This window comes from Malania oleifera, chromosome 5 (genome assembly GCF_029873635.1).
Source record: "Malania oleifera isolate guangnan ecotype guangnan chromosome 5, ASM2987363v1, whole genome shotgun sequence".
NCBI classification, from domain to species: Eukaryota; Viridiplantae; Streptophyta; class Magnoliopsida; order Santalales; family Ximeniaceae; genus Malania; species Malania oleifera.
Genome location: NC_080421.1, coordinates 111,926,317 through 111,997,479, shown reverse-complemented (window position 1 = coordinate 111,997,479; position 71,163 = coordinate 111,926,317). Strand labels below are relative to the sequence as shown.

The 71,163-nt window shown below is 36.5% G+C and overlaps 5 protein-coding genes across 10 annotated transcripts; 3 read left to right on the top strand and 2 right to left on the bottom strand.

Moving 5' to 3' along the window:
- The first annotated feature begins 3,258 nt into the window (after nucleotides 1–3,258).
- Nucleotides 3,259–7,160, top strand: LOC131156194 (probable WRKY transcription factor 47). Its single transcript, XM_058109695.1, has 6 exons — nucleotides 3,259–3,697; nucleotides 3,895–3,981; nucleotides 4,139–4,297; nucleotides 5,183–5,524; nucleotides 5,712–5,825; nucleotides 5,966–7,160. Exons 1-6 carry the CDS (start codon nucleotides 3,359–3,361, stop codon nucleotides 6,665–6,667), a joined length of 1,743 nt encoding a protein of 580 aa, XP_057965678.1. The 5' UTR covers nucleotides 3,259–3,358; the 3' UTR covers nucleotides 6,668–7,160.
- Nucleotides 7,161–11,444: 4,284 nt separating this feature from the next.
- On the top strand, nucleotides 11,445–16,369 carry LOC131155662 (protein S-acyltransferase 18). 2 transcript variants are annotated; one of them, XM_058108938.1, is made up of 8 exons: nucleotides 11,445–11,809; nucleotides 12,967–13,080; nucleotides 13,185–13,580; nucleotides 13,693–13,764; nucleotides 13,880–14,008; nucleotides 14,091–14,171; nucleotides 15,447–15,617; nucleotides 15,706–16,369. In XM_058108938.1, the coding sequence occupies exons 1-8, from the start codon at nucleotides 11,768–11,770 to the stop codon at nucleotides 16,213–16,215; spliced, it is 1,515 nt and encodes a 504-aa protein (XP_057964921.1). In that variant the 5' UTR covers nucleotides 11,445–11,767; the 3' UTR covers nucleotides 16,216–16,369. The 2 variants fall into 2 exon arrangements, with proteins under 2 accessions (XP_057964921.1, XP_057964920.1); XM_058108937.1 differs by having other exon boundaries at nucleotides 15,700–16,369.
- A 538-nt stretch (nucleotides 16,370–16,907) lies between these two features.
- Nucleotides 16,908–21,074, bottom strand: LOC131155661 (probable polygalacturonase). Of its 2 annotated transcripts, XM_058108936.1 has the most exons (7): nucleotides 20,370–20,931; nucleotides 19,625–19,694; nucleotides 19,377–19,492; nucleotides 18,966–19,086; nucleotides 18,703–18,877; nucleotides 18,482–18,552; nucleotides 16,908–17,833 (listed from the first exon to the last, which is right to left on the bottom strand). In XM_058108936.1, the coding sequence occupies exons 1-7, from the start codon at nucleotides 20,385–20,387 to the stop codon at nucleotides 17,193–17,195; spliced, it is 1,212 nt and encodes a 403-aa protein (XP_057964919.1). In that variant the 5' UTR covers nucleotides 20,388–20,931; the 3' UTR covers nucleotides 16,908–17,192. The 2 variants fall into 2 exon arrangements, with proteins under 2 accessions (XP_057964919.1, XP_057964918.1); XM_058108935.1 differs by having other exon boundaries at nucleotides 19,377–19,694; nucleotides 20,370–21,074.
- A 13,852-nt stretch (nucleotides 21,075–34,926) lies between these two features.
- LOC131156201 (uncharacterized) lies at nucleotides 34,927–49,992 on the top strand. 2 transcript variants are annotated; one of them, XM_058109714.1, is made up of 7 exons: nucleotides 34,927–35,106; nucleotides 37,157–37,252; nucleotides 37,374–37,421; nucleotides 48,373–48,430; nucleotides 48,535–48,669; nucleotides 49,370–49,537; nucleotides 49,675–49,992. In XM_058109714.1, exons 2-7 carry the CDS (start codon nucleotides 37,179–37,181, stop codon nucleotides 49,756–49,758), a joined length of 567 nt encoding a protein of 188 aa, XP_057965697.1. In that variant the 5' UTR covers nucleotides 34,927–35,106; nucleotides 37,157–37,178; the 3' UTR covers nucleotides 49,759–49,992. The 2 variants fall into 2 exon arrangements, with proteins under 2 accessions (XP_057965697.1, XP_057965695.1); XM_058109712.1 differs by having other exon boundaries at nucleotides 49,617–49,992.
- Nucleotides 49,993–50,257: 265 nt separating this feature from the next.
- On the bottom strand, nucleotides 50,258–68,422 carry LOC131154923 (protein translocase subunit SecA, chloroplastic). Of its 3 annotated transcripts, XM_058107761.1 has the most exons (20): nucleotides 67,741–68,422; nucleotides 60,123–60,195; nucleotides 59,668–59,874; nucleotides 56,595–56,697; nucleotides 56,256–56,436; nucleotides 55,509–55,727; nucleotides 54,537–54,650; nucleotides 54,336–54,449; nucleotides 53,967–54,134; nucleotides 53,573–53,748; nucleotides 53,156–53,222; nucleotides 52,917–53,063; nucleotides 52,544–52,639; nucleotides 52,389–52,457; nucleotides 52,151–52,252; nucleotides 51,818–52,069; nucleotides 51,645–51,712; nucleotides 51,254–51,371; nucleotides 50,909–51,148; nucleotides 50,258–50,712 (listed from the first exon to the last, which is right to left on the bottom strand). In XM_058107761.1, exons 1-20 carry the CDS (start codon nucleotides 68,230–68,232, stop codon nucleotides 50,560–50,562), a joined length of 3,159 nt encoding a protein of 1,052 aa, XP_057963744.1. In that variant the 5' UTR covers nucleotides 68,233–68,422; the 3' UTR covers nucleotides 50,258–50,559. The 3 variants fall into 3 exon arrangements, with proteins under 3 accessions (XP_057963744.1, XP_057963746.1, XP_057963745.1); XM_058107763.1 differs by lacking the exon at nucleotides 56,595–56,697 and having other exon boundaries at nucleotides 56,256–56,359; nucleotides 67,741–68,416; XM_058107762.1 differs by lacking the exon at nucleotides 56,595–56,697 and having other exon boundaries at nucleotides 56,256–56,435; nucleotides 59,684–59,874; nucleotides 67,741–68,416.
- Nucleotides 68,423–71,163: the final 2,741 nt, after the last annotated feature.

Below are 71,163 nucleotides of genomic sequence, written 5' to 3'. Positions count from 1 at the left end.
GCCACGCCTCATTGGCTTAAAGGGCTAAAGGACAAATTACAAACAAGAAAATATGCCCCCATCCCCATCCTCCACCCCTTTCCCATTGACCTTAGATGCTTACTAGAAAAAATATATTGCATAAAATTTAATACTACTACTACTAATAATAATAATAATAATAATAATAATAAAGCCTTTAACTGTTGGAAAAATTCATCCGCCTAAATTCATACCGTACCTATTCCGATTCAAGTGAATGAATACAAAGGTACTATATATGACATTAACATGACTACGTTAGGCATCAGAGTGTAGATTTTGACATATATTATTATTGTTACAGTTATTATTAGAAAGTGTCAATCACGTTCTGTGTTGAGCCAAATTATTCAACTCAAATTTGTTTAAAAAAAAATAGACTGCTTTTCTGATAACATTAAGTCAATGCGCTCTATGCCCACCAAGTCCAAAAATATTTAAAAAAAAAAAATATATTACACCTAAGAACCTAAAGACTCAAATATATTTGGATAAAGGGAATGAACATAAAAGTAGTAATTAATGTACGCTATTCTATATAGATGTTTATGGACCTTGTGTTCGTGTTGACGATGGCTAGCTAGGGGTGGCAAAACGGGTTGAAACCCAACGGGTGGCCCGTGACCCGGCCATTTCAACCGCATTTGGGTTTATCTGGACCCGGCCTGTTTATTAAACGGGTTAGGTGAGTTCGGGTTGGGTCACCTAGCCTGTTGTGATCTGTTTAAAAATAAAATGAAGGAGTGTGTTTTTCTTATAAAAAAATATGTATGTCATTTTATATGAAATTTTTAAAAATTTTTAAAATAAATAAATTATATTTTTTAAACGGGTGACCCGTTTATTAAACGGGCAGATTTAGGTTTACATAGTAGCCACCCGATAATAAACGGGTCAACCCAAATCCATTTAATCCCGACTCATTTATGACACACCCAAACCCAACCCGTTAACCCAATTTGCCACCCCTAGTGATGACAGACTTACCAGAATATGGATACATGATGATATTTTCTTTTTAACTGCATTTGAGAGCATAAATTTCGTACTGCACTCAATTCCTAAATCCCCTTTTTCAAATTTTAAAATAAAAACGAGTTAGAAATAAAGAAGTTTATTAATCAATTTCTGAAATATCTGCACCAGTCACAACTCAAAAGAAAGAAGAAAATGTAGTCTTCACTAAACTTAAATATGGAGGAAGGTATGGGGGCATTGGGCATTGTTCTAAGATGGATGAATGAATACTTGCACTTCTAGACAAGGGACCACGTTTAATTTCAAAGCAAAGCCATAATTAAATTAACTAAACGCATATTATAGATATGTTGCAGTAGACGAAATGGTTTAATATTAATTTTAGCATTGACTTTATTGGGGCGGAGCCCCCTTACTCACATCACATGAAATGGAACTTCAACTTGGCTTGCTTTGGTGACACGTATTCTATCCTTCTTTATTTCTCAAAAGAAAATATTATTTTAAAAAGAAGGATACAATATATAAAATTTATAACTCACACTTACAAAGTTACAACAATAATATTTTATGTAAATTTAAATCATAATATGATATCTTATAATTGACGACTTTTCTCAATTCACATTAACTAAGTTTATTTATTTATTTATTATAATTCGGACACTCCAATCACCATCGCGCTATTTTGAACACTATGATGCGACATCAAACCCAGAATAAAAGCCAATTACCCATTGAAAATATGTAGAAGATATTGTAAAACTTTCATAAAAAGAATTTTCGATAATTCGAGATGTATATACTTCATTTTATTGAGACAACTACGCTTTGAAACAAGTACGTCTTATGTCCTTCAAATATTCTTGTTGATCAATTAAGTCTTAATTATATGGAAATTGCTTATCTACTTTATGGAGGTTCTATCAAAATTGGTTGAATGGTGAGAGGGATCAACAACTCTTTATATGAAGCTTTGTAAGTGACTTGATCTATCAAAGAGTCGTAAATATATACATATGGCTAGGAGTGAGCATAATTCGGTTAAAACCAAATTAACCAAGTAAATTTGGTCGATTTGATTCAGTTAAAAATTTATTTGGTTTGATTTGATTAAAAATTTATTTGGTTTGGTTCGATTTTCATTTTTGTTGAATTTTGATTTTTGGTTTTAGGCTTGGTTTTTGAGTTCAGTTTATAAATTAATAACACTTATTATATATATATATATTAAAATAATTTATATTTTATATATATTAAAATATTAAATTGGTTAAATTGGTTAACCGATTTTAACCAAAATTTGGTTCAATCGGTTTTGAGTTCGATTAATTATACATTATATTCAATAATAGTGTATATTGATTGAGTTTGAATTCTAAAAGGGGTGAAAAAAATATAGAATGAATGAGCATGACCATTTTGTACTTTTAGGCTTCTTATAGATCTCTAATCAACACTAAAAAATTATAAAGTATTTTTATTTTTTTAAGGCAATAAAAAGATAATATTATTGTTCTAAACCATAAAATTCAATCATTTTTAAAAAATTAATTATCGATTTATGATGATTAGACGGTAATTTATTTATTTAAGAAGTATGTTGAAGCTCTACTAAGCAGCTTGAGTTAGACAAGTTAAAATTATTAAATCACATCTCTTATTTTCAATTGCTTGCTCAAAAATTAAAATTAAAAATTTTGAATAGGAAAATCGCTAATCTTAATTACGAAAACACCCAATAAATAAATAAATGAACAGAAATTAGACATAATATTTTACCATTAATTAATTAATTTTGGGGGGAGGGGGAAGTGAAGGGTGAAGACTTGAGAGGCCTTTACTGACGTGGGCAATGGGCTCCGAAAGTCAGTGGGACTGTGGGAGAGTGACGGAGGGAGTTGGTTGATCTATCACGTGGGGCCCACACCCCACCTCCGCCCGCTTGTCTGGGATCTCCGCCCTTTCCCTGCCGTCAACTTCGTTGACCACCTCCGACGCCACCGCAGCTCCGTTACTGCAGTCTGAGTAACGGCGAAGCCACGCCTCCATCCTCCTCCGCCACCCGCCCCGCCCCCACCGTCCCAAAACCGCCGCTCGACTCCAGATTCCACACGCTGCCACCTGTCAGCCTCGCCTCACTCTGACGTCGTATATCTGCCCTCCTCCTAGAAGTACGTTCGAGACTAAAAGTCTTTGCTATGTGGGCCCCACTTCCCTAGCTCCTCATCACGCCTCGCTTTCTGGAACCCTACCGATGGCATACAATGGCATATTCAACTTGAACATTTGACGCGGTTGATTGCCCACTGCGGCACCTGCACGCCTTTCATCTACTTCGGAAAGTCTCGACTGGGTCATGGCGGAGGAGAACCGGCACCACCGCCACCGCTCCCTCCGCTGCCATCAGCCCGACTTCCTCCTCTCCCAGTACAATTCCCCCCTAACTCTGGATCAATATCCCGTCCAATATCATCGTCGCCTGCGTAATATTAGTCACCCCGTCATCAAGGAAATGGATTTCTTCTCCTCCTCCTCCAAAGCGCACACGGGTGATGATGATGATCAGAAGCTCTCGCTTCCAGCGCCGGCCAAAGGGAACCCCTCCGATGATATTGATATGGAGACCAAGAAGGTCATAATTAACGGATCATCATCCACTTCTACTCCCGCAGACTCTCCACCGGACGTGAACGACGTATGATCATTACTCATTCTGTTATTCCTAATTTCATTACTTATTTTTAATTTAATCTCCATTTAATTTTTGCGTTACAACACACACACTCGCACGGATATTGCTTTTTGGGATTCAATCGATCGACGGTGAGATTTGGTTTCAACTCAAGAACATATGTTAATTTGTGTATGACGTACGTGAAAATGATTGTACAGATTGAATTGAATCTCTTCACTCGGAGTTCGGAAATAAAGGAAAGATCGTTGAATGATGATCATGATCAGGAGGCGTCCCAAGCCCAAGTGAGTCCGATTAATGTCAATTTCATGCACATAAAAATAACTGGTTGACTGACCCGAATTTCAATTCCTTTTCTGGATCTGTTGGATTGAATTTAACCATACTTCAGACTTAATTTACTTATATGAATACCAATGCATCAAAATTAATTTGCTGCAGCTAATCAGAATTAAAGCCGAAATGAAGAAACTGGAGGATGAGAATAGGAGGCTGAGAATCATGGTGGAGCACATCACCAAAAACTACAATGACTTGCACGCTCACCTGCTTATGGCTACTCGCAGCCAAAATATCATTACTCATTCTTCCCCACACCAGGTAATTGGTTCATTTTCTAGCTTCTTCTTCTTCTACATCTTCTTCTTCATCGGTCGTGTAATTAGTTAGATCGCATATAATTAATTTATAGATACCTATTCTAGCTAATTACCAATTTCTTGAACCTTGAGGGAGAAAAAATTAATTATCTTCATAAAGAAAAGGATAACGTGCTTTGCATATATGTAAATATAGATATAGATATATATAGAAAAATAAGCTTTGTTTAATTGATCCGGTATCATCTTGGTAGTATATAAAATATTAACATATATATGCCCATGTGAGTCCAACAACTTTTGATTACGATAAAGCCCAGCAACCTAGAGAATGGGAAACCTGGTCTTCTCCATATACTAGTTAAATGCCTACTTCGAACTGATCGAAAGTGAACTGATCAAAATTTAATCATTTAAAATCATTTCATAATATAAATACATTCATGCTACTGTACAGATTCGCTCCAATTTGAATAATATATATACTCGTGATGCTTAGCCATTCCAGCTGAATCAATTAATTAAGACTGCCCAAAATTAACACCTAATTTATTTTAAATATATATATATATATATATATATATATATATATATATATATTAAGAGAGGATGTTAATAAACTTAGTCAGTATGTGTGCTGATGAATTTTTCATGCTAGAGTTTGTCGTCTGATCAGTTCTCTCACTGATTCATATTCTGAAAAATCAATGTCATTGCTAGTTTTATACATATGCATATGCTCTGTTGTTGATTTTAAAACATGCAATATCCAAATTTCTCAACATATATTGGTATAAGAATTATTATTATTCATTGATGTTGTAATAGTTAAGGAAGCTAGTATACTAAATGATGAACAGTGGTTAACATAGTTATACGTACGCAGGGGAAGTCTGAGGTAATAGTGAGTGGGAAGTCAAGCCCCAAAATGTTCAATATTTCTGGTGATGATGACAAGACCCAAGAATTTTCTGCAGTTTCTGCGACTGATTATAAGTATACCCCAGAGGAGACCAAGTCGTCTATGGAGACTACCCATCATCCTCATCATCATCATCACAATCACAATCCAGGAAATAAACAAATTAATACGGCTTCAGTGGAAGAAGCTTGTCCTCATCGTGATCAGCCAGAAAAGGGTACTCGCGGAGAAGATGAAGCAGCTGTTTCCGAGACCCCTTTCAGGAAGGCCAGGGTTTCCGTACGCGCAAGATCAGAAGCTCCCCTGGTAATACACACACACACACAAGATTTTATCAGTTAATTAATTTACCCGGAAATCGCTGTTTTGAGTAAATACAAAATACGTATAGATATATAGAGCGCGGTAAGGTAATTAATCTGTTATAATTAACGTATGGGGTTCGTGCATGGATGCATGCATGCATACGCATGTGCATGTGGTGATCAATCAGATTGGAGATGGATGTCAATGGAGGAAATACGGTCAAAAAATGGCAAAGGGTAACCCTTGTCCCCGCGCCTACTACCGTTGCACCATGTCCGCTGGATGCCCTGTTCGTAAGCAGGTATGCAAATATATATACACACACATAATTAATTAACTACACTACGTACATTTAATTAACTACATGCTTGCATGATTCCCGCATGTATAATATTGATATATGATTCATTTAGTCTTTCTTTTATATATATACACGTACAGGTGCAAAGATGTATGCAGGACAAGACGATTCTCATAACAACGTACGAGGGAAATCACAACCACCCTCTTCCCCCGGCGGCCGCCACCATGGCCAACACCACCTCGGCGGCTGCCGCCATGCTTCTCTCAGGTTCCACCACAAGCAAGGATCCCTCTGGATTCTTCCCACCACTAATGCCATATATTAGTACATCCACTACCATGGCCACCTTGTCCGCCTCTGCACCATTTCCCACCATCACTCTCGACTTGACTTCGCAGAATAGTCCCTCTCCCAATCCCTTGCATTGTTTTCATCAGCACCGGCCCCCGCCGCCTTCCCCTGCCGCCACCAGATCGTCCTTTCCCTTTACCTTGAATGGTAACTACCCGCCACAACTCGTAGGGCACCCCTTGGTCATGAGCCTCCCTTCTAATAAGCTTCCTAATATTAATCCCATCCCACCATTGCAGCTAGGGCTGCAGCCACAGCATCCTTCGACATTGGTTGAGACGGTCAGTGCAGCCATTGCTTCTGACCCTAACTTTACTGCAGCCGTGGCTGCTGCCATCTCCACGATCATAGAGGGCAATGAATCAAATAGTAACACTAATTATGATGCCAATGGTGGAGATATTATTAAAAAGTTCCCGTTTAGGGCTTCTATGTCGCCGAGTTCCCCACAGCCTCCTCAATCCTGCACCACCTTCTCCACCAACTAGCTACATTCCCATACCAAATTTATGCAGGTAAAGTATGAGTTTTGGATAATGAATTTGGATTTATATGAATTTGGATGAAAATTAATGCAAATTTTGCATTAATTAGAATTTTTTAAATTCATAAAAATCCAACTTTATGATCCCATCGATCCAACTCTTAGCTTATTTGTATATTTGATGATGGATATCATGAATGCTGGCTAGCTAGCCAGCGAGGCTTGGGGGCGGAGGGCAGCTTTGGGTGTAGGGCATTTCCAAGGCCACAACAGAAGAGGAAAAGTGAAGGGAAGAAATAAGAATTTATTCATCGTCATTATTTCCTCTATTCATATTTAGATGATATTTTTTTTATTGTTTATAATTCATGTTTGTAATATATATATACATATAAAATCTTAAGAGTGGGGTGTAAGATACTTCTCGTGTTTTGGAGAAAGAGAAACCTTACTTGTACATAAATAAATAAATAAAAGTAATTAATACATATAGTCAATATTAAGGGTATGTATATTTTATATATGTAGTGTGTGTATTCTTTGCTTAATATATGTGTTTACTTTCCTCAAAACCATTTTGTAGGTAAACATTATTTTCTATCAAGCTTAATTTGTCCTCTTAAGTGTGTTTGGTTGGAAAAAGAAAAGGAAAAAAAAATTCTCTTAAGTCTGTTTGGATGTAAAATAATTTTTTTTTTTATAAAAACAATTCTCTTTTTTCTTTTTTGAAAAAATTAAAAATCATCAAAAGGTCATTTGTTAAAAAGAAAACTTGTAAATATTGAAAAATATATTTTCAAACTTTTTCATAGAAATATATATTAAAAAATTAAAATATAGGTATATACAAGTATCTCGACAAAGATTTTTGATGAACCCAAAGTAAGACTGCTGCGTGGTGATTCACATAGTTTACTCAAATATTTTCCCCTTCCCATTATTGGATTTTAGCAAATTATGGAAAGGTTGTTGTCCACTCGATTCAGCATAAATTAATCACATGTTTGAAACATAGGAATGGAATGAAATTAGATAGAATGGAATCGAATTTATCACTAATTAATTCATTCATTCTTCCTGTTCAATTTTCATTCCATTCTTTCTTAATCCGTTCCATTTCGCAAACTAAATTGGACGAATGATGTTAATTTAGTAATCATATTTTTGTAATCAGAGCCCAATTATGGATCTAAATTATTATCCGAGCCCAATGGTCAAGCCCAACGCATTTTTAGTGTTAAACTTTATATCTAAATTCTAAATTGCTATATATGTCCAAAAAATTAGAAAAATGGCTCTTTTCTTATAGCACAATAGAATTAAAATCGAACTTCAAATTTTAATTAACTGATAGATTCTTCTAAACATTGTGCCACTGTTATTTTTTTTTTTTTTTGGGTACTTGATAAAATTTAAAATATATATATATAAACAAGAATGACTCAGGTGATAAACTCAAAACTCTCCTGGTTAAATGATCAGGGTTCAAGTCTTGGAGGCTCTTGCCACCCATAAGTGAGAAGGATAGAGGGGCACACCCATTATCATGGTAGATTAGTCGAGTGTCCAAAGGGTATCGGACACCATCGTTTCAATACACACACAGACACACAATCAAGTATGAAAAAGAAACAATCAAAACAAAAACAAAAACTCATTTTGTGAAAATTAGGTCTCAATCTTACCAATTATATCAACTTCCAATACAAGATAATAGCTCAAGTTAGAATGTTTGTTCTTGCACAACCCCATCGTGGCTAAATGATTTGTGCATTAATTAATTTCTCATGAATAGAAGTTGTGAAATTGATAAGGATGATTTCGCACTAAAAATATATTTTATGTCATCAATCAACCAATCCAAGGGCGATGATCATCTTTATTTTCTCAAACATAATGAATAGCTTCCAACGAATTTAATTGATTCAATGATGATATTTTGAAAGAAATGGTTTTAATTATTTGCCGTCAATCTTCTACAGTTTTTTGTGAGATATAGGAGTTATTGACACCGTGTAAAAAACAAATAAAAAAATAGAAAATAAAAATACAACGAAAAATATCTCCACTATATTCTCTATATAATAATTGTGTCCTCAAAATGTTTTAACCCTTAATTGGCTACAACATATATAGCCCTCTTGTTAGAATGCATGACTTAGTGGGTTGTAGCTGGGAGTAGAGCTGAGTAGTGGCGAGTTCGAGCTCCGTTCGTTTATTTATAAGCGAGCTTGAGTTCGACTCGAGTTTCAAGTTTTTTTGTTTAAGTTCAATTTGTTTATCATATATATAACTCAAGTTTGATTTGACTAAAACTTATTTCACATGTAAATGAGCTGAACTCGAGCTCAAGTTCAAACTCTTTCGCCTGAAATTCGTTTCAAACTAATAAATGGACCAAGTCACTAGCTAATTAAATTGATTAATGATTAATAAAATTAATTTTAGAAAAAAATATTTTAAATTTTAAAATTTAAAATCAAATATTTAATATGATTGATATTGAGTTTGTTCACAAGCCTAATATGAGACTAGTTCATGAGTCTAATATTGAGTTAGTTCACAAGTTACGAACGAACTGATAAATGAGAACCAAATATAAGACTATAAGTTAAGTGTGACCCAACTCAAGTTTGACTCGTTTTGTTGGCGAGTTCAAAATTTGAGCTTGAACTCCGCTTGTTTAGCTTTAGGAGTTTGAACGAGCCATTATCGAGTCAAACCCTAACCATTTAATCAGGAGAATCTTGAGCTTACCACCTGAGCCACATTGGGGAACATCAGTATTATGATAATAAGAAAAAAAAAACATCTTATAAATTTTTATGATTTTGATTCCTAATCTATCAATCTAAATTTAAATAATCTAAAAGGTGCGTATTGAAAATTACTTGTGACCTCCTAAGATTATAAACATTTCAGGTTATACAACATATCTTATAATATTACAATTCTACACTAGTTCGTATTACCATTAAAATTTGAGAATATAATTAAAGAAATTTATTAATGAGTAAAATTCAACGACACCTCCTGAGTTTTTCAAATATAATACTCCACACCTTGTGTTTTTAAAAACTATTAGAAGGCTCCCTAAAATTTAAATATATTGATAACATGAATCTTCCGCTAGTTGACCATTAGTCTACTGTTAAGTGCTTGTGAAAAAGTGAGGGTTTATTAATAAATAAATGGAGGTGCTGTCCTTTTTAGTAAAAAAAAAAAAGTGTTCTTGAAAAAAATAATTTTTTTATAACTTTTAGTAAAACAATATTTTAAAATAATATTGACTTAAATAAATTAAATTAAAAAAAATTGGTCACTGTAATGTCTTGATAACTAAATAACTAAATTGAAAACTTAACCGATTTTTGAATTGAACGATTTACTGGTCTAATCACTTTGGATCAATCACTTGAGATAAGTATGACAAAATATTTTAATTATTATTTTAATTTTTTAAAAAAATATATATGCAAAAAATAAAAATAAAATGATATCAACTTAAATAAATTAAATTAAAAATTGTCTAGTTGTAATAACTTGAAAACTGATAAACAAATTGGAAACCTAACCTATTCTCAAATCGAATCCAATTGCTTTGGATCAATCAATTGACACAAGCATGACAAAATTATTTTATTATTATTTTAAAATTTTCAAATATATAAAATATAATGACAATAAAATTACTAATAAAAGTAAATTTACTAACAAATGCCTAGTAAATATAGTATTACAAAATGTTTGTTAGATGTAATTTCATAAAAGTTTAATGATTAAACATATCGTAAAACAAATAAAACGTGATTCAATATTTTTAAATTCAAGTAATATATGAAACATAATGCTAAAAAAAACATAAACTAAAATTCAAAAATTCATACTTCATAAATCAAAATTATCTATCAAACAAAATGCTAAAAAAAAAAACATAATCTAAAAATTCAAAATTCATGTCATAAAATAAAATTATAAAGTTGAATATTATAAGTTGTTCTTTGTGTAAAATATGAGTACTAAATAGATAAAGAACACCCAAATTCATATTAATTTATTGACTTTTGATCTAACCAATTCACCAATCCTTTTATATTTTATGGCAATTCGACCTATCGGTTGATATGAATCAATTTTTAAATTATATATAGTCATTTACTTTGCATGTAAATTGTATATCACAAAATTTGGAACAATAAAATTATTTAGGTTTTTTTTTTATAGATTATTAGGTTATTTAATTTACATATATTTTTAATTTTTTTAAAAATATTTAATTATGTTGTCATACTTATATCGACTGGTTGACCCTAGGCAATCGGATTGTTTAACTCGAAAACTAGGTGTTCAATTCATTTACGAATTCAATTTTCAAAATAGGTTCTAATCGAACAATTTTTTCAACTTAATTTATTAAATTAATATCATTTTCTTAAGTTGTCTAATTATAAGTAAATAAAAAAATAATATTATTATTTTATTTATTTTTTCACATATACTTAATGTTTGACTAACGATTAACTAACGGAATGTTCATTTTATTATTAAATCTAAATCTCAAAAGATCTTTTGATAGAATTCAAAAATATGGGAGATGGATTGTTACTGGATTTTACCCTTTATCAATTTACAGTTTTAAAAAATCATTATAAAGGGAAATAATTCAAAAAATTAATAATGCGAAGGGTCCCACAGAGGAAAAAAAATGCCAATGGGCCGCCGTGGGATTGGGCCCAGCTGCATTTTTCAATTTTTAAAGGGGCGTTGAGTAAGGGACCTCCGCACTCAGTCACACCGCGTTCAAATTTCAAATCCAGGAGCCATAGGATTCGACCGTTGGGAGCCCTCACTACGATTTTCCCAAGAGTTCACGAGACGAAGCCCTTCAGTTCGATGAATCCAATTTAAGCTACGCATTAGCAATCGTCTCCGTGAAATTCCGATCATCAGAGGATTTAGCAGTCATCCCAGCTTCCCCGATCGTCTCAATTCAACATCGTAGTACGTTAGTTGAATTGGATCGGAAGCCGTAGCATAGTAGCAGTGAGTATATTACCTGGATCGATCTGACTGCGCAATCCAAACTTCGTTCAATTCCCGAATCATGAGACGCCATGGCTGGCAGCGCCCTCTCCACCCTCTCCAGGTAATCTCTCTCTATTTCACATATATTATAGCCCTTCAAATGAAGTTCCTTTCGGGGTAAATTTTCTGGCTTTTCTGATGTGGCGACCACTAACCCTAGAAATTATATTTTCATGAATATAATCTGAGCATCGATAAACGAAGAGATACATCGCTTTAGGTCTAGGGCTTTCAAACTATGGTATTTTTGTTCCTTTCATTTGTTCATGACTAGATTAGTATTGATCTTAGCAGAGCTGTTGAATCTAGAGGATGGGTTTGTTTCGGGTTTTTATTAAACATGCATTTACCTAAAGAAGAACCTTGCAACTCCGTGGCTTTGTTTGCATCAAGGATTTTGTGAAGGAAAAGTAAAGAAAAAACAATGGAGTGAATTTTGTACTATTTAAGCAAAATCTGTTTTAGTGCACTTACTTTTAATTAGCGTTTATGAATAGGAGGGTGAGAATTAAGGGATTACCTGTTTGCCCTAAATATGGATTAGTTGGATCCTAAAAGGACCTAGATACAATTGGTAATGGAAAAATGAAAAAATATATATAATTCTTGAAATTACTTTATGCTAACTAGGCATCAATTTCAAAGTTGGAGCATGAGAGGTCATAATCAGGTAAAAATTATTGTATTTTTTCTTTTAAATTTTTTTAAGACTAGACTCCTTGTAACAAACAATGATACCACACGCAATGCGTCTAAGAGTATAAGAGCATAATTATACTAACTAAAATTATAGGGATTGAAATAAATTTCAGTTAACCGTACAGAGACTAACTTATGATTTCACTAAAAAGAAAACAAAAAGAAAAATATTTTTTTTTTGTTATGTTCTCTCTCTATTTCAAATATAATTAAGAATGAAATCAAATATGACTAAGAATGAAAATTTATTATCGAAAATTAAGAAAATCAAAAGTTAGTGGCATGTAAGATAAATCCAATGATTTGCTACATGTCTTTTCCCATTTTTCTTGACTGTCAAACAATAAAAAGTGAATTCCTTTATATTTTCCTTTCTTTTGTTTCCCTTCATGTTTTCAAGCTCCAAATCAGTCTACCTATTTATAATTTGTAGACCAATTAGGCCAAATGTATAATTATAAATTTGCTTAAACCTCAACATCCTGAATCTTATAATCCTTTTTCTACTGTTGACCACAGATAGTGGGAATGGCAGTGTACAGTTTTCTTGTTGTGGCCTTCTACACCTTCCAGGGGCTTTTCCTGGGAAACAGGATTGCTGAAATAACAGTCACCACACTATATTCCTTCGTGGTAATTCTTCATAATCAACTACCAATCTGCCCCTTTATATGCATCAATCATTGCTCAGATGTCTCTTAAATTCATCAATTGTTTTCTTTGCTTTCATTTTTCAGGCAGTCTCGGCCATGCTCCTTTTTATAAGGTGCACAGCCATTGAGCCAACTGATAAAACCAGTTTTAGAAAGAAGAGGAAAACAAAATCTAGTGGACTTTGTAAGCTGAATCATGGTTTTATATTGGGTCAGATTGTTATGAGATTTTTTAGAAGGATGGAGAGGAAGATCCTTAGGAATTTTATACGGAGGAAGTACCTGGATCTATGGACAACCACCAATCAAATGGAGCCATTGCTTCCATTTCCCCTTGTCATGAAGGATGATGCTGTTACACCTGACCCAAAGGAGGATGACATCTCGTTCTGTTTCCTATGTGATTTTGAGGTAAAAAAGCACAGCAAGCATTGTAGGACCTGCAACCGGTGTGTTGAAGGGTTTGATCACCATTGCAGAGTAAGCAGGGGCTTCTGGCTTTAATATTGACATTTTTTTCCTTTTCTAGAAAAAATCAAAGATGGTGAATCTCACTCTCTTATGACAAATTTAATTCTTTGCTCTGTTCCAGTGGTTGAACAACTGTGTTGGGAAAAAGAATTACACGACATTCATTCTTCTCATGATTTTCATCTTGTTAATGGTCAGTTGCTTTGTTACTTTGAATTCTTCACAACCCATTAAATAAATTCCGGTACAGAACTTTTAGATTTGTTGAGTAGTTGTCAACCATGCTAATGAAATTTTGGCTGAATCAGCTTATTATAGAGGGAGGAACTGCCACTGCCATATTCATCAGGTGCTTCGCAGATAAGAAAGGGATCGAGAAGGAGTTGGAGAGGAAGCTGTATGTAGAGTTTCCGAGGGGAGCACTGGCAGCAATATCAGTAATTTACAGCTATTCTTTCACAATTTCATTGCTAACACAATGTCTCCAAGCACTTATAATCATCGATCAACTGAGTGCAGGTTTTGCTGGTTTTAATGACAGCCTATGGTTCAGCAGCATTGGGACAACTTTTCTTCTTTCATGTGGTTCTCATCAGAAAGGTATTGTTCACTTCACATGTATTTGGAAAGCAAAACAACCCATGGGAACAAGTAAACTACTAAGCATTTAACAACCATTATGGTTTTCTTAGTTTTAGCTTCCTGACATCTTCTCCTTCCATCACCATATCAACAGAAAAACAGTCCCCTTGAAAATCTTAGGTTTTTATGTGAAAGAAAGTTGAGACTCTGTTGCTAATCATTGAATGGTATTCCAGTAAAAGGGGAAGCCGGGGAGAGGGGCGGGGGGAGTAGCTACTATTTTTTTTTTTTTAATAACAATACTGTGATATCCATTGCATTTTACATCAGGTAACTAGTAACTACATCAATACCCTTCATCTGAAAATTTTTATTCTCAACATAAAAACAGTCCCCTTGAAAATTTTAGGTTTTCATGTGCAAGAAAGTTGAGACTCTTGCTAATTATTGAGTGGTATTTTAGATTGGGGGGCAAAAGTTGCTATTATTGTCTTTTTTATAGCAATACTGCTATTTCCATTGCATTTTGCATCAGGTAACTAGTAACTACATCAATACCCTTCATCTGAGAAATTTTCTTCTGCCAAAAGAGTTCGGCCAAAGTTCTATGTGAATCCCCTCCACCCACCTCCCCCCCCCCCCGCGCTATTTTGGCCTTGACAGCTACAAAACCAGCAGAATCTCAAAAAGACAAGTAGACAAGCTTTTTTTATTCACCCTCAACTACAAGCAGTAGCTGTTTGCACTAGTCAGTGAGATGTCCCAGCACAAAATGAAAAATGTGCATTTATCACTATACCTGAAAATATCTATTCTTTGTCAATAGATTGAACTCTGTCTGCAACTTTTTCAAACAATCAGATCTCAAAAGCCTCTTCAACTTCTGTTCCACTCTGGCTTGCGCAAACAACTTGACCTAGTGTAGCACCCACCTGACAAAACCTTGCTTTTTTCACACTCGAGGGTACAAGACAATGTGCCAAAGTTTTTCTTTCTGGCACTTTTCATGGTGTCATAGATCTTCAGATTCTGTTCCTTGCACTAATTCTTTTGTTTTTCTAAAATCAAATTAGTTTTAAATAAAAAAAGATATATTAGTCATCAGCATCCTTTAAGAACAGACTAGTTTTCGGTCTATTTAAGCTGTTTTCAATATAAGCCTTCTTTTTTTCTTCCACCACACTTTAAAGTTGAATGCTCTCATTATCTTCTTCCTCCACTAACACTCTGCTTGGTGGAAAACTTTCAATTTATTTCCCTAAGCTCAGATTCTGATCCTTGTCACTGCTGCAGGGAATGAGAACATATGATTACATCATGGCAATGAAAGAAGAAAACCAATTTATGGAATTAGATCCATTTGATGCTACAGATTTCTCTTCAGACTATAGCACCGACTCTGATTCACCTGAAAAACCAACATTTGCATCACGATTTAAATGCAGTGGCCAGAGAGTAAACCAGGTAAATCTCTAGGGAACCTAACTACATTTTTGCATCTTCAGAAGTCACGCACTCATCCAACTTTATTGTGTGCAATTACAAGATTCAGAACCCAAGAAGATTGTCCATAAGAATTGATGGAGATCCTGAGCCCTCAACAACTAAAAAGCAAAGCTTCCATGCAAGCATCAATCCATGGAAACTGATAAAAATGAGCAGAGAGAAAGCGCTTATAGCGGCTGAAAAGGCCAGAGAAAAGCTCAGGAAACAGAAGCCAATGGTGGAAAATGATTCATTGAAGCCGCTACCGTTGGAGACCAAAAGTGGACCCTTGACGACTCCTGACAAGAACACTGTTAACACGGTATTGGGCTTGACACCTGTCATCTCCAAAGGGAGGGTTCTGGGATCACCACGGCGGCTTTCAAGCCCAAGAAGACGATTTTCCAGCTCTCCAACCATATTCTCTGGCACAGTGGCACCATCACCAAAGCAAAAGTACAGAAGCAGCTTTGACTTGAAGTTGACACAGGTGTCCAAGGAGCTTGAGACTTACATTTCAAGGCAGGTTTTATGCTCTGTTTTGAAGGAAGAAGAGAGTGAGGCATCCCCAAGATAGCTGTTGTATTTATTTGCTTGCTCAAATTCTCAGTCTTTGAGAAAGATCGGTTGCTTTGCCTGTGTGTATTCTCAATGAGTATATTACTGACAAACTTCAAATTAACACATGTAAGTGTATTTTTTCTCACTGTTTTATAATTCATATTGATGGAAGTTGCATTTTTTTATAGACAAACCTGAATGAAATTCAGTTTCAGCGCATCCCAAATTTTACACTCCAAGAATGCTTTTAAGCAGGCATTTGGATGCTCAGTTGCAATTTCCATTTTGCACTTTTTTGCAATAAAACTCATGATTGCAAAAAAGGCAACTCTTTTCAGATTTTACGTGGTGGCGTCTTTCAACCATTTTTCATTGTGTCCCATTGGGCTTGAAAAAAAAAAGAAAGAAACCTAATATTACCACGGAAATATGCAGTGTCAAGATCCTGCTCTAGCATTGTAGTGGGCTCATGACTTAATTCCTCAACATCATAAAAGGATATCGCCTACAGTGACCATATTGCAGAATCAAACATATCCTGCCAAAATGCCGCATCCACCCCAACAAAAACCAACAAAAGAAAAAGAAACTGAAAAGAATACCTCTACTTACTGTCAACTGCCTGTTTAGTTCATGGGAGACTGGATTTTACATCACATGTTATTAGAAAGGGAAAGAAAGAAATCTCAAAGGCTTAAGCTCATTCTATTTCAATTCAAACAAAACACTCAATTATTTATTGCTGCACACAAAATTACAAGAAACAATCAGCTCTCAATGCCATCTCACAAGTTAACAATCGAAGATTAAAGACTCCACTCCATTTTTACCAACTTCACTCAATTTTCATGTTAGGTGATCATTTCTTGCCAAGCCAATGGGCGGCAATGTTTGAGAAATGGAAAGCAAAACAAAAAAAAAAAAAATTCAACTAATAATGGATAACATTCACAGAAGATCCTCTCTTTTATCACTCTGCATCTGCGAGTAATTTTATAGACGATAACAGTCTGAGTAATGCTTGGGGAAGATCCTCTCTCTGAGAGGCTGACATATATCCGGAGAAACCCACTCAGAATATCCTTGAATAAATGAACAGTTCCATGGAGAGGGTGAGGTAACTTTGAGGGTAATGTTGGATAGGCAAATGTTGACAAAATTATCCTCTTTTAAACCTTCAAGAAGGCCTGCAAATTTAATGTTCTGTCCTGTGACTTCTTTAATGGTGATTTTTTCTATTACAGGGAGAGCAGTGGGGTCATAAAACTCATCTGGGTGCTCCCCATACTGACTAGTGAACCTTAAAGCTATGTTCACATCAGCCATGGTTATGTTTGATATGAAGATGTTTCTCACATAACCGCCCCTTCCTGGGGAGGTTTTTATTCTGATACCTGTATTTGAATTAAAGAATTGAATGTTTTCTGCATGCACTTCAGACACACCTCCAGACATCTCACTTCCTATTGCGATCCCTGAACTTGACCGGGTTTCTCCCACGAGCCCACGGATAGTGATGTGTTTGCTTGGACGTGCATATGATATGCCATACTCATCCCACCCACTTTTTATGGCAATCAGATCATCACCGGTGCTAATGTAGCAGTCCTCAATGCAGACATCATCAGAAGAGTCTGGATGCATTCAAACAGTATGGAGTTAGAACCCAGTTCCTAATTTACAAAACCAGTCAATAAAGTGAAGATTATTTCCTATTTGATATCAAAAAATAATTAAGTCTAAAATTTCACTATTGTTGGATCACAACACAGGCAAATTAGAACTATCGGGGCAAGAAAACATTGGAATGATTAACCCAAACCCAGACAACAGTAATTTTAACCAATTAGTATGTATTATCACATCAGTTGGCCCATATGGGAAAATATTTCTACTTCCGCAAATAAAAATTTTTACTCGTTACTCCAAACAGTTCTATGAGAATCCACCATAGATCAGAGATGACATGAAAGGCACAAGCCAATGCTATTGATCATGTTCCCAGAACAATTTACTAGTATTTATTCTCATTATGAAATAGGGCTAATCTATCACAGAATTTGCTATGTATGCTATTTTCCTAATAGTGTCTAGACTAAGCAGCTAGTATTGTCCATCAAATTATATTGTTCAAAAACTTAAACATGCCATTCTTCAGAGTTACCGAGCTGACTCTGCAAGAAAACTCCTGAAATATTAACACCTGCAACAACAGCTAAAATACTTTTTGAGTTAATAATCACTTTGGAGAAAAGTTTTGCAGCTTATCAGAGAAAGCTAACCTGGATCAATTCCATCTGTGTTCGGTGAATCAAGAGGAGCAAGGATTGTGACATTTCGAACAGTAACTCGGCTGTTAATCCAGAAAAACAGTAAACTCTCTCCCGAATTCATAAAAGCTTCACTTTTGCATAATATTGAAGGATAAAATAAAATTAAGAGAGAATGTGTGGAACTTCAATGAAAAACAAAAATGAGATGTAATCCTTTCAGATGGGCAGACCTGCAATATACAGGGTGAAGGGTCCAAAATGGTGAGTTCAAGAAAGTCAGGTTTGAGATGAACAAGCCAGTAGAATTCATCAGCTCGACCAAATGTGGCCGAGTATAGTCCAGGGTTTTGTTTCGGAACCATTCCCACCAGACACTGCCTTGGCCATCAATAGTTCCATTATCACCTGCTTGGAGAAATTCAGAGTCAAGAAAATTAGGGGAAAAATGAACACACGCACTTCGCAAACTCTAATATTAACCGATATCACCAACCTGTTATAACTACATCAGTCAAGTTGCGTCCAAAAATTAGGCTTCGATGCCTTCCACCAGGCAATTCCCTCCCTCTGCCATATGATGGGAGAGGATCAACAACTGGCCAATCATCAGAGTTCTGAAACAATGGAGGATATATAAGTTCATCAGTACATTGTGCTTACTCAGTGTGCCTTATTACCACTGTTCAGTGCTGCCAAATTGGCCTTGGGGTTCAACCTTTCCAAACAAGGAGGTAAATTAATATATGCTTCTAATTGATCCAAGAATCACCCAACAAACTTAGTTTCATAGATTTAATTTGCTTAAATGTGTGGGGATGTCCAAAAGGCACATACATTTCATAGAATTTGGACATCCTATATGCTAATAGATACGTGTATTGTTTACAAGGAGGTGAAGGCTTACCATTGATCCAAGAATTACAGCATCCTTATCAAGCCACAGTGTCAGATGACTGATAAGATCAAAGCTTCCGGTCAGCCACCGGCCAGCTGGGACAAACAACTGGGCACCACCCTTGTCTGCAAATGAATTCAGGTAGAAGATGGCATTCTGAAATGCTTTAGTGTTGAGAGTAAGCCCATCTCCGATTGCGCCAAACTCGGTAATGGAAACACTGTGAGGGCGAGTTTTCACTGAGTTTGTGTGCTTACAATATGAACTGCCCCATGCTACCCATGGATCTTCAATGAAGAATGCAAGTACCAGAAGCACGTCCGCCAGCTGAGGACCATAACAATCAATTCCTAGTGTAAGCAATTTTTTTTTTCTCCTGATGCTTCCTTAATCTAACAAGTTAAACGGCAATTTTGGTATACTGGGTAATTTTGAGAACTAAATGGGCTACCATGTGAAATAAAAACAAAAAGTCATGCAATTTTTCAAACTGCCGCTTTAATTAGTACCCACCTCAAAGAGAAAATTGGATAGTTCTCACACATTACATGCTGGCACAAGCTCTAATAGATAGAAAGGAACTAAAGCAGGAAGCTGGTAATCGAAATGATCCACATTTTGCTAAAAAATTATAATAAACGGTCTTCATTGCCATCCACAAAGACAAGATGGGAAAAAATGCCAGATTTAACTGATCAGATCCCAAAAAGTCTTTATTGATGCTTTATTATTATTAATTTTCTTTTATCTGCAGCAGAAAACAGATGAACGATAAGCGATTGAAGTCATTTTTCGTGATTCATCCCAAGCGGCATTTGGAACAAAAACAAAATAATAATCCAGAACATTGAAAGAGCAGCAATCAGTTAAAAGTCTTAAGACCCTAGTTAGCAGCAATCATCTGAAGTAGATAGAAATTTAAAGAAAAATCAGAGAAAGCTGGGAAATTAAGAGGAAAAAAGAAGAACATGGAAGGGCGAAAAAAACCATCAAACAACTTACAGCAGAAAGTCTCCTCATATGACTGCTGGGATCGATCTGGGGAAAGCTCTCACAGTACCCAATACCCACCTCAGCCACTAATTAATCGATCGCCAATATATATATAAAGAAGTGGGTAGGGAAAATGAAAATCAATCAGATCGGCAGCAGCAATATGGAAGTGGGATTAGATGGGTGAGGTATAATTGAACGTGACCGTTGCTGCCCGCCAAAAATCAAGCAGTAGGACCCTTGTGTCTTCGATTCTCTGATTTCTCCATATTCACTCTCTGCACATACACACTCATTTATATATAAACACACACACACACACACACAGATAGATAGGGATGACACAGTTGCTCTCTTTCTTCATCTTCTTCTTCTTTTGTTTTTATATATGTGGAAAAAAAAAAAACAGAGGGTACCCAGAAAAGGTAGTGAGGCTGGAGCAAGTAAAAAATGAAGAACTGGAAGAAGGAACAGGAATCAACAACGGGGTCCTCAAGTACTGAGCAAAAGAGAGAGTTTTCTGTCTTCTTCTATTTTGGGAACACTAACAGTAGAGAGAGAGAGAGAGAGAGAGAGAGAGAGAGAGAGAGAGAGAGAGAGAGAGATCAGAGTTAATCTTTCTTGTTTTGGAGTTTATTTGCATGGAACCTCTGGTCATCTCCTTAATGGATTTACTCAAGAAAATAGTGAATTGGAAAGAAAATGGTTAACTGTGGGATCGTTTCTGATTCTGGGTGGAGTTTTAAAGGGTGAAAAAAATAAAGATAAAAAGTACGGATGGGTTTTGATTTGGGGTGGGGAGGGAGTGTGGGAAGTCGGGCTGCAAGGCGTAGGAAAATTGCAAATTCCCAAGGCCAGGGACGACGTCGTTTTAGTCAGCTTCCAGCCCTACCCAAATACAGACAAGCATATTTTGTCTTGAGTTTGCTAGTACAGCAGTTGCAGTCATAGTATCGCCTAGTTAGTAAACGACTAGTTGTTCATCCACAATGTCAAACTTTTCTAACGGTCATACTTTTTCTTCACAGTCTTTCTAATAATTTAGCCTTGTGGGTGGAAAGGTGAATGAGGGATTCCAAGAGATTTTAGGCTTGATTCTTTTTTGAAAACATTTTATTTTATATTTAGAGGGAATTTTAAATTTAAATTTGTATAAATTTAGATAAAATATTATATTAAATTTTGTTTAGATTCATTCATATCCAAATTTAAGATTCAAGATTTTAAAATCTATTAGACAAGGTCAATTATATGAATCTTTTTTCATCAATTCACTGAACAAACAGCGTTTTATTGTACTAGATTTGAAGAAGTTGTAAAATAAACTTGTATTGAAATTTATCTAAATTCACCTAAATTTAAGTTCGAGTTTCGAAATTCATACTCCCAAATGCAAATCAATTAAATGACTTTGGTGTTAATTTTATCAGGCGAGATTAGCTCATCTCAAATTTGTTAGGGAGATACGGATGTAAGGAAACTTTGATTTGATTTTTGATCATAGAATAAATAATAAAAGTAATAAGAATTAAACGGCGTTTTCAATATGTGAAAATAAACCGACTCAAATCCATATAGGTATAATAAAAAACCAAGTACTTACCCATCAACAATTTCCAAATTCAAATAAAAAAAAGCTTAAAAAAGAATTTAGCATGTTAACCTAAGAAAACTTTAATAATAATAATAATGTTATTATTATTAAGTGAAATTACAGTGTTGGTCATTTAATTGAAGTAAAAAGTGAGTGGTGTCAAAGAGAGGGAACCTGTGTGGAGGAGATTGACCCTTGGAAGTAGGACCACTTGACACCTCTCCTCCTATTCTAGGATTTGACCCCCCTTATAGCCAATCACTCCACTCCTCTTGTTTTGCCTTTACCATTTTTTGTTAATCTTCTTTTCTTTTTCTTTTTTCTATTAAAGGCAAAGTCAAAAAAAAAAACATATTTACAATTACGAGGCCAAAGGTTTGGAAAAAGAATTAAAGATAAAATTTAAAGGAAAATAAAAGGGTTTGTAAATCCCGACTAAATGAATAGTAAAAAGAAAGTGTCCTACTTCTAATTACAGTATTCCTCCATCATAAGTAAGAATTATCAATAAAATTAGAGTTTTCTTAATAAAATAAAATAAAATAAATAAATTTTTTTAAAAAAAAACTTTAGAGAGGGAGGTAAGTTACTTCTGTCTTCATATTTTTTTGGTCCTAAGTTAAATATCAGAGAAATTTCTCAAAATATATTTCAAGTATTCTAAGCTCTCTTTTATTATTGCTTTTCAAGAATTTGATGTTACTAATTAATTTGGTAAATTTCCAAAGTAGTAGTAAAAAAAATTAAGTGAAAAGCTATAATTCACATACTAACCTAAATATCAATTGGAGCACGTAATAAAATAAGCATGATGAGCGTAGTTGAGATATTTAGTTAGTAAAGCCAAGACTATCCCAATAAAAATTAAATTTTTGAGTGTTTAGAAGTGGTATTAAACTTGAGTATATAAATATAAAGAATTAAAAACAAGTCTATTATTATGATAAATTAATCGATAAACCTCATAAATACCAATTCATTAAAAAATAAATTGTGGTTCCCAAAGGCAAGGGATCCAATGCACCGTTGAGCGTGACCCAACCACAACTCAGTGTGGAGGGGGGTGGGGGATGAATACAACAAAAAGTAATTATAATAAATAATAGGGGTGTGCGAAAATTACCGAAAAGCGGTTGGGTTTTTCGGTTCCCAATTTTGATTTCGATTCTCAAAATAATAAATTTTTGATTTCGGTTTCAAAACATAACCAAACCAAAAAAATTGAAAAAATAATTTGAATAAAAAATAAAAATATAAACTAATATAATTACTCAATAATGTCATTTATCCGGCTGGGAGTGGGGAACTAGGTAGTGATGTACAAAATTTTAAAATGATTATTTTTAATATTGAATATATGTGTACTATAAAATATATTATTTCTTTAATTATACAATTAAAACCATTTAATAATTTATATAATTAACTAAAATTTTTAACTAATTATATTTGGGTTGTTGACCTTGCTCAAGGATAAGGAAGGAGTGGGAAAGGGACTTATACAAGATGCTTGACTCTCAAAATTATCATTTTGGCGAAGCGGGACAGGTGCAATGTGTCCCATATTGGTTGGAGAAAGAATAGAAGCTCCCTCCCATCCCATATAAAAGCCCATCTAGTCTTCCTATCATTGCATCGAGTGAGGCCCTTCATTCTAGTTGTGTGGGTGGGCTACCCTTGGGCCTTGTCTACATTCATAAGAGCTAGATTTAGGTTTGGGCTCTTTTGGGCTTGCAAATTTTTTTAAAATATATATTTTATATTAAAACACTTACACAAAAAATATTTTTCATATAAATATTTTTTTCCTAAAAAGTACATTTTTGTAAAGTGATTTCAAACAGTCCTGGGATAACTCAACAATCTCATTTGCATCAGCTCTACTATAAAGCGAAACAAAACAACATTGAAAACAAAAACAAAACAAAACAAAACAAAACAAACTCACTTTTCAACAATATATATGTAGTAAATTAAACACATATTAATGCAGATGTCGTCTTTCAATCTTATCATTTAGCTTAAATAAAATTAAATTTATATCTTAAATAAATTTGCAAACGTGTCAAATAGTTCACCAACTGTTCAATGCTCAATTGACTCAATGACAGCTTGAGGAGTTGGAGACAATAGTGAAAAACAACAAAGCATTAGGGTTTGTGAGGTGTCAAGATCCTACTATACATGATACTATGAGAGAGAGAGAGAGAGAGAGAGAGAGAGAGATGGGGAAGAAGGAGGGAGGTTGGGTGCCAAGAGGGGAGCAAATTGTCCAATTTGGACAAATCTTCCACTAATCGGGGCTAGTCGGTGGCGGAAAATAGTCAACTCTATCCCATATAAATGTGTAAAGCTTCTCTCTCTTGGGCAGTCCTATTCTACTTAAGTGTTATACTAAACATAGGCCAAGGGCCTTAGTATAGTCTAATCTAGCCTTGTCAACAAACTAAACATGCCCTTACAGTATTGCCCTCATTGCCTCTATGTACATGTTCCTTTCGCACTCTTTGTAGGAAATATAATTTTTTGGTGTTAAATCATCCATTCCAAACAATAGCACCAACAAAAGTCATCATATGCCCAAAATTTATTATATGCCATTCTCGTGCCATTTCGACAACAACTGCGCAAGCACTTAGGCTTTGTATATAATATTTACTTTTGTTAAATGAATTTATTCAATTACATTAATATATTTTATTTAATTAAGTGTCAAATAAATATTTTTTATACATGAAAATTAAGAGTTAATTGAAAGCAAAACAACTCATTGAGATATCTCCAAACACCCATCCTATCTCTATTTTTTTTTTTTTTTTTCCTTTTCTCACAAAAAAATTGGATACATTAGGTGTATACCTTAGGACCAATTTGATTTTATCATGTGTTTATATTTTAATTAAATTAGTCAATTAAAATTATTTTTGTACACATGATGAAATCATATTATTCCCAATATACACCAATGCACCTAATAGGTTCTCACCTAGTAAATTCTCCTCTATAAATATCTATATATAATAAAGAAAAGGGAAGTTGTTTTGCAGGTGTCAATTAACATTCTAATGAATTAGTCCTAGTTTGCAACATCTTAAAAAAATAAGTATTTATTATAAAAATTAATTAAATTAAGTATTTATATTAATAAGTAGTATTTAATTTACACTTATTTCAAAATTTCTTTTCCAAAATAACTTTATTAAGAAAAAATAAATATTTTTTCATTTTTTTTTTAAAACGCTTATATCAAAAAGTATTTATAATAAATAATCTCATATTACTTTCAGATTAATATTTTTTTTCATATGAATATTTTTTTAGAAAAGTATATCTTTATAAAATGGTTTCAAACAACCCGTTAATAGCATTAACTCAATAATCTAACTTGCCTATACCATAAAGTGAAACAAAACAACACTAAAAACAAAAAATAAAACAAAACAAAATCACTTTTCAATAGTACGTAGTAAATTCAATGCATATTAATACAGTCGTTGTCTTTCAATCTTGTCATTTACCTTAAATAAAATTATATATATATATGTTGTTTTTGTCCCACATTGGTAGAATACTTCCACCTTAGTATAAAAGGTTGTTTTGAATTTTTTATATTATTTGTCCCACATTTGAGAGAAGTGTTTTTTAGATTTGAAATTGAAGCTATATAAAGAGTTCAACTCTTCATTTGTAAAACACACCTCAAAGTTGTACTTTATCAAGAAGTAGTGGATTGATCATCGGCGCCCGAGGACGTAGGTAATTCTATACCAAATCTCATAAATTTTTTTGTCTTGTTCTTTTTACTGCTTTATTATTAGTTTCTGCATTACTTTAATTTTTTTTATATTCAATAACAATAGTTGTAGTATTAGTGTTTGGCACAAGTGGGGTGTCTGGCACAACAATTGGTATCAGAGTTAAGTTGAATAGTGTTGATACGGAGGTGTTCCTCTGTTAGGATCTTTGATTCCACGTTTGATGCCTAAGAAAGACCTTATCTAAGCGAGTGCTCAGAGACCATTGCGGCTCAGTCGCTCCCTGGAGGTCGGTCTGGTCTGGTCAAAGCGGAATTTCATAGGATAAAACTGAGTAGACACAGTTGGTACGTATTATTCATCCTAGGCCTTTTGCTTTGTTGGTTGCTATTGAATATATAGAAAATGGCACAAACTAGTGCAGCAGTAGAAGAAACTCTGTCCACACGAACTCCCACCCTTTCAACTTCGACATCATCATCAAAGACGATAGCTAATGCTCGGTTTGAGGTGGAGAAATTTGATGGTACCAATAATTTTGGTATATGACAATGTGAGGTGATGGACATCTTGTATCAACAAGAACTAGATATTGCTTTGGATGATAAACCGGTAGATATGGGTGACAGAGATTGGGAAAAGATCAATCGTCAGGCATGTGGTACGATTTGTCTGTGTCTCGCAAAAAATCAAAAATATTGTGTTATGAGGGAGACATCTGCAAAGAAATTGTGGAAGACATTGGAAGATACATTTATGACCAAGAGTCGGGAAAATTGGCTTTGTTTGAAAAAGAAATTGTTTCGCTTCCAGTATCAACCAGGTATTTTGATTAATGACCACATAAATGCTTTCAATAAAATTTTGGCCGATTTATTAAATTTGGATGAAAAGGTGAAAGATGAGGATAAAGTCATATTGATACTGAATTCTCTCCCTGATAAGTATGAACATTTGACCACCACTTTATTGTATGGGAAAGATAAAGTTACTTATGATACTGTTTGTACTGCATTAATTAGTACTGAATGCAGAAAGAAGGATCAAAGGGTCCATAAGGAAATAGCAGAAGCACTAACAATAAGGGGACGTTCTCAGAGTCGTATGCCTGGAAGGAAGAGTAAATCTCATGGGAGGAGTAAATCTCGTGGGAGACCTGCTAAAGATGAATGCGCCTTTTGTCATGAGAGAGGGCATTGGAAGAAAGACTGCCCTAAATTACAGCAGAAGAATAAGGGCAAAGCACATTCTAATGCCAATATAGCCAATGATGATGGAAGTGAGTCAGATTTTTCTCTTGTTGGAACATCTTCGTCACATTATTTTGGTGAGTGGATTTTGGATTCTAGTTGTTCCTATCACATGTATCCCAATAGGGAATGGTTTTTTAATTTTGAAGAATTAGATGGTGGGGTTGTTTTTATGGGAAATGATAATACTTGTAAAACAACTGGAATAGGATCAATACAGTTGAAATGTCAAGATGGAACTATTAAGACCTTGAATGATGTTAGGTATGTTCCAAGCCTAAAGAAGAATCTAATTTCATTGGGTGCCTTATAATCTAAAAGGTTTACTATCACTTTGAAAGATGGAACCTTAAAGATTAAATCAGGTGCGCTAGTGGTGATGAAAGGAATAAGGAAAAATAACTTGTATTATTTACAAAGTAGAACAGTTATTGGCTCAACAGCTATTGTTTCTGAGAAAGATGCAGGTTCAAATACAACCAAGTTATGGCATATGCGATTAGCACATACAGGAGAAAATTTTTTGCAACAATTAGCTAGGCGAGGTTTGTTAAAGGGTGCAAAGGTGTGCAAACTTGAATTTTGTGAGCATTGCATTATGGGAAAACAAACTAGAGTGAAATTTGGCACAACAATCCACCAGACTAAAGTTATTTTAGACTACATCCATACAGATGTATGGGGGCCCACAAAAACAGCTTCGTTGGGTGGTATGCATTATTTTGTCACTTTTGTTGACGATTTTTCCAGAAGAGTTTGTGTGTATTCTATGAAGCATAAAAATGAAGTGTGTGATATTTTCTTTAAGTGGAAAAAATTAGTTGAAACTCAAACTGGCAAAAAGATTAAACGGCTCAGATCAGATAATGGTGGTGAATACACAAGTGACCCGTGTATGAAGGTATGTCAGGATGAAGGTATTGCTCGACACTTCACAGTTCGAAATACACCACAGTAGAATGGGGTGGCAGAGCACATGAATCGGACTTTGCTGGAGAAAGTTCGATGTATGTTGTCTAATGCTGGGTTAGACAAAAGGTTTTGGGCTGAGGCTGTTAGATATGAGTGTCATCTCATTAATCGTCTTCCATCATCTGCAATAGGGGAAAAAACACCCTATAGGGTATGGTCTGGAAAGCCTGCTAGTGATTATAATTCTTTACATGTATTTGGTACTATGACTTATTATCATGTTAAAGAATCTAAGTTGGATCCAAAAGCTAAGAAAGTAATATTCTTGGGGATAAGTGCAGGAGTCAAAGGATATCGTCTTTGGTGTCTAGAGATGAAAAAAATGATTTTAAGTAGAGATGTAACTTTTGATGAACTTGTAATGATGAAGAAAACAATACGCAGGGAGTCACGATTTGAAGAGAAGACCAGTGGTACTCAACAATAGGTGGAGGTTGAGACAATTTTGGGAAATCCAGTAAGAAATGAGACTACACAAGGTAACTCTCCAGTTACGGTGGGGAATAGTGTACAAGAAAAGGAGATTTCAATTCGAGAATCTTCACAGCAACAAAAATAAAATGTTTCTCAAAGGCCAAGACGAGAAATTCGAAAACCTGCTTAGTATACTGATATGGTGGCCTATGCACTTCCAGTTGTGGATGATAATGTTCCTTACACTTTCAAAGAAGCAATGAGAAACTCTGAATCAGACAAGTGGAAAAAAGCAATGGATGAAGAAATGCAGTCTCTTCATCAGAATCAGACTTGGGAGCTAGCCTAACTGCCCAAGGATAAGAAAGCAATTGGTTGTAAATGGGTTTATGTAAAGAAAGAAGGATTTCTAGATGCAAATAATGTTCGCTTCAAAGCTAGATTGGTAGCTAAGGGCTACACACAGAAGGAAGGCATTGATTATAATGAGGTATTTTCTCCAGTTGTTAAACATTCTTCCATTAGAATTTTGTTGGCTTTGGTAGCACAATTTGATCTTGAACTAGTTCAACTCAATGTAAAAACTGCATTTTTACATGGTGATTTGGAAGAGAAAATCTATATGACTCAGCCAGATGGATTTCAGGTTGCTGGAAAAGAAAATTGGGTATGTAAACTGGGTAAATCATTGTATGGTTTAAAACAGTCTCCAAGACAGTGGTACAAACAATTTCATCAGTTTATGATGGGTCAGAAGTACATCAGAAATAAACATGATCATTGTGTTTATTTGCGCAGAATACAAAATGGATCTTTTATATATTTACTCTTATATGTTGATGATATATTGATAGTTTCAAAGAATAGGGAAGAAATCAACAAATTGAAAATTCAGTTAAATCAAGAGTTTGAGATAAAAGATCTTGGTGAAGCAAATAAGATACTTGGCATGAAGATTCGCAGAGACGGAATGAGAGGAAGAGTTAGTTTGTCTCAAAAACAGTATTTGAAGAAGGTAGTACAGAGTTTTGGCACGTCTAAACAGTCAAAACCAATAAGCACTCCTCTTGCTCCTCATTTCAAACTTAGTGCTGCTTTATCTCCTAAATCAGATGAGGATTGTAAGTATATGTCACAGGTTCCGTATGCAAGTGCTGTTAGTAGTCTGATGTATGCAATGGTTTGTACTAGACCCGATATAACACAAGCTGTTAGTATGGTGAGCAGGTATATGCATGATCCGGGTAAAGGACATTGACAAGCTGTGAAATGGATTTTGAGATATATTATGAATACGATTGATATTGGTATAGTATTTGAGAAAAATAATACTATTGATCAACGTGTTGTTGGATATGTGGATTTAGATTTTGCAGGTGATTTGGATAAACATCGATCAATTACTGGATATATTTTTACATTTGCTAATGGGCCAGTGAGTTGGAGGTCTACCTTATAGTTTAACCATTGCTTTGTCTACAACAAAAGCAGAGTATATGGCAGCTTCAGAGGCTGTTAAGGAAGCTATTTGGTTGCAGGGTTTACTTGAAAATTTGGGAGTTGTTCAGAAGGACATGGTTGTATTCTGTGATAGCCAGAGTGCTGTTCACTTGGCAAAGAATCAAGTCTACCATGCACGAATAAAGCACATAGACGTTCAGTTTCATTTTATGCGGGATATTATTGATGGAGGGAAGATACTTCTTCAAAAAGATTGCTACAACTGAAAATCCTGCAGATATGTTGACCAAGATTGTGACAACAATCAAGTTCAAACATTGTTTGGACTTGATCAATATCCTACAAGTCTAAATAATTTTGGAAGGCGCCGATGATGTGGAACTCCAGAAAATGTTGGTGACTGAAAATTTTGTTGAATTTATCGTCAAGGTGGGAGATTGGTTGTTTTTGTCTCACATTGGTAGAATAATTCCACCTTAGTATAAAAGGTTGTTTTTAATTTTTTATATTATTTGTCCCACATTGGAGAGAAGTGTTTTTTAAACTTGAAGTTGAAACTATATAAAGAGCTAAACTCTTCATTTGTAAAACACACTTCAAAGTTGTACTTTGTCAAGAAGTAGTGGATTGATCATCAGCGCACGAGGACGTAGATAATTCTATACCGAACCTCGTAAATTTTTTTGTCTTGTTCTTTTTACTGCTTTATTATAAGTTTCTGCATTGCTTTAATTTCTTTTATATTCAACAGCAATAGTTGTAGTATTGGTGTTTGACACAAGTGGGGTGCCTGGCACAACAATATATACTCTCTTAAATAAGTTTGCAAATGAGTCAAATTGTTCACCAACTACTCGGTGCTTGATCAACTCAATAATAGTTTGAGGAGCTGGAGAAAATGGTGAGCAACAACAAAATATCAGGGTTTGTGGGGGTACTATGAAAGAGAGGAATGGGGAGGAAAGAGGGAGGTTGGGTGTTAAGAGGGGATTAAATTGTCCCATTTGAACAAATCGTCTACTAGCCAGGGTTGGTCGATGGTAGACATATTCTATTTGTGTGTTATACCAAACATAGGCCAACGCTTGGCCCTTAGTCTAGTCTAATCTAACCTAGTCAACAAGCTAAACTTGTCCTTAAAGTATTGCCCCCATTGCTTTTATGTACTTGTTCTTTTCACATTTTTTGTAAGAAATATAATCCTTTGATGTCAAATCATCCAATCCAAAAAATAGATCCAACAAAAATCATATCATATGCTCAGAATTTATTATGCCATTCTTGCATCATTTTGATTGCAACTGCATATATAACATTTACATTTGTTAAATGAATTTATTCGATTATATTAATATATTATATTTAACTAAGTATCAAATAAATATTTTTTATACATGAAAAATTTGAATTAATTGAAAGCATAACTACTTATTAAGACAAGTCACGATTATGAATCTAAAACTAACATGACTAAAAAAAGATTAGCACAAAATAAACAAACAGTTCCTATAATGCCCCAGCCTAGGTCTGTCAGGGAGCACTGTGTCTCTTCTCCTCCACTTGGACCAGACAACAGGGGGCGGGCCTTATCGGACTAATGACTGGCCCCACGGACCAACACGTGTTCTTTTCAGTATGTTTTGTCCTCATTTATACACTTCCTGAGAAAACTTCACAGAAGGTCACTCATCCCAAGATTACTCTAAGACAAACACGCTTAACCGTGGAATTCTTATGGGAAGGCTCCCGAAAAGAAAGGTGCACCTTATTGATATGGGTAGTAACATCAAATCCTTTTTAAGCCTTTCTTCCACGGGGTATCACACATTCTCCCCCATCTACAAAACGTAAAGTCGTCGTTGCGAACCCACATTTCCAAACTCAGGTGATGTGAATTTCATTACACTTCTGGTTGGGTAATTGCTCTGATACCATTCTGTAAAGCCCCAACCTAGGTCTGCTAGGGAGTATTGCATCTCTTCTCCTCCACTTGGACCAGACAGTAGGTGGCGGGTCTTATCGGACTAATGACTGACCCCACAAACCAACATGTGTCCATTTCAGTTTGTTTTGTCATCACTTATATACTTCTTGAGAAAACTTCTCAAGCTCTCGAAAAGAAAGGTGCACCTTATTGATATGAGTGATATGGGTAGTAGCATCAAATCTTTTTTAAGTCTTTCTTCCACGGGGTATCACAGTTCCTCATTTATAAAATTAATTATTAGATAAAAATTGAACTATTGATTGTCCATAAAATAGAAGGAACATAATAACATGATAAAGTCCTCCACTTTCATATTTCTATGTTTATGTTTGGTCACTACTTCCCCTCCCCCACCCCCCAACACCAAACCTTTGTTCTTGTTGTTGTTGTTATTTTTACTTTTACTTCTTTTTTTTTACAAAAAAAGAAAAAATATTGGATACACTAGATGTATACCTTAGGATCAATTTGATTTTATCATGTAATTGAATTTTAAATAAATTAGTTAATTATAATTATTTTTTGTACACATAATGAAATCATATTTGTCATAATGTATTGTCAGGACCGGAGGAGCCCATGGATGGGCTTGATACACATGGGTGAACACCAATTTCTTGTTAGGACTGGAGAAGCCCATGGGTGGGCTTGATACACATGGGTGAACACCAATTTGACCCAAAAGTTCAAGCTAAATAGGTTTTGGGTCCATCCATGTATATAAGCACCCATTATCCACTTTAATTTTCTAATGTGGGACAAGCTCACAAGTGGAATTCTCAACAATCTCCCCCTTACTTGTGAGTTCCTGCTCCCCCTTGAACGGAAACCGTCTCCCTTCTGGGACAATTCTCCAACAGTTGCTCAAGTGAGCCTTACCACTGACGTCTTACGTGCCTCAGATTGCATTCCACGTGCCTCCAAACCAATCCTAACTCCCACGTCTTGACCCTATTCGGATCCATATGCAGCCAAGATGATCCTTATTGGCCTCAGCTACACACTTGGTCCTCCAACTATTAGCATGTTAGGAGAATTAGCTTCTCGTCTCAACTTTTACGATGTCGCTCACTCAAAGTTACGAATCATCGGCTCTAATACCACTTGTTAGGAACCTGTGAGCATCCAGATCAAAGTGACACCAAAGATTTAACGTGGTTTGGTCAATAACGACCTACGTCCACGGAGCACACACCAAGTATTCACTATCGCAGGAAAATATTACAACTCTCTCTCTCTCTCTCTCTCTCTCTCTCTCTCTCTCTCTCTCTCTCTCTCTCTCTCTCTTTTTCTCTCTCTCACTCTCTTCCTCCTTTCTTCCTCTGTGCTCTCTCTGAGCTTCTCTGTGCTCTCTCTACACTGCCCAATGCAACACTCTATGCTTACAGCCTATACACATCTCTCACACACATACATGACACACACAGCAAGCCCATATATACACAAGGGAGAGCAATAAATTCAAAGGGCGGTGGCTAAATGTCAGCATAGCCGGCAGAGTAGGTGGAGGGCTACTGGTCTTCATTTCAACATTAGCTGCATGGGGATTGGGGAGGTGCTGCTGCTGACGGTTCCACACCAACAATCCCAACATGTATACACCAACGTACTTCGTAAATTTCTCCTTTTCTCATTGTTTATTTCCTTCATTAGTATGATAGTTCCCCTTCCCTTTGTTTAGGTGCATTGGGTGTATGCACCACACAGAGGAGGTTATCCTAGTTTGTATTCAATTTCTTAGCAACTATGCACCAGACAGAGGAGGCTATCTTAGTTTGTATTCAATTTCTTAGCAACTGGTCCACCTTTTACACCTTATATTCGCTTGTTGTACACCATGCACTTAATAAGTTCTCCTCTTTATACGTCTATATATAAACAAAGAAAAATGAACTCATTTTTAGGGTGTCAGTTAAAATTCTCATGACTTAGCCTCAATTTGCAACATCTTAAAAAAGTTAAGTATTTATAGTAAAAAGTACTTAAATTATGTATTTATATTAAAATGTAGTGCTGAATTTACACTTATTTTAAAAAGTACTTTTCTAAACTACATATTTTTAAGAAAAATAAATACTTTTTTTGGAAAAAAATATTTAAAAAAAAAAAACCTATATGAAAAGGTACTTAAAATAAAAAATCCCAAACTACTTTTAGATGACTATTTTTTTATATAAATACTTTTTTTTTTGGAAAAGTATTTATTTACAAAGTGGTTCAAAACTATCTCTTGATGACATTAACAGTATATAGTAAATTCAATACATTTAATGCAAATGTCATCTTTCAGTCTTGTCATTTATCTTAAATAAAATTACATTTATATCTTAAATAAGTTTGAAAACAAGTAAATTTGATAACCAGTTACTCAGTCCTCAATCGACTTAATAATAGTTTGAGGAGCTGGAGATGGTAGTGAGCAACAACAAAGCATCGGGGTTCTTGGGAGTGTCAAAATCCTATGAAAAGTATATGCTACTATGCAAGAGAGAGAGAGAGAGAGAGAGAGAGAGAGAGAGAGAAGGGAAGTAAATTGTTCAATTTGGACAAATAGTGGGCTGGTTAGTGGTGGAGAACTAGCCAACTCTATCCCATATAAATGGGTAAAGCCCTTCTCTTTTGGGCAATCCTATTCTATTCGTGTGTTTTACTAAAGATAGACCAAGGGCCCTTAGTATAGTCTAATCTAGTCTAATTTATAAATCTAACATGCCTTTAAATTATTGCATTTATGTACTTGTTACTTTCACACTTTTTGTAGAAAACATAATCCTTTGATGTTAAATCATCCAACTCAAAAAATAGCATGAACAAAAATCATATCATATGCCTAAAATTTCTTATGTCATTCTCGCACCATTTCATTTACATTTGCAAGCACCTAATCTTTGTATACAATATTTATATTTGTTAAATAAATTTATTCGATTATATTAATTTATTAAACATTAAATGAATCTTTTTTGTACATGAAAAATCAAGAATCAAAATTGAAAGCAATTACAATTATTAATAAAAACTATTAGCACAAAATAAAGAAATGGTTCCATTTACAAAATCATAAGATAAAAATTGAACTATTGATTAGGCTACCCAAAATTACACTACTCATAATTGCAAAAGTGCTGAAAGCCTCGTATCATCTAAAATAAATAAATAATAAAATAGTGATGTGGTTAGGGAAAAACTTGATGTGATGCTTCGCCGCCTTGTGGTCTTCCGCCAGCATCAGCTGCCTGCGCTCTCCCCTGTTTCTTTGCAATCACGCAGCGAAGGAAGTTTTCCGGCAGCAACCGAAGGAGAAGGAAGTTGAGTATGTATCCTTCTTCCTCCACATTATAATTTTAGGAAAAAAGTTTATTTTTTCGTTGAATTTCGCAGTTGATTTGTGGTAGATTCCTAGGTTTTACTTGGGTCTCTAACTAACCAGGCTTTCGTGATCTTCAATCCATGTAATCTATGGTAGAGAAAGATGTTTTATTTATTATGATTTGAACCTATAAGCTTGGTTTATGGTTATTTTTTAACCACTGATCCCCCTCCTCTCGCGGCGGGCACTGCTGCCTCCTCCGCTGGCAGTGGACGACACAGTTAACTCTCTTTCTCTCTCTCTCTCTCTCTCTCTCTCTCTCTCTCTCTCTATTCGTATCTTAGCAAGTGCTTGCAATATGTTTGCTGAAATGCTTAATTAGAAGGTTTAGATTTATAACTGCCCTCGAAGAGAAAAGCAACTGGCAGAAGAGGGAGGAAGGGGAACCTGATTTTTGGTTGCAAGCATGAGCTAATATGTGGATGTTTTATTTTTTACGGTGTCTTTTGGGTGCTAGCTGAAGGAAAGAAAACTATATTTTGGATGGCATACTGTGAACTAACAGAATCAAGACAGCAGATGTGAAGTACTTATACATTGCAAAACATTTATACTGCGTTTGGGAGTATGGATTTCAGACCATTGATTTAGATTTAAGTGGATTTGGACAAATTTTAATAGAATTTTATGTAATATCTTATCTAAATTCAATACAAATTGAAATCCAAAACCTCTCTAAACATAGGGTTAAGGTGTTTGATAAATTATCTCATCCTGTAAGCCTGTTCCAGTTTAGCTTCATGGGCGGTCCTAATTTGTTATTGCATGTAGTCTTATAAATTTTATTTTTTGACTCGTGCTTGTTAGTTTATAATTGTTGGTACTTAATCTGAGTTGCTGCTTAATCTGATAATATATATCAAGGTTAATATTTGTGTGATTTTATTTATCAAATCGATTTTCTTAAACAACTTAAATCTGTGATATTAAATTCAGAAATTGCTAAACTTTGTCGGTTCGTCCTATTACTGACTTACATTGGTTCAAATTAAGAGTCATTAAGTTGTATTTTTTAGTTTACCAAACTTTTCAAAAAATGAAATAACCTTTTAAATAACTTTTCTTCTAATCAATGAACATCTTGAACATAAGTATGCTTAGGCATGAAGGAATCAAATATTAATTTATAATATATTAAGTTTGTTTTGTATGTTAAAGAGTTTGATTCCTTGGTTGATGTTGCAAATGTGATGTTAAATGCAATATTCTCATATGCTCAGGTGCAAAGCAAGATTTTTTGAAACTGTTGGTTGAATTGATGATTTGGTATTTTCGCATTTTTAAATCACATATTTGATTGTGAACTTATTTAGATTGCTTTGTATTAATTTTATTTTTTTGGTTTTGGAAAAAGGGTTTGTATTGATTTTGTACATTTGTATTTTCCATTGGCCTTATGGTCAAGTTTATATTCTCAGTTTCCTTTTTCTGTTACTTTGCCTTGCAAATTTTTTAATATTTTCAACTAGGGATTCTTCCAATGCCAAAACTTGATTTATAGTTTATTCTTTGAATATGTGATGTCATCCTATTATTCAAAGAAAATACACAAACTTTGGAAAGGTTTGTGCAGAAGATTGTGAACCCTAAAGAAAATACAATTATGGAAAATTGCTCTGTTTGAACTATGAACACTTTGTATGCCTACAATTTTATCACTTATTAAATACTCTTATATAAATAAAAATATATATGTTTCCCTTTATTGCTGAATACATCATAACAATGCCCCTGCAATTTATTATCTAGTTTAAAATTTCAATTTCTAGGCTTAGATTAATGTTGTTATCATAGTACCTTTTTCAGTTGGACATCAAACCCATACTGTTACAATACAAGCATTTCGACATATAAGCATTAGTTCCTACTTTACAGCATCGAAATATGTCTTTTGTATCATGATCTAAATGAAAAACATCACTTCGAGCTGTTCCTACCCTTGCTGCAACAATTTCTTCTTTATATTGTTCTGAATCTATTGATATTGATATAGATTGAAAGGGCTCAAAGCAATCATGACAAGGAGAAGCAAAGGTTCTAAAAAGTTTTTCAATGCCCCAAAGCTTAGGCATGTTCTTGAAAAACAAAAGTAAGCCCTTCTCAGCATCCTTTTTCTTCATTCTCAGCATCCTTTTTCTTCATTTTCTTCTTCTTTGTCCCATAAATTACTCTAGGCAATGTACTTATGGCATGTAAGTGGATTTTTTCAGTTGCTATGAAGGAGAGAGACTCGCTTGGCTGCTTAAATTAATTAAGAGGTAACAGCAATCCATGTTCCAATATGTTTGTGTGTTTTGATATTTGGATATGCCTCCGTTTCAGAATTTACTTTTTTATTTACTTAGCCAGAAAATTACATTGTTGATCAAGATGATCTATGATTACAAGATAATGGAAATTTAAGAGGAAACCTTTTGTGTTCATTTAAATACTCTTGCTAATCATTAGGCCTAGCAAAATGGGTCTAGACCCAACGGGTCGCCCATCCGCCCGGTTAAAACAAGTCCGGGTCTATGAAAGTCAACCTGTTTATAAACGAGTCAACCCGTGACCCACCCGTTTATAAACGGATCAAACCGGGTTCAGGTTGGGGTGACCCGTTTACTTGGCTCTGTTCAATAAAACCCAAACCCAGAAATGAGAAAACCCTAAATCCTATTCCTAATTCCTCGCCGCGGCTGCCTCCTCCAGACTCTAGTCCTCCTGCTGCTTCAGCTTCTCAAGTCGTTGTCCCCTCCTCAATCTCTCCCTCCATGACGACCCTCAGAAGCTCAAGGATCTGTAGGAAGATTATTCCAACTTCAGTAGAGAACCCTAGTTTCCATATCTATTGAAAATTGATTTGGGTTTTGCTACAAAAATTACATAGTTCTGGTAAAGTAGGGAAAAGTACTGAGCGCAAAGCAGTACTCTGCGACTGCGAGCAATAGAGAAGAAAATAAAATGAGAATGGCAGATGTCAGTCTGTAAAGGCTCCAATTGGGTGTAATACTAGCTTGGAGAATGAGGTATGAAAGGTTTAATAGTGCTTGGCAGACTACTTCGCAGACCTGGAAGAGCAGGGATCGACGGTGGCGATGGACGTCGATGACGTCGACCCAATGGAAATGTTCGGGGAGGGCCTCTTCGTGGTCGGCAACAAGCTTGTCGAGTCTGACTTCTTCAATTCCTTCGAGGACGACTTCGATGACTCCGACATCAACTAATCTTTCTTCTTTCAATAATCGAACTTGTAACACCCCAACCCGCCACGAGGGCCTGGGGTGCTACTTTAGTAACATCCGTATTCCTGATGCCATAATCATCATATAAAAGCAGCAGAAATAATTGAACATTCTCCAAAATATTACTAGAGTTCTAAACAACCCTCATACATAGAGGTCTCCAAATACCCATATTACAAACCCGTAAAATAAAAGAAAACCATTTCGGTCCATACAACCACTTACCACAACTAGACAGACTAAACTCAACCCTTTTTTCTAGCTAAGCACAATCCCTGGTATCTCCTAAAAAGTAAAATGATTGTGGGGGCGAGACACCTCTCAGTAGGACGGATTAAGTTAGTATCAAGTTGTAGCCAACATGAGTTTTAGTAGAAGCAGAAAACATCCTTTTATCCTTTTAACCAAAAATAGCATTTGTACAAAGTACTCGCACCTATACAGTTGAAAATATACATTTATTCCCATAGTATAAACCAGTTCAACAAATTGAAATACTATTTACATAAATCCACATATATGCGTAGAAGACACCCCTTGGGACTAACAACATGATTAACCCCCATGGTGGGTTGTGCGGCCCCAAGGCTGGACTTAACTTGGGTGATTAACCCCAACTAACTCAAAGTAATCATCTGCAAGTACGTCTGCAGGCATTCGCAAGTTCAGTTGCAGGTCCGATTGCCTTACCATTTCTTGGTCTGGACCCCAAGGGAAGGTACAACAACTCAACTCAGGTCAATCGGCTGAAACCCCCTACACTTCCACTACAGTGTGGGTGCACCTGGCCAAACAATCACTAACAACGGTATCGTGCTCACAATACAACTGGTTCTCAGGGTTCTTAAACCATATCATGCAATTTAAGTAATAAAAATTGTAGTATAAATCTCATTTCGTATAAACCTACCATTTCATAATCCCCGCATACAGCCATCACATCAAAACCTGGCATATAGCCACCATATCACAACCCAACTCTATAAAATCTGGCTCTCAGCTGTCAAATAAAACCCGATTCTTAGTCGTCATATAAAACTTGGCTCTCAGCCGTCAAATAAAATCCAGCTCTCAGCCGTCAAATAAAACCCAGTATTTTACACCAGCAGTTCTAGTATTTTTCACAAACAATTCTAGTATTTTTCACAACCAATGTAAATCACCATTCTAAGATATATTTTCACAACTATACTCAGATTTGGTTATACAACAACCATATAGATTATTCACATGCCACACGATTTTAATATTTGAATATAATCCAATAAACAACCAAGAAATACCTCGTAGTATATTTAGTTAGTATGATGAAAACAGAGCTTTCCACCGTTCATCTCATTTGAAATACCATAAGATATAACCATAATTTATAAAGCCCTCTTTGAACGGTTGGATTTTGAAATAACACTGAAATCATGAATATACATACATATAACGCAGTTTAATCGGTTCAATTTCGATAAAAACGTGACTTAACTTAATCTCCTTACCTTTTTTTGAAAAAGAAATTGATTTTGTTTGGAAAACGGAAAACCCTAACTTTTCGAACCTATAGCTGAAAACGAATCATCAAGCCGAGAGAGAAGGGAGAGATGATCAGAGAGTAAACACGGGCTTCGGGTGAGCCTACGGGGAAGAGAGCCATGTGAGAGAGTGAGAGTAGAGAGAGAGAGTCCAAAGAGTCACTTTAGAGACAAAGAAATGAAACTTATTTTTTAAAACACATTGCTTACTACTTAAGTAGGCTTACCTGTAGGAAAACTGTCGACAGTTTTGCCTACACTTACAAAACCGTCGATGGTTTGGCAGTTGACTGATCTCTGTTGTCTGTAACTGTCGACGGTTTTTCCCGAGCTCAGTGAAACCATCGACGGTTTGGGTACTGCCAAACCAATTTCTTCTTTTTCTTTTCTTTTCCTTTATTTCTCTCTTCCTTTATTTATTTTCTTTTCAGGTTCAGGTTTCTACAATCTCCCCTCCTTATAAAAATTTTATCCTCGAAATTTGCTAACTATCGCCAGTCACACCCTTTGGAGTTTTCCTTAAAGATCGTTCCAGCTCTATAAAAGAGTCGGTAGCCACTCACATAGTGGCCTCGTCCCAAGTTTATTAAATACCCTCACTTATGGTGGAGGAATACCGTGGTTACACACAATGTCTCGGGAGATTACAATACCATACAAAACCCTCCCAAGACCATTCATATACTAAAACCGTAAACAAACTGATAAAACTAAACAAATCTACTTTACACAACCTGTATACAAAACCAACCACTTACCTGTGCTGTTACACTGACTAGTCTATCGCTGAGCCTCCCTGAAAAGCGTGTGTACTTCTGACGTATTTCCGTCTCTAATTCCCATGAAACTTCCTTTACTACATGATTACGCCAAAGTACCTTCACTAACGATATTTCCTTAGTACGCAGTTCCTAAATTTTTTGATCCAAAATCTGAATTAGTACCTCCTCATAGGATAGAGTATCTCCAACTTCCAATGATTCGTAACTTATATGTGAAGGATATGGAGCGTACTTTCTCAGCACCAATACGTGGAAAATATCATGAACCCTAGACAAGGCTGGGGGTAACACCACTCGGTAGGCAATTGGACGAATCCTTTCCAAAATCTCGAATGATCCAATGTACCTAGGGCTCAACTTACCCTTCTTCCCAAATCTCATCACTCCTTTCATCAGAGCAATCCTCAAAAATATTATATCACGTATCTCGAACTCTAGTTTTCGCCGGCATGTGTCCGCATAGCTTTTCTACTGACTCTGTGCTTTTTTAATCCTTTCCCTAATAAGCTTGACCTTCTTAGAGGTCTGCTACACAAGTTCCGGCCCTAACATCTGCCACTCGCCTACCTCATCCCAATACACAACGGAGATCGGTACTTCCGGCCATACAACGCTTGATAGCTGTTATTATATGCAAACTCAACTAGCTGTAGATATCAAATCCAACCATCCCCAAAATCTAGCAAACATGCCTGCAGTATATCCTCTAGAATCTGAATGGTCTTCTCGGACTGTCCATCAGTCTGCGGGGTGAAACACGGTACTGAAAGTGAGTTTAGATCCCAATGCTTCCTACAAACTTTTCCAGAATCGAGAAGTAAACCGTAGATCTCGATCCGAAACAATGGATACTGGTACCACATGAGGTCAGACTATCTCCTGTACATATAACTCTGTTAGCCTATTCATTGAGTAACTAACTTTAATAGGAATGAAGTGTGCGGTCTTAGTCATACAATCCACTATTACCTAGATGGCGTTTTGTCCATGCATCGCTGAAGGCAACCTCGTTACAAAGTCCATAGAGATATGCTCCCACTTCTACTCAGGAATATCAAGTGATTGAAGTGGTCTCGTTGGCCTATGGTGCTCTGCTTTCACTTGCTGACATGTCAAACACTGTTCTACAAATCTGGCAACCTCCCTCTTCATGTTACTCCACCAGAAGGATTCTCGCAGGTCTCTATACATCTTTGTGCTCCCTGGATGAACAATATAGAAAGAGCGATGAACTTCCTCCAAAATCATCCTTTTAATTTCCACATCATTAGGTAAACACAACCTGGTGTGAAATTTGAGAATCCCACCATCAAAGATATTGAAGTCCGTTTGTTGCTTACTTCGTACTTTCTCCACAATTTTTATCAACTTTGAGTCTCCCATCTGTGCGGCTTTAATTCTTTCCTGCAAGGTTGGTTGAATAATCAAACTGGCAATGAACGCTTGTTGATTCCCTTCTACTAACTCTACACTCAATCTCTCTAGGTCCATCCTGATCTGATGTTGAGCTACAACTGTTGAGATTTAACATATCAGCTACCACATTAGCCTTTCCCGGGTGGTTACTAATGGTACAGTTGTAGTCCTTTATCAACTCAAGCCATCTTCGCTGCCTCATGTTCAACTTCTTCTGGGTGAAAAGTACTTGAGACTCTTATGATCAGTAAAAATCTCGCACCTTTCACCGTATAGGAAGTGCCTCCAGATTTTTAATGCAAAAACTACTGTTGCTAGCTCTAAGTCGTGCGTAGGATAATTCTTCTTGTACTTTTTGAGTTGGCGAGAAGCATACGCGATAACCTTTCCCTATTGCATTAAGACACACCCGAGTCCTTTCTGAGATGCGTCACTAACATGAATTCGCCATCTCTTGATGGAATGGTCAACATTGGGGGCAGTGACTAATCATTGCTTCAATTCCTGAAAGTTTTGCTCGCACTCACCAGTTCACTCAAACTTCATGTTCTTCCTCGTAAGTTGTGTCAGAGGACCTGATAGTCTAGAAAATCCCTTTACGAGTCGGCGATAGTATCCTGCCAGACCCAAAAAACTTATGACCTCCTGCACGTTCTTTGGCCTCGCCCAATTAACTACTGCCTCTATTTTGCTCGGGTCTACTGATACACCCTCTCTAGACACCACATGTCCCAAAAATGCAACTTGTTCCAACCAGAACTCGCATTTCTTAAATTTAGCAAATAACTTCTTTTCTCTAAGTACCTGAAGTACCAGTCTCAAATGAGCTTCATGCTCCGCAAGGCTCCTCGAATAAACCAGAATGTCGTCAATGAATACCACCACGAACTGATCTAAGTACTCGTGGAACACCCTGTTCATCAGGTCCATGAATGCCGCAGGTGCATTCGTCAAACCAAACAGCATAACCATAAATTTGTAATGGTCATACCTAGTGCGGAAAGCCGCCTTTGGTACATCCTTTGATTTAACCTTCACCTGATGATACCTGGATCGCAGATCGATCTTGGAGAAAATCTATGTGCCCTGTAGCTGGTCAAACAGATCGTCAATACAAGGTAACGGATACTTGTTCTTTACTGTCACTTTATTGATTTCCCTGTAGTCGATGCACATCCTCATTGACCCATCTTTTTTCTTTACAAACAACACCGGTGCTCCCCAAGGTGATACGCTCGGCCTGATAAACCCCTTGTCAAGTAGTTCTTGTAGTTGTTTCTTTAACTCCTTTAGTTCAGCCGGAGCCATTCTGTATGGAGCTTTAGAAATTGGTGCCATCTTTGGAACTAAATCAATGGCAAACTCCACCTCAAGATCAGGAGGCAATCCTGGTAAGTCCTTCGGAAAAATATCTGAAAACTCTCTTACCATGGGAATATCCTCCAGTTTAAGTTCTTCCCTCGGCGCTTCTTTTATAAACGCTAGGTACCCCTAACATCCCTCCAGAAGTAGCCTCTTCGCCTGAATAGCCGAAAGAATCTGTGGTGTAGGACGTATGCATGACCCTACAAATTTAAACTCCTATTCCCCAGAGGTCTGAACACTACCTCCTTCCTGTGGCAGTCGATGTTCGCATAACTGGATGCTAGTCAATCCATCCCCAGAATGACATTAAAACCATGCATGTCAAAAACAATCAAGCTAGCAGACAACCTTCTCCCCTGAATCTCCACTGGGTAGTCTTTAATCACCTTACTACACACTACGATTGACCCTGTCGATGTGACCACTGCTAACTCAGCATCTAATAACTGAGTCTCTACCCCGCACACTTTGATGAACCCTCATGATACGAAAGAGTGCGTCACCCCTGAGTCAAACAACACAACAGCACTATTTGATAAAATGAAAATAGTACTTATCACCTCGTCGCCGGTTTTCTCCGCATCTCCCGGTGTAAGCAAGTACACTCGTGTCTGGGCGGTGCCCCTCTAGTGACCACCTCGGGGTGCCTGGTTACCTCCCCGATTTGATGCTGTGGGAGTGCGTTATTCAACGTCATGCGGCAGTCCCGCGCCATATGTCCGACCCTACCGCACCGGAAGCAGCCAGCTGCTCCACCTTTGCACTCGCTCCAATGCCTTTGATGGCATCTGGGACAGGTAGGACGTGATGAATCCCCGGATGGGCTCGATATCCCATCTCCTGTCGCTAGCCTGTGAAATTCCCAGGCCTCCTCCATGATCCCTGGCTGGTGCTGGTCTAAAATTCCTGAGGCAAAGGCCTCTTCTTCTAGTTTGCTACTCTCTCACCCCCCTGAATGCTGACCTCAACTGTCATGGCCTTGTCCACCAATTCAAAAAAACCCTGGACCAACAATGCCATTACCTGCGCGTGTATTCCCTACCTCAAACCTCTCTCAAACCTCCGTGCTTTCTTCGGCTCGTCTGGGATCATGTATGGAGCGAAGCGAGATAGCTCCACAAACTTGATCGCATATTGTTGCACGGTCAAGGATCCCTGAGTCAAATTTAAGAATTCCTCCGCCTTAGCTTCCCGGGTAGCAACGAGGAAATACCTGTCGAAGAAAACCTCCATAAAACGGCTCCAAGTAATAATCGTAAGTCCTGGTCGTTGTTCCTCCACCAGCTTTATTGCTCTCCACCATCGTTTAGCCTCCCCCACCAATTTAAAAGAAGCGTATTGGACCTTCTGCTCCTCCGTGCACTGTAGCACACCCAGCAATTCCTCTATATCTTGAACCCAATCTTCAATTGCGATTTGGTTCACTCCTGCAAATGCTGGCGGGCTCGTCCGAGGGAACTGCTCAAATGTGCAGCCCCGATCAATCAGTGGTCAATCCTGTCCTCTAGAGTCCCTCCGAATCTCCTTCCTAACCTGCCGCGTTATATCCGGCTGCACTGCCGAGGCATTGACATTCTCCTCACTAGAAGTGTCCACATGATTATCCCCTCTGGCATCAATGTCTTTTCCCCTGGAATCCATCTTGAAGATAGGATAGAAACCGACTTAGAAATTCCACATTTATCATGGTTGATGCAGGTATTGAATGAAGAAGTTAATATAACATATGAGTTCTTAGTTTTAACAAATCATTCACATAGTCCCACCACAAAACCTTTGACGGTTTTTATAAAGAGTCCCAAAACCGTTGACGGTTTGTGTTTCCCCTAGGAAATCGTCGACGGTTTGCCTCCTGCAAACCATACTACCCCTTTGCTTGTATGCCCTTAGTCATTTCAAAGTGTCGGCCTCTAATCACGACACTGGCACTATACACATACTCAACCGACCTAACGTTCTAGTTTAAATTCTCAAGTTCCAGTCTCTCAACCTAGGAACAAAAACCATTGATGGATTTACCGTGATTTTCCTGAAATCGTCATTCTAGGAAAAACACAGAAGACCGTCAAAGGATCTCTGCCTCCAAGACTCCAGACCAATACTCAACCTAACCTACCCATCCCTATCCTTATCTTATCCCAACCTATACTCTAGTAAATAGTAATCATCAACTATCAAAGTCTACAGAACCTAACAAACCTAAGCTCTGATACCACCTGTAACGCCCCGACACACCACGAGGGCCCGAGTGCTATTTTAGTAACATTCGTATTCCTGATACCGTAATTATCATATAAAAGCAGTGGAAATAATTAAACATTTTTCCAAAACATTACTAGAGTTCTAAACAACCCTCATACATAGAGGTCTCCAAATACCCATATTACAAACCAGTAAAATAAAAGAAAACCATTTCAGTCCATACAAACCACTTACTACAACTAGACATACTAAACTCAGCCCCTTTTTCCAAGTAAGCACGATCCCTAGTATCTCCTGAAAAGTAAAATGATCATTGGGGTGAGACACCTCTCAGTAAGACGGATTAAGTTAATATCAGGGCGTAGCTAACATGAGTTTTAGTAGAAGCAAAAAACATCCTTTATCCTTTTAACCAAAAATAGCATTTGTACAAAGTACTCACACCTATACAGTTGAAAATACACATTTATTCCCACAGTATAAACTAGTTCAACAAATTGAAATACCATTTACATAAATCCACATATATGCGTAGAAAACACCCCTTGGGACTAACGACATGATTAACCCTCATGACAAGTTGTGCGGCCTAAAGGCTGGATTTAGCCTAGGTGATCAACTCAAACTAACTCAAAGTAACCATCTGCAAGTATGTCTGCAGGCATCCGCAAGTTCAGTTGCTGGTTTGATTGCCTTACCACTTCTTGGTCCGGACCCCAGGGAAGGTACAACAACTCTACGTAGGTCAATCGGTTGAAACCCCCCTACACTTCCACTACAGTGTGGGTGCACCTGGCCAAACAATCACTAGCAACGGTACCGTGCTCACAATACAACTGGTCCCCAGGGTTCTTAAACCATATTATGCAATTTAAGTAATAAAAATTGTAGTATAAATCTCATTTCGTATAAACCTGCCATTTCACAATCCCGGCATACAGCCATCACATCAAAACCTGGCATAGAGCCACAATGTCACAACTCGGCTCTCAGCTGTCATATAAAACCCGGCTCTTAGCCGTCATATAAAACTTGACTTTCAGCCATCAAATAAAACCCGGCTCTCAGCTGTCATATAAAACCCGGATCTCAATCGTCAAATAAAACCCGACTCTCAGCCGTCAAATAAAACCCAGTATTTTACACTAGCAGTTCTAGTATTTTTCACAACTAGTGTAAATCACCATTCTAAGATATATTTTCTCAACCATACTCAGATTTGGTTATACAATAACCATATAGATTATTCACATGCCACACGATTTTAGTATTTGAACATAATCCAATAAACAACCAAGAAATACCTCGTAGTATATTTAGTTAGTATGATGAAAACCGGGCTTTCCACCGTTCATCTCATTTGAAATACCATAAGATATAACCATAATTTATAAAGCCCCTCTTTGAACGGTTGGATTTTGAAATAACACTGAAATCATGAATATGCATACATATAACGCAATTTAATCGGTTCAATTTCGATAAAAACGCGACTTAACTTAATCTCCTTATCTGTTTTTGAAAAAGAAACTGATTTCGTTTGGAAAACGGAAAACCCTAGCTTTTCGAACCTACAACCGAAAACGAACCGGCAAGCCGAGAGAGAAGGGAGAGATGATCGGAGAGTAAACACTGGCTCTAGGTGAGCCTACAGGGAAGAGAGCCACGTGAGAGAGTGAGAGTAGAGGGAGAGAGTCCAAAGAGTCACTTTAGAGAGAGAGAGAAATGAAACTTATGTTTTAAAACACATTGCTTACTACTTAAGTAAGCTTACCCGCAGGAAAACCGTCGACGGTTTTCCCTGCACTTACAAAACCGTCGACGGTTTGGAAGTTGACTGATCTCAGTTGTTTGTAACCGTCAATGGTTTTTCCTGAGCTCAATGAAACCGTCGACGGTTTGGGTCCTGCTAAACCAATTTCCTCTTTTTCTTTTCTTTTCTTTTCTTTTCCTTTATTTCTCTCTTTTTTTATTTATTTTCTTTTCTTTTTCGGGTTTGGGTCTCTACAGAACTGCTTCTGCTGCCGTGCTGTGCTCTTCGCCTCTACTTCTATGCTGCGTTCAAAACATTGGGAATTCTTTGTGTTTGTAGGGTTTCTGGTCTTCAAGGATGAGTCATGAGTGAGGTTGTGAGGATAAGGTTCTGTTTTGCTGTTGCCCGTTAGAGTTCCTAGTTCCGTGATTGTTTGATTTTGCAATTTTTTCTGTTGCAATTTTGTTTGCGTCATTGTGAATTTGCAAATTGCGAGCCCAAACACAGGTGAAGGAATTTACTTTTAATTTTGTTTTCTTTATTTTCAAAATAAAATAATGTTAAAATCGAAGATTTCATGAAAAAAAAAAAAAAAGAAAACCGAGAGAGAGAGAGATCTGTTTGGTAATTTATTTGCTTTAAAATATTTTTTAAACGGGTAACCCGTGACCTGCCCGTTTAATAAATGGATGGGTTAGGATTTACATGAGTGTGACCCGGGTAACTTTGACCTGTTACGGCCTGATCCGTTTACAACCCCACCTGTTTACGACCCAACCCATTTTACAACCTGCGCGGACCCGGACCGTGAACCCGTTTTGCCTCCCCTACTAATCATTGAAGCAGCTCCAAGATTTGGGCACATTGTTACTTAGTTGTCTTATGGCCACTATATTAGTGTGTGTTTAATCTTCTAAATGCTTTTATGTGATGTTGTTGAGCAGGGAGGTTGAAACAGTGAGACAGTCGGATGCAACTCTGCCTGAAAAATTTTGGCTCAAGGTCCTTCTCCCTGCCAAAATAATATTTGCGCCTCTCCTTGTTAGAACAAAATCCATTTGTTGATGATTTTTTTGTGACATCCAAACTTTTTATTTTCCAATTAGCAACAATTCTCAATAGGAGTAAATGATGTCACTCGTGTTCTTGAACGGATGGCACCAAGTGCTGAGATGGGAAGCCATGCTCAACGCCCTCCTGAAAACCATTCTGATCACAAAATATCTACGGTTCAACTTCAGGTAGTTCTTTTTCCTTTATGGGCTCATCAATCTTTTCCATGGATATTGCCATAAATTGATCCACAAAATCCACCATGCTAGCGCACTCATGTCAAACATAGATTGGATGCTCAATTCATCTCGCTTTTCTATAAACAATCCACTTTGTTTCTCACCTCTTATGTTTCAAAGCCAATTTAAAATTTACTTCTAGTTTTCATAATCGATTCCTTCTAGATTTTATTCTGTTGCTTAGATTTTGAAAATTCACATTTAATAGAGGCATGCATGTGGAATTTTACTGTTGTCACAGCTCTTGACATAAAGTTATGTTGTTTCCCAATATTGGAGAAAGGTGGTCCTTTTCAAGTAGTTATTAGGATGCCTAATCAAGCTGAGGCAGCTCCCTAAAGCTCATATCATTTTTAGCATAGCATCCATGGTATATGTTGCATTGCCATTGCAAGTTTGTCACTTTGATATTGCATGTTTGAGGAATTTTCCTTTGAACAGGATTTAATAATTAGACAACTACCAGTAAAAATTACCTCACCAACAAAGCACAGATGAAACAAGTTGAGGGGAAATCTAAAATTGGAAGATAATGTACAGCATCATCAATTGTTTACAGATAATCAAATATTTTCAGGCTTAATTTTATGACATAACTATGTATCAATAATTTAAAAACGAGAAGTTGTATCCCATTCTGTCAATGTAGGCTGTGCTATTGGCTTCTGATTGCAAACCTAGGTGGCTGACTGAACATCTTCCGAGCTTGACCTCTTCAAGAAATGTTCCACTGATCTTTGTCAAAGATAACAAAGCAGGTTCTTTAAGATTGGGGGAGCTTGTTAAACTCAAAACGGCAATTGCCATTGGTATAAAGGTAAGGGCATGGCTTGAAAAATGAGATTTCTAGTTTATGTACCATGCATACTTTTCATCATCGTGCTGAGTGCATGCAGGCAAGAGGCAGCTCCATCAATCGTCTTATTGAAGACATTGTTCATGGCAATGTTACAGATTTTGAAACTGAACGCCTGGAGGTCCACTGACATGCTGTGTCAGCTGTCCTCGTGTAACAACAATGGAATACTCCAAGCATGAAAGAAGAGTCACCTTGTTTGGAAGCCCAAATTTCAGGCATTAAATTTAAATTTGTGTAAATTTAGACAAAATAGCGTAAAATGTATTATTAGTTTTATGCAAGTCAATACAAATTTATATTTTAGGCCAAAAATCCATGTTCTCGAGTACAACCTTTACATTATGTTTGGAGAGAGCTTTGATTTGATAAAATGTAATATATAATTATATTGAAATTTGTCCAATTCATCCAAATTTAAATCCAAGATTCAAAATTCATACTTTCAAATGCAGCATAAAAGTTTTGTTTTTTAGATCTTTTAAGGTTTTGATCAGCACAATTGAACTTTCTCGGGAGATTGTGTTCAAGTTGCACCTTCCAAGGTTTCGAACCATGTGCTCAAGACCTTCAATTACATTTTTGTGCAGGCAAGTGCAGGCTAGGTTGAAAATAGCAGGAAGTATGTAATTATATTGAGCTGCGATTCAAAAATGTACTAAATAAAAGGGACCATGGTTATGGCAAATGAAAACTAAGGGGTTATGATTACATCAACTTTCAAACTTCTTTACATTTCAATGTCAATTTCAATTGTGGTTTGCCTATAATACAATTGGCAGATCTCTAAACAAATTGACAAGGCCCAAATACACCAACAGTTTAATATACACATCAATAAGAGCATCCACTTCACTGCCTCCAACCAACTGTTCGACAGAGAATTTAAAGAAACCTTCAGGTTGTTCTCATCTAGTCATTCCTCAGGAATTTCTTCAGGCCTTTTCTATCTTGTCATTCTTCAGGAATTTCTTCATTGACGCCTAGGCGCTAACTTTGGGGCTGGCTGCTGATGAAGAGTCAACAGGACTAACTGGACCAGGATTCTTACTCTTACCATCAGCACCATTAGCCACAAGTTTATCTGATTTCTCTTTCTTTTGTTGTTCCTTATTCTTCACCATCACAGGTTGAAACTGCGAACAATTTTTTTTTTTTATATTAAAAAAAAATACGCATGGAGAGGAAAATGCAGTACATGTAAAGAGGGAGGAAAGAAATAAACAATTAGTAACCTTCCCATATTTAATAAGAAAAATGTGTAGTTTCAATTTCTTAGTAGAAAAACATGTGGATGACATAATTAGCAGCTCAAGAGTAACAAATACAAACCTGGTATATGGAGTATATAACATTTCTTCTTATCTGTGCCATCATGTCCAAGAACAGATTGTAGCCTTCAAGCTTGTACTCGATGAGTGGATCTCGCTGTGCATATCCACGCAAGCCTACAGCCTGCTGAACAAACTTAATTGCTTGCAAGTGTTCTTTCCACAACCGATCAATATTGCTCAAAACGAGGAACCTCTCAGCTTCCTTCATTAAACCCGGCGCTTGCTCCTCCACAACATCCTAGATGTGATGAGAATTCAGAACCATAAAAAATTAGTTAGCAGGATAGAAGTAAATTTCAAAAAAGTCGGCTCCAAAGTTTTTATTGTATGGAACAACACAAACCCTTTTTTGCAGATACGCTTCACGACCACGAGAACGAAGATAATCTCGCAAGTCTTCATAACTTGAACATTTGCTCCTCAGTATATCTGGGGTCAAATCATTCAACAAATAGCAATACCTACGCGTACAAGAACATATAACCACTCAAAAAGAGGATGCACTATGGGAAAATCAAGATAGTGCACCTATCAGCAACTAAGTTGATAACCAAGAAAGCTTAGGCTTCATATTTCCATAGGGGGTCAAAAGCCACAGGCCCCTGCACTATTACCAAGTGTAAAAATTGAGATAACCAGGGTCTTACTTGGCCCCCCTCTCGCACAAGTATTACTTGTGTATTCAATTTTGGCACATGGATTTTTCTAGTACCAGGTACACAATTGATTCTTACTGTTGAAGTTTTGCAATGAGCTTTTCAAGATCCCAGCTTTCCTTGGCAGCATCAGAACCAATATTTGCCTATTCAGACAATACAATTTAAGAATTGATCCAGGAGTAGATACACATAGAGGAAAAAAAAAATCTCAATTTGGTGAAGAGAGCTACTGAACATTTGCAATTTACCTCTAAGATGTCATCCATTGTCAATTCAGCATATTCAATAAGAAGAAATTGGAGATTGTCAGATTCAAGAGCTCTCCTTCTCTCTGTATATACTCGATCTCTTTGGCTGTTGAGGACTTCATCAAACTCAAATAACTGTTTCCGAATATCAAAAAAGTAATTCTCTACTTTCCGCTGAGCTTCATCCAGTGCTTTTGTCAGCATCTTGGACTCTATTGGCAGGTCTTCAACTCTAAAAGCTCTCATCAAACCCTACAAGTTACAACTTTAGAATGCTCATACCAAGCACATCAGATAGGCAGCATAAACAAACTCCCCAGCAGTGCGTTAAACCTGAATTCGGTCTCCACCAAAAATCCGAAAGATGTTATCTTCAAGACTAAGGAAGAAACGGGAACTTCCAGGATCCCCTTGCCGACCACTTCGTCCACGCAACTGTGCAGATAAAATTTGAAGTTTAAATATTGTGGAAATGAAAAGAATGGAAACCAAGAACCTTGAGTTAAACAAATGGTAGATAATAAATTGAAATAACAAATTAAGATCCTAATGATTAAGTGGCAACGTTTACCTGATTGTCAATTCTTCGTGATTCATGGCGTTCGGTACCCACCACATGAAGTCCACCAGCTGACACAACCTGCAGTGATCCAGAAATACCAAGGATTGCAGTTTAAATTTGGCAGGACAAAACAAATAAGAAATGTATTTGGAAACAGAACTAACCTTCTTCCTTTCTTCCTCAGTGTAAACCTTATATTCTTTAACAATTTCTAAAAAGGCACCACGCAGTTTTGCTATAACTTCATCCTGAGCAGGGCCCTACAAAATTCAAGAACATGACAATAAATTTTTGGCAATATATGGATGGCATAACTCCAAAGCCCAAACCAACTCCTGACAATACTCATGTAATTCCCAGATTTTTTTTCCTCGGGTTTGAAGTTTGTTACAATTTCAGGAAAATATTTTATTAAACCATGTTAACTGACATTGCTCATATTTGTTGTTATATTTTTCACCGTATGCCAATTTGATCAGTAAAGAAATAACCACCATCAGTTTTGAACTGCAAGGAATAGTTGCCATTGTCAATCACCTTTTCACAAGAATAGGATAACCGTTCTTCTGCCTCTAGCTCAGTTAGTGATTTCTGACCCCATGATTTGACAGCTAACTCTACAGCTTCTTCAGCCAACTGGGAATTCTTGTCAGATAATTTGCATGGAAATAAACGCTCATTCACCTGGTAAATTATATATGAATGAGAAGTAATGATGAAATTACAACAGACATTTAGCAAAACCAAATTTATATATAACAATTTCAAAACCAAACCTTCCATGTCTTTCTTGGAGGCAGTTTCTTCACTGATACAAAGCCTCCTTCTACTGGCAAGACTACTCTGCAACATCATGCAATGTAAAGCAAGTTCAAGGTACATGAAATACAACTGGATGCGGTGTTTTATATTGCAGCAAAACTAACAAGGTTACATGTATATGATCTACAGATCTGTGCTAGAGAGTAGAGAAGGGCTCCAGAAAGTTGGCAATAAAGTTGGGACAGGAAAGGAACACGGAAATCTATAGGTTGTAGTCATGTATAATAACAGATCCTGGTTGGTGAAAAAACCTAACCTTCAGTACACAAAAACATTACTCTGGAGCTCAACAATCTAACCACTTGTTGATCAGCACACATGCAGGTTCCGAAAAAAATATATATATACTAAGGTGAAACCCCAAATAATACCTTGGCATAAGCATCTCACGCAGCTTCAACCTTGCCATAAATTCAGCATTACCGCCAAGGATTATATCTGTTCCACGGCCAGCCATATTGGTAGCAATTGTAACAGCCCCAAGACGACCACTCTGTGCTACAATTTCTGCTTCTCTCTCCACATTCTCTGGTTTTGCATTAAGAACCTTCACATGAAATTTATGGGTTATATTTTCACAAACAATAATACTTAATATTGAATTTCAATTAAGTCAGCAAGAAAAACTAATTAAGCATATAGTATTGTAGAAAAGACAGGCATTAATTACGACTGAACTTCACAAAAAGATGCTCATTGAAGAATAAGTTCCATCCTCACATCCTCCCAAACTAACATAATCTATAAATATTGAATGCAGCTAACCTCATGGGGGATCCCAGCTTCTTGCAACTTTTCTGACAATGAGTCACTCTGCTCGACGCTAGTTGTACCAACTAATATTGGGCGGCCTTTCTTGTGCATTCGCGAGATTTCAGCAACAACTGCCCACCATTTTCCCGTAGCTGCCCTAAAAACTACATCTGATTCATCCTGAGAGAAATATATAAGAAGGAAACTAGTTCAATATTGAGCATGGAAACCGTATCTCTAACGTAATTGTGACACACATAAGTTGGGGCCTAGGACTTTCAGAAACAAAAAGTTTAAGAATCATAAACATGACTACATCTCTCTCTCTCTCTCTCACACACACACACACACACACAAAACTTGGGGCAAGCTATAACAAACCTTTCTTATCATTGGCTTGTTTGTTGGGACAATTGTAACTTTTAGCTTGTAAATACTCTCAAATTCTGTGCTTTCAGTTGCTGCAGTCCCCGTCATTCCACAAAGTGTTGGGAACTGTAACAGTCATAGATCAACCTTTGAAAGAGAATGAAAAATAAATATTAAGTAATGTTTATTCAATGCGAAATAAAATGTTCCAACCTGCAGAAAGAAGTTTTGGTAGCTAATTGAAGCTAGGGTTACAGTTTCATTTTGTATGGGCAAACCTTCTTTTGCTTCAACTGCCTGGTGAAGTCCATCACTCCATCGCCTTCCCTATCAGGGGAAACAAGACCATGCATCATGGCAAATTTTACACACTTCTTATGAGACTTCAAAATTTATTTAGCAAAAACCACAGGAAATTTAAGTTTTAGGACAACTTAGCAGATTTATTGAAGCTAGAATTAAATTTGTACATATATTTGAGAAAAAAAAATTGAGTATAGGAATTTGATATGCTTTGGAAGAAGACTGAAAAACCTAATGACATTCCCAAGAGGCTTTGAGGATATGATGCCCACATGAATGAATAGAAGTGATATTCATAATTAGTGGAGGACGTGATCCAAGTTGAAGATGCTAGAAGAACAATAAATGCAGGTTGAAGTAAAACTCTTGAATGGGTGAAAAACTCCTGAAGGTATATGAGTTCAAGGAGAATAAAGCTCTAGATAGACTTGAATAGTGCAAAAATAAAGGCATATGAATCTGACACAGGAGTGTGCTCAAAGAGTTCTAATGAATTTGGGCTGCTGGAAGGTGTCAAAGGAGGATAAAGCTCTAGATGAACTTGAATGATCAAAAAACTATTGAAGGCAAATAAGTTAGAAGATGAATCTCCAGATAGACTTGAATGGTGATAAGGACTTTTCAAGCTGACCTCAAGTACTTGGGCTCTGAGAATTTTCCATTTTATTAGTTGGACAGGTGGTTGAATTAAAGTCAAATTTGAATACCAAAATTTCAGATTTTATCAAGAAGACCCTAACACATTCACATACAAAAGTTATTTCATTTTTTCTATATCATTATATGGAAAGCAGAAAAGAACATACACGCAAAATCATACAAAAAACTACAATATTTACAACTTTTCCCCTGCAATTAGGCAACCAGGATAAAAAGAATTACCTGCATAACTCGACCAGTAAACTCGTCAACAATGAGGACCTCCTTGCCACGAATGATATAGTTCACATCCCTGAGAAACAGTTCTTTTGCCTTTATCGCATTCAGAACATAAGATGCCCACTGTTCACGGGGATCATATAAATCTTTTACGTCCAGAATTTCTTCAGTATCCTCATAACCTTGTTCTGTGAGCAGAACAGTTTTTTGCTTCTCATCAACCTTAAACAACAACCTTGGTAAGAAAACATATACATGAGTAATAACTATTTTTGTCTGACATATCTACTGATTTTCATTAAAAACACAACAAATATTTTTCTCCCACACAACAGTATGCCAAACTTTCATCTTAATCCAAAACAAACAATTCTAGTTTTCTCCCATAGTATATTCTGTCTTGCCTTTTAAGCAGTTTACATGCCTATGCAAATTTTTCCCATATGTTTTCCTTCTTTTCTTTTACATATAAGAACAGAAGAGATTGATAACCAATAGCTGCCCTGAATGTATTCTTAGAACTTAACCATCTGACTGCCAATGAAACAAGAAAGAACCCTGACAATGTTTTCTTTCTTTTTTCATCCCCTTTTTTATCTTCAACAATAAAAAAACCCTCAATTGATAGGACATCAAGGAACTCAAGTCCACATGGCTTATCTAATAATCTTGTACAGGCATAATTTGGTTTAAGAAATTTTAACTAAAAAGCAAAGCCTCATAGCATTTAGCATGAGGTCAATTTCTTACAGTGTAATGCAGATCTCGCTCAAAGGCTGCTGCTATTTTTGCTGCCTTATAGTACCGATCACTTGGTTTTTCAGCTGGGCCAGATATAATGAGAGGAGTTCTTGCTTCATCAATAAGGATGGAATCAACCTCATCAATCACACAATAATTAAAACCCCTCAAGACAAGCTCATCAACACTCTGTATTTAACAGATGGAATATTCAGCAAAATTGATTTGAAATTGAATAGGCTCTTAAATGCAGTAAACAAATAAATAAGAGAAAATCTAATCAATGATAAATCATGAAAATAAGAGTTGAAGAAATAGCAGAAGCACGTGAATAAAAAACTACTTTCCGTGGCAAGATTATCTCTCAAGTAATCAAAACCAAGCTCACTATTGGTGACATAAGTGATGTCACATGAGTAATTTTCCCTCCTTTGTTCACTTGTCATGTTCTCTGCCAACATAAATAGCCATTGTTAAAGTACAGTGAGAATCAAAATTCACAAGCCAAGCAGAAGAACCTGCTGATCTTAGACACAAAAACCTCCCATCTTACTGTTTGACGATTGCATCATTGCTAATCCATGCTGTCAAATAGCTCAATGCCAAGCAGCTCATATATATTCATAATAAAATTGATAGTCAACGATTTTTAAGCATATCAATAAATTGAAAAAATGAAAAACATAGAAGAGGAGACGAAATTAATAAATAGAAATAATGGAAAGGACCAATGTCTATAGAGAGGTGAAAAGTTGATGAAGAAACTGAATCAAGTACCAGATGTTTACGAACTCAAAATTAGGAAATCATAAAAGCTACTATCATCATTCTAGATTTGAATGACTTATCATTAATAAAAAGTGAGTGGGACAAGATAAATCTTCAAAATTTGAGTGTGAGGGAGAGATAAAGAACAGAAAAGGTGGGGTAGTTAAGGGCTCGTTTAGTTTTGGAAAACAGTTTTCATTCCATTTCAGTTTTCCAAATAATTATAAAAAAGTTAGCTAATTTTTCATTTTTACAACATTTGTATGAAATAAATGAGCAACAAAAAAAAGTTTGGCACTATTTTTTTCTTGTGGAAATAGTTTTATTTTTCATTTCTAATTGTTTCAAATAATTACAAAAATGCCAACTTGTTTTCCAATTTTCCAAATTTGTATGGAAAACTTGGAAAACATCTTTTCATTATTTTTCTAGATTTCTAACTCTTACTTTGAGTATAGGAGCATGGAATTCGGATCTTGGACTTTAATTCGTGCGGATTATTATCTTATATAAATTTTGGAAAATTAGAAAAGAAGCTGTCTTTTTTGTGATTATTTTAAGATTTAGAAATAAAAAATAAAAAATAAAAAATAAAAAATTTATTTTGCACATTTAGACAAACTCTTTTTCTTCTACCTTTTTAACATGAATTTTGAAAAAAAAGAAGAAAAGAAGCTAAACTTTTATAATTCTTTGGAAAACGGGAAATTTTTTTCACAACTAAACAAGCCCTAATATTTTTGTTTGTTGGTGTGTGTGTGGAGAGAAAGAGAGAGAGAGAGAGAGAGAGAGAAGTTCAAACATTTACCTCCACATTCAAGACCACCAAGTTGCCTACAACCATGTCATTCCAGATCTTAGTCATTTACAGTTGAAAGTGTTGGAAATATACAAGATCATCAAAAGAAATAAAAGAGGAACCCAAACTAAGAAAGAGAGAGGAGAAGAATAGGTAAGTAGTAAGCAAAGCATAAAGACCTCTTAAGTTTCAAATAGCCCTTACAACAGCTAGTTGAAGCTTAAATATAAAAAACAAGGGGTTGGACTTGCTGAGGAGAACCAAGAGAGCTTGAATGTGAAATACTAGTAAGTGTCAATACTGTGAAACAACTCATCCTGACTTGAATGAAAATGTGTTGCCTCTTTATTTTCCTCATCTATACAGTATTGTAAACCTTTTCAATGGGGATTGTACTATTGTAAAGGACTTCTGTCCTTGAGTGATTATTCTTTTCTTATGAGAGAAAGGGGTAATTTGGTGGCAAACCCAAGTTACCTAGTGAAAGCCTTATAAGGTCAAGACCCCTTGGTGATTACTGACAAGTGGTCCATAGCAAAGTGATCACAAGCATATTGTGATTGAGTTGAGAATATATGGTGTACAAAGCAAAGCACTTGTGTGAAATTTGCTCTTTGGAATAATATCATAATAAAGACGAGGGCTTTTTGAGAAGTAGACACAGGCCAAGTTGGTGGCTGAACCACTATAAACCTTGCTTGTCACTTTCTCCTCTTAACTCTTTACTTTAATCATTGCATTCTTTGAACTTGAGTTATGTTTAACTTAATAACTTCCGATATCACTTTGACTGTAAATTTAGTTTGATTTTGTTACGCCCAATTCACCCCATCCTACACACACTTATGGCCTTATGGGTGCATGTCCAGGCCTAAACTTCCACTGACAGCGTATTTCCAAATTCTCACCAAACACACAATCTTCAATCGAAAATCTTTTCGCCATGCCAGTGGGCTTTCTAATCCTTAAGGAAGTTGTACCAATTGCCAAACACAACTTCAACTTCCTGTTTATCAAAAAGTACATCCAAGATGATGCAAATGCAAAGCTGTTAATGCAAAGTAGCAGCATAAATATCTGCCAAAGCAAGAAGCATAAGGTAAAACTTTTTTCCAACAAAAGTATCGATTTGATTCAAATTATCCACTGCTTAAGTCAAGCAGGAGGCAAAGTGTCTCGCTCCCACATTGGGTGTGTAGTCATGTACCAAAGAGATCTAAGCCATATGAGGACAGATCAGGTTTCAACATCTTTTACGAGGAAAAATCACGAGGCTCGAGCCAAAACAGATGATATCTAACCAAAGCTTGGCAGAGACTGTTACATTTAGAACTAGAACCATCTACAGTGCCATGTGAATGGATCCTACACAAAGGTGTGGGTTACTCTGATGAAAGCAGGTTGTACTAGGGAGATTGGCCATGTAAAGATGGATTAGGCCTCAACCTTGTGAGACGCCTTTTATGAGAAAAATATTATGAGGCTTAATGAGTCAAAATGGACAATATCTCACCAAAGTTGCCCTAAGATGGTCGGTAACACAAAGCTCAAATTTTGGGATGAAAACTTCAAATTCAAACATAAATTACTAAATTGAAGTTCAAAAAATAAAAAGTGAACAAAAATATTGAACATTGCTTTAGCATAGATAAAAAATCATAAACAGAAAAAATGGACTTCTACTTTGAACGCATACTCGAGGCACCATATAATAATACAAAGGCAGATGCCTTTGAAGGAATCATCTCCATGTATTCAAAAGTATATATCCAATCCCTAAACACAAGCAATTGGAATACAAAATGCAAGAAATGGAAAACCTAATGTAACAAATAAAATGAGAACGAGACATACGTTGGATTAGGCCAACCTTCAATCCAAGAAATCGGGGAACTTGACCAACCCACTCGCAATCTCTTCGAGCTAGATAATCATTCACAGTAACAACATGAACTCCTTTCCCACTTAAAGCATTCAAGAAAGCTGGCAAAATAGCAACAAGGGTCTTCCCTTCTCCAGTCCTCATTTCAGAAATTTCTCCTTTATGAAGAACCATGCCACCTACAAACCCAAGAATAAAAGAACATAAGAATCCCATACATGAATCTTCATAGGACCTGTTTCCGCACAAGAACCAAACATCCAACTACTTGAACAATTCTGACATGTGGACATGAAGACTTGTTTTATGGAAAAAAATGTGAAAAAAAAAAAAATCAACTCCAATGAGCCTCCATTATCAAAACAGAGCTGCATTAAGGTGAAAAGAAACCAATTAACAGAACAGGTAAACATTAAATATTTTTCACCTATAAGTTGGACATCGAAAGGACGAAGACCAAGAACCCTTTTTGAAGCCTCTCTTACAACAGCAAATGCTTCCTGCAGGAGAACAGCTTCTAGCATAAAAAAACAATAGGCAGTGCGTATTCAAAATAAAACAGACAAACACCAACTAGGAAAGCATAAAGCAAAATTGACTGCAGCATAATGCCCAACACACCAATGCAAGTAGACGATAATAAACAAAATCCAGTTAAGACTCAAAATCAAAGAAACTAAGCAACATTACATGCCCTTTCAGAAACATTCGGTGCATCTTATTAATCTAGTTCCAATGAGAGGAGTTTCTTCAAAAGGATTAATTATTTAAAAATCACTAAAGTATGGTCTTAATGTCAATTTGACCACCAATCTATCAGTGTAGCAATCAATGAATATAGGTTGATCAATTGAACAAAACTTTTGCTGAGCCTATATACACCAACCAAATTTTGACATGTTAGCCAAAAGGGTAGCACATGTGCAACACACCACGCTACTTCAGCCTTCAGCCATCTTCAGGTACAATTAACCAGTTCAAATACGATTAAACCCACCTAAAAGATTAGCAATCAGATGACACAACCTCATTTGGAACCCAAGATGGGAATGGTTGAGATTGAAAATCTTAGTCTAGTCATTCCTATTCTTAGGGAATGGGAATTTTCGTTCCCACTTATTTATTTGGATTATTTAAGTAGGAATTGGAATCCTTAGAATGTATATGTATATGTGGCTCATATGATGAGTGGAATACATGTACAAAGAAAACATGGTGAGAAAAACAGAGAAGCTGGTTTGCAGAGGAAGCCGTCGACGGTTTGCAGAGAAGAGGGTTTGCATATATACAATTTTCGTAACCCTTGGTTGACAAGATAGTAAAAATTACAACCGCTTGCTCCTGTGGATGTAGGCATTTCCGAACCACGTTAATCCTTTTGTGTCATTGTTTTATTGCTTTCATATAATCTGTGTGATTGTGTTTCCATATTATTCATCGTTGGTTATTGTATTGTACAATTGGTTTCCGCAAACTGTGCATTGATTTGCACAACAAATTGGTATCAGAGCAATTGGTTACAATGGCTGGGATTTCTTTTGCAAAGTTTGATGTTATCAAGTTTGACGGATTGGAAAATGTCGGACTATGGTAGATGAGGGTTAAGGATCTATTAGTGCAGTAGGGTATGGTGAAGGCATTATACGGTAGTCAACCGGAAGGCATGGACGAAACAAGCTGGAAGGAATTGGAAGTGAAGGCTGTGGCAACTATCAGGCTTTGTCTGGCCGATGACATGTTGTATCACGTCATGGGTGAGGAATCACCGGCGGCAGTTTGGCAGAAACTAGAAAGTCAATATATGTCCACGTCTTTGACGAACAAGTTGTATCTTAAGCAGAAAGTGTAATCGCTTAAGATGGCAGAGGGTTCATATTTGAACCAATACATCAATGTATTCAATCAGATCATCAGGGATTTGATGTAGGTTGATGTGAAGTTCGAGGAAGAATACAAGGCGTTGTTGCTATTGAATTCCTTACCTGCGTCTTATACGTATGAAAATTTGGTTACAACTCTGACGTGGGGAAAAGAAACCCTGAATTTGGAGGAGGTCACAAGCACTCTGTTAAGTTTTCATCAGAGTAATAAAGCCAACAATGAGATTTTACAAGGTAAAGGGCTTGTGGTGAAGGGTAACCAGGAACGTGGGAGAAGCAAGTTCTGGAGTGGATCAAGTAATAATAAATCTCGATCCCATTCCAGGAAGAAAAAGAACATACGTTGTTTTAAGTGCGGGAAAAATGGGCACATAAAATTAGATTGTCCAGAAAGGAATAAGGGGAATGCAAAAAATCAAGAGGATTCATCAAAATATGCGAATGTAGTGGAAGAAGGAGACTCAGAGAGGGTAATGGTGATATGTTTTATGTTTCATCAGTTTCAAAACGTCTTACAGATTCTTGGATCTTAGATTCGGCGTGCTCTTATCACATGACTCCAAATAAAAATTGGTTCAACACCTACAGCTCAGTAAATTCTAGTTCTGTTCTTATGGGAAATGATGTTTTATGCAAAATTGTTGGAATAGGAAATATCAGAATTAAAATGTTTGATGGTGTTGTAAGAACATTATGTGATGTTAGGCATATACTGGATCTACGGAAGAATTTGACTTTATTGGACACTTTAGATTGTAACGGATTTAGTTACAAGTCTGAAAGTGGGGTAATGAAGGTATGTAAAGGCATTTTAATGGTGATGAAGGGATAGAAATGCGCAGGAAACATCTATGCACTGTTGGATACCATAGGTATAAGTGGAGCTGTAGTTGTAGAGTCTGAGTAAGATAATATTGTCTTGTGACATATGTGGTTACGGCATATGGGTGAACGTGGGATGATGGAGCTTCATAAGAGAAATATTTTGAAGGATGTCTGTGATGTAGGATAGGATTGGTCGACCTATGTCCTACGGTTTCAACCCTCACACCAACACATATACTCAAGACACTTTGATTTAAGAACACAATTAACTAAACATAAATACAATAAATCAAACTTCATTTCACATGTTTTGGGATTTTGAAAGGGTGTGTGGTGCTATTCTAAAATAAGTCCCAATTGGTTCTTTCTCAAAGGAATCAAGTTAAATGTGGAAAAGATTCTATTTAATATTTCAAGAATAAAATTCTAAGTTTAGCACAACAATATTCCACAATTGATTTTAAACTAGCAAGTATCAATATTGCAATCTATGGATTCAAAGGGCTCATCAAATATGGAATTTCAGATTTCCAGCAAAGGCTTACAATATTAAATAAGGGTTTAAATAAGTGCTGAGATTTCCAAGAGAATTGTTGGAATGACTTGACGTTGTTCAACAAAAGTCTTAGACCATGTCAGAAAATTCCTTGGAATAAGCTTTAAAACACCGAGGCAAACGCAACAATGTAATGGAGGGGAAGTGGAACTGCTGTAAGTATGTAATGATCCAAATGAATGCTGAATTTACCAATCAAAATGATGGTTGACTTGATGATATTCTACACAAGATAGAACTCTCCTGAAGTCCTTCGTGCAAACTTTGAAATATGGATATGTATGCAGCAAATGAAATGATGGATTGGTGGCCTTGGGGTGTAACTTGGTGGTGGCCATGTGGGTGATGGAGGGAAGTCATGAAGGTGGGATAGGGATGGAGTCGCTGGATAGAATAGTGGTCTCTCACCACCTGATCTCCGAGGAGAACAACGTAGCCTCTCACTACACAATCACAAGGATTGGACAAACTTTAACAAACTTCACAAAGGAAAAACTTTTTTAATTCAATAACAATACTTTTCTCTCTGCACAATTCTTACAATGAAGGGGTATATATATAGCTAGCATGGGGGAACAAAGACATTAAACAACTAACAATTCCCACACAAGCATGGGAGACACAAATAATAAAGACACCAACTTACTAGACACATTAATTACGCTTATAAGTTACTAACAAAATAAATGCTCTAACTTTCTAGACACAATAAATACTAAGCACAACTTACTAACACTCCAACTCACTAGACATACTCACACAATTTCCTAACATACACATGCAAGCAAGTTGTCTTACATGTTTACAAATTAAATACAAACAAAAGTCAAAGGAAGGCCCAATTCGTGTGGACCCAATGGAGCTGTGTGGGACCCACATAGGTCTTGAACTCGGACTTGCTTCGGCATCTCTACTCGGGTCTTTCTCACACTGAAAAGTCTTCAAAACAAGTCTTCAAATAATCGATTCAAAATCTACAAACAATTATGAACCGATGTGGACATCGGGAGGTCGTCCACATGTTATCATGTCAGCAAAGGAAATGTGGACATTAGGGGGTCGTCCACGAGTCAGCATATCGGGTAAGGAAATGTGCACATCGGGAGGCCGTCCATGTGTCACAACATTTGAAAATGACATAGGTAGAGCATGCTGATCCCCATCAGTCTGCAGGCTGAATTTCTGCAAGTATTGTGTTCTTGGGAAATAGAATAGGGTGCAGTTCAAGACAACCACACACAAAACAGAGGGGATTCTCAACTATATTCATTTAGATGTTTGGGGGCCGGTAAGGGTAGCATCACGAGGTAGACATATGTACTTCATGAGTTTTATCGATGATTACTCACAAAAGGTTTGGGTGTACTTCATGCGCCACAAGTCAAAAACGTATGCCAAGTTTAAATTGTGGAAAGCTGAGGCGGAAAATCAGACCCAAAGGAAGACAATGGAATTGAGTATGTTGATTCGAGGTTCATGGAGTTATGCGAGCAGCATGGCATAAGGAGACATTTCACAATACGCAAGACATCACAACAGAATGGTGCAGCAGAAAGAATGAACCGAACTATAACTGAAAGAGCTCGATGTCTCAAATTCAATGCAGAGCTTGCAAAAAACTTTTGGGCAGAGGCAGTAAATATGACGTGTTTCTTATTAACTGATCACCAAGGGCATCACTAGATGGTAAAGTTGCAAAGAAGGTGTGGACAGGCAGCGCGGTAGACTACTCTGGTTTGAGAGTGTTTGGATGTCCAGTCTATGTGCACATTTCTAGTAAGAAGAGATCAAAACTTGATGCAAAGTTTAGACGGTATATCTTTCTGGGATATTAGAAAGGTGTAAAAGGGTTCAAGCTGTGGGATCCAAAAGCAAACAAGGTGTGATCAATAGAGACGTGGTTTTTGATGAGAAAATCATATTGCAGCATACCCAAGAGGAAAAAGAAGAGAAACAGGTGCTAGAAAACCGCAGCAACAATGAGCATGTGGTGTAGGTGTAATTAGAGACTCAGGACAGAGATGACAATGTTCAAAATGCAAGAAGTTCTAGTTCGGGAGACCAACGGCATCACAGTATAGCTATACACAGGCCTAGACGCACTATCAGACCACCCCCTAGGTATGGATTTAATGATCTGGTTTCTTATGCCCTCATTACTAGTAGTAAGGATACTACTACTTTTCAAGAGGCGGTGGACAGCCAAAAAAAAAAATAAATGGATGGGTGCTATGGTAGAGGAGATGGAGTCATTGCATAAGAACCAAACGTGAGAGTTGGTGGAGCTTCCAAAAGGGAAGAGAGCGATAGGATGCAAATGGGTGTATAAGAAGAAAGAAGCGGTATCAAAAAAAGGAGAGAAGTTCAAGGCTCGGTTAGTAGCAAAGGGTTACTCACAGAGGAAGGGGGTTGATTATGATGAGATCTTCTCCCATGTGGTCAGACACACTCCCATCAGGGTAGTGTTGGGATTGGTGGCACATTTCGATATGAATTTGGAGCAGATGGACGTAACGACAGCATTTCTCCAAGGTGATTTGGAGGAGCTGATGTACATCATACAACCAGAAGGGTTTAGTCAACCTGGACAGGAGCACTTGGTCTGTAAATTGAGGAAATCACTTTACAGGCTAAAGCAGTGTCCGAGATAGTGGTACAAACGTTTTGACTCCTAAATGATCTGGATTGGCTACAGGAGGTGTGAGTATGATTGCCGCATTTATGTGAAGAGTCTTGATGATGGTTCACTTATTTTTTTATTACTTTATGTGGATGACATGTTGATTGCTTCGAAAAGTATGACTGAGGTTAATCAGTTGAAAACTTTGCTGAGCAAAGAGTTTGACATGAAGGATTTGGGTACGACCAAGAAGATTCTCGGGATGGAGATTTGTAGGAACAGAGCTGCAAGAAAATTGTGGTTATCTCAGGGTAGCTATGTTGAGAGGGTGTTGAAGAGGTTTAGCATGGATAATGTAAAATCGGTGTGTACACCGTTGGTGAATCATTTTAGATTGTCTACCGCCCAGTGCCTAGAGATGGATGATGATGTTCGTGACATGTCAAACGTCTCATATGCCAATACAGTGGGATGCTTGATGTATGCTATGGTATGTACAAGACCGAATCTAGCACAAGCTGTCAGTGAGCAAGTTTCTTTCAAATCTAGGTTAACAGCATTAGGATGCAGTCAAGTGGATTTTCAGATACTTGAGAGGTACTACAGACAATGGTATCATGTTCGGAAGGCAACAAAGTGATTTTCATTTGTTGGATGTGTTAATACAGACTATGCAAAGGACTTGGATGATAGGAGGTCTACAACAGGGTATGAGTTCACCCTTGTGGGAGGACCTATTTGTTGGAGGTCCATGGTATAATCTTTAATTGCACTATCTACAACTGAGTCAGTGTATGGCAATGGCTGAAGCTGCCATAGAAGCATTGTGGCTTACAGGATTAGTTAAGGACCTGGTCATTCAGCAAGGTAGATTTCAATTGCGTTGTGATAGTCAGAGTACCATTTATTTGGCGAAAAACCAGGTGTATCATGCAAGGACCAAGCACATAAATGTGAGGTTTCATAGGATCTGGGAATTGGTTTTTTTTTTGTGAATTCTTGCTTGAGAAAGTTCATACTTCTAAGAATGCAGTAAACATGTTGACAAAACTTGTTACCACGGATAAGTTCTTCAAGCATTGCTTGGATTTGATTAATGTCTCCAGGTGCTAGATGGGAGGCGTCCCAACCTATTGTCCCAGGTGGAGCTATGGGTTATGTTTTTAATTTTCTCTTAAGGGGTGTATATTCGCCAAGATGGAGATTGTTGTAATATATGACTTATATGTTGAGTGGAATACATGTACAAATAAAACATGCTAAGAAAAACAAGAAGTTGGTTTGTTAAGAAGACCATCGACAGTTTGCAGAGTTTGCATCGCTAGAGTTAGGTTCAAGAAGAAACCATCGACGGTTTAGGAGAGATCATCGACAGTTACATCGACGGTTTGGTTTCGGGAAGAAACCGTCTACGTTTTGTTTGAAATCGTCAATAGTTTCAGTTTCGGTATGAAACCGTCGACGAGTTTGCTCGATTGCATGGTGCTGTTTTTTGAATTTTGAATGGGGAAGTTGAATAAGTTGGGATTTGTGGGGGGGCAGGGGTGTGGGGGGGAACCTTCGTGGGGTTGAAGAGGGTTAGCATATATACAATTGTTGTAACCCTTGTTTGACAAGATAGTAAAAATTATAATCGTTTGCTCCTATGGATGTAGGGATTGCCGAACCACGTCAATCCTTTGTATCATTATTTTATTACTTTCATATAATTTATGTGATTGTGTTTCATATTATTCATCGTTGGTTGTTGTATTGTATGAACGGTTTCCACACGCTACGCATTGATTTGCACAACGGTATAATTGAGGAATTTTGTTTTTTGTCATCATAACAAAAAGGCAGTATTGTTGTCTTAAAGCATAAGAACTCATTCTTCCTACCTAGCTCGGCATCCTCACATCTCCCATAGATTTTTAATTCTGAACTTTATGAATAGAAATCTGGTTTAGTGGTGCGATCCACTGAGAATGATTCACAACAAGCAAGTCTCAAGTGCTGGATTCATTCCCATTCAAGGTGCAGTATCATTCCCGCGAATTGATTTCCACATATTAAACATGGCCTTAGTTATACTTCATTGATTTCTAGTTACATCATCTTCTTCAAAATGAATGAACAGGAATAGAGATTGTTGATGATGATTCAAATTAAGAAAAAGACTTACGGGCAAGAGAGAATCCAAAGCATCACCCATCCGAGCTCGCTCCCTCAAGGCGGAGGTAGTCTCCCTCAATTGGGAGTCAGAGAGAGCAGACATTTGGGGCTCGAAGCCGTTGATCAAACTGACGGCAGAGGCATAGCGCTTCCTCATGGACTCCCCAGTGTCCGTGCCCTTAAAGATCCCACCCAACAGACCTCCCAACGAAGCCACTGCGCCCACTTTTCCGCATCCCAATTCCAATTTTTTCGATGCTTTCTTCTTCTTATTTGCTCTCAAATCCAACACCGCGCCAGGGGATTCTCCGCCACCGCCCCAAAAGGAAGAGGAGAAGGAAGCGGCGGAGACGGAGGAGCTCCTGGTGGGTCTGCTGCGGTAATAATGATAATAGGAATTGCTGCGAGAGAGGGGGATGAGTTTGGAAGAGAAAGGTACTGAAACTGAGGGGTAGCTGCACTTTCCCAGAGCAATCTCAGTTGGCGCCGCCGCTGCCGCCATTTTCAGCGGAAAATCACCGAGAAATGGACCGCCTAGGCGCCACTGATGCAGAGATTAATTAATTTACAGTAGAGATGTAGAAATTGGATGAAAGCTTTGGTTCAGCTGTGAGAGACTTAGAAGTGAAGTCCGAGGAGGAAGAGGATAAGGCAAGAGCAAAGGGATGGCTCCAAACGACATATATCATTTTTATTAGCATTTTTCATGCAAATGAGATTCATAGGAAACTTCGAAACAATAAAATGACGTTACTCTAATTTTCTTAAAATATTTGAAAATTTAAAATACAACAACAACAACAATAACAAAATCAAATCTTAATTTTCATCAAGTGAGATCGGCTATTTGAATAATTTTCTGCTAATTTATGCAATCATGAGCAATTTTTCTTTAGGTTAAGAGATATTAAATCTCTACTCACTATTTCCTCTCAAGTTAATTTAGGTCTACCCCTACCCCTTCTAATGTCTCCCCGAGACAGTAACTAACTCACTATTCCTCATTGGTGCACTATGTAGCCTACATTGCAAGTGTCCATACCATTTAAGTCATCTCTCACTTATCTTCTATAGGAAATACACCTAATTTACCGCGAATATGTCCATTTCTTAATTTATTTTTCAATATTATACCACTCATCCATTTATACATTCTCATCTTAGTAACTTTTATTTTTTGGATATTATATTTCTTTGTCACCCAAAAGTCTGATTCATATAGCATAGCTGGTCTTATAACTATCCTATAAAACTTCTTTTTTAATTTTAAGGGTATCTTACGATCATAAAACACACTTAAAGAACTTCTCCATTTTATCCAACTTACTTTAATTCTATGCATTACATCATCTTCAATTTCTCCTTCAACTTACATAATAGATTCAAAGTATCGAAATCTACAAATGTTATTTATTTTTTCATCATCAAGTTTTACTTTGTCTCCAATATTCCTCCTATCATTACTAAAATTACATTTCATATATTTTGGCTTATTTCTACATATCCTTAAGCCTCTAGATTTCAAAGCTTCTCTCTGTAATTCTAAGTCAACCTCTACTCTGTCCCTAGTTTCATTAATTAATACAATATCATCTGCAAATAATATACACCATGAAACCTCCTTTTGAACACTCTTAGTCAGTTGGTCTATCACTAAAGCAAAAAGATAAGGACTCAAAGCAGATCCTTGATGTACACTTATGGTGATTGGAAATTTTTTGGTTTCTCCATTTGTAGTTCTTATACTAGTCATTACTCCATCGTACGTATCTTTAATGACATCAGTATACCTACTACATACACCATCTACCCACCATAGAACTTCCCTAGGTATCTATCATATATTTTTTCAAGGTCAATAAATATCATATGCAAGTCCCTCTTCTTTTTTCTAAACTTTTCCATTAATCTTCTTAAAAGATATATAACTTCCGTAGTAGATCTCTCAGGCATAAAACCAAATTGATTTTCTAAGACCTTCGTTTCTAACCTTAATTTTTGTTCAACTACCATTTCCATAGTTTCATCGTATGACTTATAAGTTTAAATCCACAATAGTTATTACAATTTTGAATATTCAAGTGTTTTTCCTCCATTTATTTGGCATTTTCTTAGTTTTTATAATTGTATTAAATAAATTAGTTAAACATATAATTCTGTTATCACCTAAGCATTTCCAAACTTCAATTGGGATGTTATCTGGTTTCATAGTTTTCTCATTTTTCATCTTTTTTAGTGCAAATTTAACTTCATTAACTCTAATTTTGTGAATAAATCTCATATGTTTAATCTTTTCTTTATTTGACAATTCTAAGTTTAAGTCTTCTATTTAGTTTTCATTAAACAACTTACTACAGTAACTTCGCCATTTTCTTTAATGTTTGCGCCCTTAACCAAGACAATATCATCCTCACTTTTTATACATTTTACCTTTCCCTAAGTCCTGACTCTTCCATTGTCTAGCGTGTTAGCAAGTTAAAAATATCCTTTTTCCCTTTTTTATATCTAATCGATCATACAAACTATTAAATTATTTGTATTTAGTTTCACTAACGACATTTTTTGCATCTTTCTCACCTCCTTGTACTTTTCAAAGTTATCCCTATTTCTACATTTTTGCCACATTTTATGTCAAATTTTTTTTTTATCTTTATGACTTTTTGTACATCTTTATCCCACCACCAACTTTCTTTACTATTTGAGAATCATTTGAAAATTTAAAATAAAACACAAAATTTATTTCACAATGAAAATGATTTTTTCTTCTTAAAATTGTGTTAATCGTTATTTCATGATGTTAAAATAGTAAAATCATTTATTATATAATATGTGATAAATTGTTCACTGATTTCCCATCTACCCAAAGAGTGGAATAAAGTCCCTACATAGTTGACAAAAATTCACTATATATTACTAATCAATGCATGTATACTGCATTGATTTATATGTTTATTGAATTAAAAATTTGAAAAAATATATTATTGCGAACAGAGCTCTTTGTAAATGATAAAAAGTGGACTCTACTAAAATAGCCACATGCAAGCTAAGTTGCTCCGACCAGGTTAGTCATGTGCCTTGCACGTGCATGACCTCAGCAAGTTATCCACATCCAAGGCATGTGAGCAAGTTGACCTACTCCGAGCAAGTTAGTTATGTGCAAGGCACATAGGGCAAGCTGACGTGCTCTAGACAGGTCAACGATGTGCAACACATGTGGGCAAGTTGACTCGCTCAAGGCAAGTCAACTACTCTAAGCAGGTTAGTTAACCTGCCCCGAGCAAGCCAGCCACATGCAAGGCATGTGGACAAATTGAGCTACTTCAAACAGACTAGCCATATGCAAGACACACAAACAAGCCAACTTGTAGGCCTTAAAGAAAAGGAGCCCTATCCTTAACCAAGTAGTGACTTACAAGGTAGAACAAAGGAAGAC

Excerpts from the sequence above, each read along its gene's own strand:
- LOC131156194 (XM_058109695.1), top strand. The coding sequence starts at position 3,359 with ATGGCGGAGGAGAACCGGCACCACCGCCACCGCTCCCTCCGCTGCCAT. Across the intron at positions 3,698-3,894 it reads CTCCACCGGACGTGAACGAC|ATTGAATTGAATCTCTTCAC; the intron begins GTATGATCATTA and ends ATGATTGTACAG. Across the intron at positions 5,826-5,965 it reads GATGCCCTGTTCGTAAGCAG|GTGCAAAGATGTATGCAGGA; the intron begins GTATGCAAATAT and ends ATACACGTACAG.
- LOC131155662 (XM_058108937.1), top strand. The coding sequence starts at position 11,768 with ATGAGACGCCATGGCTGGCAGCGCCCTCTCCACCCTCTCCAG. Across the intron at positions 11,810-12,966 it reads GCCCTCTCCACCCTCTCCAG|ATAGTGGGAATGGCAGTGTA; the intron begins GTAATCTCTCTC and ends TGTTGACCACAG. Across the intron at positions 14,009-14,090 it reads GAGCACTGGCAGCAATATCA|GTTTTGCTGGTTTTAATGAC; the intron begins GTAATTTACAGC and ends AACTGAGTGCAG.
- LOC131155661 (XM_058108935.1), bottom strand. Across the intron at positions 18,553-18,702 it reads CTTCACCCTGTATATTGCAG|CCGAGTTACTGTTCGAAATG; the intron begins GTCTGCCCATCT and ends CTGGATTAACAG. Across the intron at positions 17,834-18,481 it reads CACAGATGGAATTGATCCAG|ACTCTTCTGATGATGTCTGC; the intron begins GTTAGCTTTCTC and ends GAATGCATCCAG.
- LOC131156201 (XM_058109712.1), top strand. The coding sequence starts at position 37,179 with ATGACAAGGAGAAGCAAAGGTTCTAAAAAGTTTTTCAATGCCCCAAAG. Across the intron at positions 37,422-48,372 it reads CTGCTTAAATTAATTAAGAG|GGAGGTTGAAACAGTGAGAC; the intron begins GTAACAGCAATC and ends GTTGTTGAGCAG. Across the intron at positions 49,538-49,616 it reads CAATTGCCATTGGTATAAAG|GCAAGAGGCAGCTCCATCAA; the intron begins GTAAGGGCATGG and ends GAGTGCATGCAG.
- LOC131154923 (XM_058107761.1), bottom strand. The coding sequence starts at position 68,232 with ATGGCGGCAGCGGCGGCGCCAACTGAGATTGCTCTGGGAAAGTGCAGC. Across the intron at positions 59,875-60,122 it reads TTTCGATGTCCAACTTATAG|GTGGCATGGTTCTTCATAAA; the intron begins GTGAAAAATATT and ends TTGGGTTTGTAG. Across the intron at positions 51,713-51,817 it reads CAATGGATGACATCTTAGAG|GCAAATATTGGTTCTGATGC; the intron begins GTAAATTGCAAA and ends TTGTCTGAATAG.